The sequence below is a fragment of the Amphiura filiformis genome, chromosome 1 (genome assembly GCF_039555335.1).
Source record: "Amphiura filiformis chromosome 1, Afil_fr2py, whole genome shotgun sequence".
Taxonomy (NCBI): Eukaryota; Metazoa; Echinodermata; class Ophiuroidea; order Amphilepidida; family Amphiuridae; genus Amphiura; species Amphiura filiformis.
Window position 1 is genome coordinate 57,794,290 of NC_092628.1, and position 60,948 is coordinate 57,855,237.

Genomic DNA, 60,948 nt, shown 5'->3' on the forward strand with positions numbered 1-60,948 from the left:
AGTCTTAAAGTTTCTGTAGTCTGGTATATGTCTAATATATGTCGGCAGGGTAGTCCGTTCCAGTGTGGAATTGTCCATGTAAAAGCTATTTAGTAGGTTGCTGAGTTGACTCTAATTTGCGCACGTACATGTATGAAGATGTGTGGTGTCGTCTGGTCATTCGTGTTGGTCGGGTGAGGTGGTCCTGCCAGTCTATGTCGACGAGATTGTGTGTAATATATAATTTTGTACATCAGGCTAAAGCCTCCATCATACTTTCCTGCCGCTGCGGCAAGCGGCAGGGCGTTTCAACCAATGACAAGCCTTTATTGTGTCCGTTTGTCTGCAATGCGTGTGCGCCACGCCGCTCAGCGGCAAGCGGCAGGGTAGTATGAAACCAGCATAAGTCTGGTAGTAAGGCGACAGGTGTCTAGACTTGGCCATTCAAGTTGCTTGAGCATTTGCGTAACACTTGCTTCTCTGGAGTAGTTGTAGCACAACCTAGCAGCTGACCTCTGTATCATGTCTAGCTAGTGTCTCTCTTCATTTGTGGAAGGGATCCAAGCTGCCGACCCATAAGTCAATTTGGGTTGAATAATGAGTGACAAAGAGGCGAGACTTGATGTATGTAGGACAAGCTTTGAAGTTCCTTCTGATGACACCCAGGATCTTCTTACAGCTATTGTGAATCAACTTTATAGAATTGGAAAGCATGAACAAGGTCCTTTTTTTGTGTTACACAAAGTGGCAAAATTTGCCATGTAAAGCTACACAGTTTTAAGGTATAGGGGAAATGGATCTGGATCTGGACGTTATCCTCTGAATAAACAGGTACCCGCATCACATCAGAGTTGGTACAAACCAATGACCTAAGACTGGATTTGGCGAAATTTAATTGAGGTAGTCCCTAATGGCAGTCTTAAAGTTTCTGTAGTCTGGTATATGTCTAATATATGTCGCGGGGTAGTCCGTTCCAGTGTGGAATTGTCCATGTAAAAGCTATTTGCGTAGGTTGCTGAGTTGACTCTAATTTGCATACGTACATGTATGAAGATGTGTGGTGTCGTCTGGTCATTCGTGTTGGTCGGGTGAGGTGGTCCTGCCAGTCTATGTCGACGAGATTGTGTGTAATATATAATTTTGTACATCAGGCTAAAGCCTCCATCATACTTTCCTGCCGCTGCGGCAAGCGGCAGGGCGTTTCAACCAATGACAAGCCTTTATTGTGTCCGTTTGTCTGCAATGCGTGTGCGCCACGCCGCTCAGCGGCAAGCGGCAGGGTAGTATGAAACCAGCATAAGTCTGGTAGTAAGGCGACAGGTGTCTAGACTTGGCCATTCAAGTTGCTTGAGCATTTGCGTAACACTTGCTTCTCTGGAGTAGTTGTAGCACAACCTAGCAGCTGACCTCTGTATCATGTCTAGCTAGTGTCTCTCTTCATTTGTGGAAGGGATCCAAGCTGCCGACCCATAAGTCAATTTGGGTTGAATAATGAGTGACAAAGAGGCGAGACTTGATGTACATGTATGTAGGACAAGCTTTGAAGTTCCTTCTGATGACACCCAGGATCTTCTTACAGCTATTGGTGACTTCAGAGATATGCTGTTTCCAACGTAGATTGTCACAAAACTTCAGACCAAGGTACGGATGAGAATGTGTTGCCTCAAGAGGTTTTGGGCACAAAATGTGTATGGAGAGGTTTTGATGGTTTTCTTGGTTGTGAAATTCATTTTGAAAAATTTATCGGTATTAAAAGTCATCTGCCAGTCTTGACTCCAACGAGATATTGCATCAAGATCTGTTTGAAGGATGATCTGGTCTTCTACAGAGTTGATCTCTCGATAGACAAACACTCTTTGTGTAGGAGCTGTATTTTCTTTTCTAAAAGTTAATTAGGTAATTTTTTCAGGAGAGAAAGGAAACAATGTCTACATTAATATTCAAAACAATATATAAATATTCAGATGTTCAGAGGCTTGTATTTTTGTAGGACAATTTCCAAGTGCTAGCACATTAATATTTTGGGTCCTATGACTAAAGTAAACTTATTTATAACTTCCTGACTTCAACATTGTAAAAATATAATGTTCAAGAATATGTTGATTAAAAAGTTTTTAGCCAGTTTGCTGTTAGACAAGTTTGGAACATATACCGGCTAAAAACTTACTAATTCTTATGAACTCCTGTTGTAAAAGCCTATCCCACAATAAGAACATTATTATCTCATCTAAAACTAAATATGCTATAAACTCAAGACTTACGGATTGGGTCATTTCAAGAAGCATTACATACTTTCCCTTCTCATTTACAAGGCCACTGTTTTTAAACCAATCAAAACAAAATAAAGTTTCTCTCCTGAAAAAACATCTATCAATAATATTAAATCATAATGAGAATCATACAGCGATTTTTTGTAAAATGCATTACACATAGCTAATTTGAGCTGTTAATTAACAAGATAATTAATTGGCATCGTTTTATATTTTTATCACATGAGAAAATGTTACATTAGTTAAATTTGAATACTTACACTTAAAGTATAACAGACACATTTGAAAAAGCGAAAGTGGTGACAATTTAATGCAAAATGGAACCTGTAATGTTCATGATTTCCATAATAGATCACATGTTGCTTCCAAATCTTATGCCTTATGCATGTACATTGCTGTTGGTTTTAAGGAGAAAGTGCATTTTGTACCCAGTTAACAGGTATTATGTTTACATGTCCATTTGTAGGTTCTTGAGTTAGTCATCAACTGGTTGAAGCAGGATTGGGAGACCAGACATACACATGCACACAGCCTCTTGTCAAAGGTTCGACTTGGTCTTGTAACACCAGAACATCTGACTGAGTTGATTACCAAGGACATACTGGAAATGCCAGAGTGCAAAGCTCTAGTTGATGAAGTACTGCAACTGCGTACATCGAGTCAGTCTGTCACCACTTTGTCACTCAAGTCACCACAGTTATTTGCAACCAGAAGCACCATTACAGTAAGTTATGTACATGTACCGTAACCACTCGGGTATAAGCCCACCTTCGCCTATAAGCCCACCCCCTATTTCTCAAACCATTCGGGAAACAAGGGTGCACTCGGGTATAAGCCCAGTAGTCAAGTTTTTAAATCATCAATGCTTTTCTTTCACATTTAAGAACAAATATTTTAAAAATATCAGTTAAAAATTAACATTCCATACTTACAATTTTTTTTAAATTGAAAAAGATGATAGAAATTACTGATACATTGGACATACATTTTGTATACAAATGGGGAAGATTTTTCTTAGTTTTAAATTCAACTACTAGCCCCTCCTCGGTTATAAGCCCACCCCCATTTTTGAAGTGAAATTGCCCATCTGGGGGGTGGGCTTATACCCGAGTGGTTACGGTATGTGTATATAGTCGTCACTCATCATGTACTTTAATTCTCAAAATTGAAGAAAAAATTAAATTACTCACATCAATCTTTCTTTGCTCATAACTTTTGATGTTGAAGTCACAGGTAAAAACAAGAACATTTCTAAAATAGTTCTAAATTTCCAAGTTTTTTTTATTTGAAAAACTCAAAAATTCAAAATGTCACCATAGTATGAAGGGTTTAATATTACGTCCCTTAGGTGCTGGGTTAACATTTAAAGTGAATAGAAATCAAAATTAAACTTCTACACTACTCAAATTTGGTACACTCACTGGATCGCTTTTACCGGCTCAACCAGCATAGTCAGCAGATATTAATGCTCATCTTCTTCTCTACATCTACTTGTTTGATGTCATCTACACTACACCTGTTACATCATTGGAGGTGTCTCAACATCACTAGCAACAACAAATCTTCAGAGCAATAACATCCGCTGGCGATGTTTATATCTGAAGTGGATTATATAAACATGCTCTCAGTACTTGCAACTTGGAACCCCTTTCCACTAGGAGGAAAGCCATTGCCTTACATTTGCTCAGTCACTTCCTTCTTGTGAGCGCACTAGCGGGCTTCTCCCTCGTAGAAGGAAGGAGGTCCATGGTAGGAGTCTTAGGAATGATGATGAATTTACCAGGCTGACAATGCGCACTGAAAGATTCGCCAACAGCCCGGTGCCCTACTATATCCAGCTTCTCAATAAGTAGGTTATCTCGCCTCTGGTTTAGTCCTCTTCCTCCTCAGACTCCTACCAAAGTTGTTTGGTTGCTCACATTTTGGTATCTCATCTTGGTTTGTTTTGAATAATATTGTATTTATGTATATTTATATTTATTTATGTATTTTTGTATTTACGGTACACAATTCAGCCTTTGGCTGCCATGTATTTGTTTAATAAAACCTAAACCTAAACCTAAACCATATAATATATGCACATTGTACATAGTCAAGTCCCCACCCGAGTTTGGATCCTTGTCCCAGAGTCTAAATCCAAGTTTGAGTCCTTGCTGTCTGAGGACTCGAGTCCTTTGATATTTTACACAAGAAGTTTCATTTTTCCTTCATAGATAACTTTTTGTTTTTAACATATTAAAATTTAAGACTTGGGAAGATCCTAACATTTTGTTTTTATTCTTGTAAATTTGATAAATCACAATGCACTGGTTTACAACGCGCGGTTTCCCCTTTTCACTCCACGCGTTTCAACCTTTAGGCCTGGCTTGTTACGCTCGCTTGCGCCCCGTTTTAATATATTTTTTGGATTCTCCGTTTTGCGTGCAATTTTTTTAATTAAACATGTTTAACGCTCTTTATTTGTATACGCTCTACGCGTTTTTACCTAGGCCTACGCTTGTGCTTGCGCGACGCCTTTAATATTTTTGTACTCGCACACGCGTTTGCGCATTTTATAATTTTATTTTCCGTCTTGTGCGTTATGTTTTCCAAATTGAACATGTTTAACGCGCTGGATTTGTATACGCTCTGCCCGCTTGTCGCTCATGTGTCGCTTGCGTGTCGCTCCCACCATTCACCTGCGCTCGCGTTTTAATCATGTTTTAAATGTTTCTCTTGTGTAGGCCTCACAACACTATTTTTGTCACCTACCCGAAAATTCGTGTAATAAATATTCTTTTACGACATTATAATTATTCTTCGCTTCTTTGCTTCCTATATACGCGATGTGTGTGATCCAATCATATTTTATTATTCGTAAAAACGCGAACGCGAATCGAGGTCATTAATATCTCACAATTGACTGCAAAATGTGTAATTGTTCCAGCGTAAATATTAGTAACAAACTGCGCGTGTGTTGGCTGCCATATTTGGATTGCACGCTATCATATTTGCACAGATTTTAATACGCACTTTTGTTATTGGTCGTCCTGTTTTAGCCAGTTTGATTTTTGGAAAGGGCAAATGTAAAATTGCTTATTTTTGTGTTAGTGAAGAGATCAAAGTGATGGTTATGAATGAGGTTAATAACTTTGCATCAGTGTAATTGTGGGAATTGTGAAAAATATAAACAGTTTGCTTTGGACCTTGGTTCCAAAGCAAAATGTTTAGATTTTTCACAATCTGCATAACGGTCAAAATAAACTCCTAAGATTTCCCGCAATGACCTCAAAACATATATACGTGTAGCGCTCAGTTATTTAAGGTTTTTTAAAGCCCTTTTATGTGATTTTCAGCACAAAAATTTGGAAATTCAACCAACCCTGCATTTTAAATGTAGTTTGCTCTTGCAATATATGCTTGTTCTATTCATTGCTATTACTGTGTTAACATTTATGGTATCTTTTCAGGCACCTATAACTACAGACAGTGGTGGTGCATTTAGCATCGAGTCTCATGTAAATTACAGTACTACCACGCCCACACAACAGCGTTGGAAATATCTGAATAGATTAAGTCCTCTGCCATATTCTGGATGTAATCAATCTTTAATAGTTGTCAATGGAAGACTATATGCAGCAGGTGGTTTCGACGAACACGGAGAGCCCGACTCAGATCATTGGTTCCATGGTTCTCATTCAGACGATGACAGTGACAGGTCTATACCGGTGAGTAAAGACCATTTCTACAGATATAATGCTGCAAAGAACCGCTGGAGTCAGTTATGTGGAATGATTGTTGCAAGGAATAGTTTCCCAATGGTTCACTTAGATGGTTACATCTATGCAATTGGTGGATTAGATGAATCAGAGATTGTAATCAGTGATGTGGAGAGGTATGATTTAAAGAAAGAGGAATGGCAAATGCTACCACAACTTCCTGAAAGATGTACTAACTTATCAGCTCTAGCATTCAAAGGGAAGATCATAGTCCATGGGACTACGCCAGTAGCTGATAATCCATACTCATCACTAGTAAAGTATGTCTTGCAGGTATATCATCCAAAATCAAAATACTGGCAAATACATAGCGAAGTTCACGAAGTAGGCAGGACGTTACTGCCAATCCCCACATCTATTTGTATATGAAGATGTATGCTATAGAATTTCACATGCAAAAGGTCAATCCGATAAACACAAGCCAGTAGTAGATGCATTAGAAGTCCATCCCCTATCTAACGATGCAGCAACAGATGCTGTCTCATTGAAGGTGGGAGAGAGCATCAACCAAGAACACATCCCAGAGAACATGGTAGGTGCCTTTAGGATCGCTGATGAAGTGTTTGTTAGCGTCAATGGATTCAGCTATAACACTGGTATCTCTATTGGTTCAGATCAGATCACAGATGTAGATGTCGATCAGTGGGAACCTTTCAGTGTCATGGAGGGACAAGGAGGACTAACGTGTTTTACTTTTGATAGAATGAAACTGGAAAATTAAACAGTGACCGATGGTGGTCATGTCTAATTCAAGATTTCATTTAGCTGAAAAAATTGAACTGTTAGGATTGATCAACTAAGTACCTTTAAATGTGATGGAAGTAATGGAATGGGCCACAAAATTTATGACGTCCGAACGAAACTGGGTTTTGCTGGGGGGCTGGGTCAAAATATGATAACGTTTATTGACAGAAGAGCACAATATCAATTGATCATTTTCAACATTTAACTTTTTTTTAGGCAGGGAGGAGGGGTCAGCCTTCAAGCATGTTTTGTTCTGTTTGTTCATATATTTTATTATGTTTGTATGGAAAATGATCCATACATGTTCAAGGTAAATGAGTTGTTTGCCTCTTATATTGGATATGATTTCAGCGGAAATTCAATTTCAGCAATGTAAAATTAATCCATACATACATGTAGGGTTGTCAACTTTTTTAATTGCTTGGTGTGAGAATGTGAGATACTGTCATCGAACAGTGGCATAGTGGAACAGAAATATTGTTTGTCGACTACAATGAGTTCATTTTTGACTTTCTAACCCATGATTATTTGAGCCAGGGTGCTTGAGAATATAAAAATTGGGAGTTGGGGGAGGACAACAATTTATTTTGATGACCTTGGCGTGAGATTTTACTACCTTGGTGTTAAAAAGTGCCTGAATGTCCAGGTCTCACACTGAATACATGAGAGTTGACAGCCTATATATATTAGGCCTACTTGTACATAACTCCAATTTGTATACAGTTTCCAGCGTATCATAGTATTTTGAATGACCCTTGTATATATGATATCATCGGTGGTATCACATAGTATACAAATATTGACTGCTATGAGGGGCATGGTTAAGATTATAGGCCCACGGTGATCTCAAAACCATGCTATGACCGTCCCCAGGTCGCAGCCGAGGGTCATAGCATGGTTTTGAGATCACCGCGGCGCGGGCCTATAATCTTAACCATGTCCCGAATATAAAGCAGTCAATATTTGTTTTATATACCGTGTGGATATATGTGGATGTTGTGATTGCGCAGTTTGATCGGGACACACGTGACCGGTCCATATAGTCCATTTCCATGACCGGTCCATAGTTCATTTTGAGGGCATAGTTAATTCAATAACTGCACTTTCAACCAATCAGATGATAGGAATCTATATATGAGGTATATATAATGACATACATGAACTGTATGTTGATTTTAGTTAATTTTTATGAAATTTGGCACAAGATTTCAATATTACATGTAAGTTCTGTAAGCTAGTACCCCAAGTGAGAAAGCTCAAATATACCTCATTAATGGTTGAATAATAGTATGGTCGTTGAAGATGAAAAACAGGTGCAACCCGGAAAAAATTGGTACAAAGCTGATTTTTGCATCGAAGAAGCAGAAGGTATCATAGAATATCATATCCAAAGTCCACCAAAATCCACTTTGGGGAATTCTTTTTATCCAAGATGGCCGCCAAAATGGCTGCCACAACATATAATTAGCTGTATCTCAGCTTCTGAAGTAGATATGATGACGATTTTAGTGTCTTTGAATAGGTTTAAGAGGTCAGGGAATTCAAATTTGCACAAGTCTAACACACTGATGTCTTCATTCACACTGTAATCCAAGATGGCCCCCAAAATGACCACCATCACATATGATTAGATATAGCTCCGCTTCTGAAGCAGATATGATGATGATTTTAGTGTCCTTGAATATATTTCATAGGTCAAAGAATTCAAATTTTTACTATTCTAAAACACTGATGTCTTCATTCACACAAAAATCCAAGATGGCCACCAAAATGGTCACCACCACATGGTATAATTAGGTATATTTTGGCTTCTGAAGCAGATATGACAATGATTTTAGAGTCTTTGAATAGGTGTCAGGTGGCACAGAATTCAATTTTGTGTTTTTCTAAAGCACCAAGTCTTCTCTCACACTGTAACCCAAGATATCCCTCACCCCACCCAGGTGCAATGGAAAGCTGTTGGGTAGTCACAGTCGTTGTACTGATGAACCCTGCGCCATTTGTAGGCTGCAACCTGGTTTCGACATATTCTAATGACAGTGGAATAAATGTCAAGCTCTTTGAGGTTGTTTACAGCATAAAGCATTATATAAATATCTACATTTATTTATAATATATCAGCTTCTGAAGCAAAGTAGCTGTCTTTTGGACTCATCTGCAAGTATAATCGCCTTAGCATTTCGGAAATTTTCTCCTCTGCAATCTCCAAAAGCTGTGACACTTCAATTGTGCGACAAGAACATCCATTATTTCCACAAGGATTCCTAGAGGGTAATTTACATTTGCATCGTACAAACTTAAGCAAGCTTTGTGGTGCTGCATCTTCCAGTGCTAGTACAGTGTCAGAGAGCGTTTCCAATCCCATTGCTTTGGATCCAAGTCATTGTTTGAGAGCTTTCTCCGTAGTATGACCTGCAAAAGAAATCGCAGACTGAAAATATGCTGCTCTTTCAGTAGGTGGAAGCTTCTGTGGATCAAGTGATGCTTTATTTGGTGATACCGTCGCCATGAATTTAGCGAACCGTAAACCTTTTAAAGGATCTTTTCTCTGCCACCATATAAGACAACAAGCTGTACCAATTTGTTCTACTGCCGCCTCAGGATGATATCGGCTGCAATTCTTCCGGTTGTATTTTTCTTCTTCAACAAACTTGTCTTTCCATGTCCAAATGTTGCAGAATTGGAGTCACAACCACAAAGCTTGCTTAAGTTTGTACGACTCAAATGTAAAATCCTCCAGGAATTCTTGTGGAAATAAAGGATGTTCCTGCTGCAAAAATGGACTTAAATGTGGCACAGCTGGTGAAGATTGCAGAGGAGAAAATTGCCCAAACGCTGAGGAGATTATACATGTACGTACTTGCAGAGAGGGGTGCCTATTCATCCCAAAATATCTAAATTATTCCCTCATGCTATCGGGCTGTGGCCACATCCTTCCCCAACCTGAATCCCACAAAAAGTGGACCCAAAAAGGAAACTTTTATGTCTGTTGCTACAATGTACATGTGCCATACCTTTCCTTCTTGTTTCTTGTTCCCTCCCTTCTGTAAAATGTAGGTATTTGTCATATCCGGAAACTATTCTTTTAGTATACAACTGTTGCCTTATTTTTGCTAATTGTGAGTTATTCGATTCTGTCTTCCCTACAAATATCAAATTCTTGGTATACAGCCTGAACACGGAAATATTGCATCTAAGGACTAACGGTTTAAAGGGCTCAAGTAAGTCAAGTCAAGTCAACTGGGATTGTCAAACACCTCAAGGCTCTGTATTATTTAACAGGGGTATACATAAAGAGTTCAGCTTTTTTGGTTTTGATTTCCAGCTTTTTTAACACAAAAGTTTAGTATATTCCCAAATTATATAGCTTTCTGCTAGCTGTTTTCATGCTTTTTCTGTTTTTCATCTCTTATGTCTGGTGACTCACACCCCTAGTTTTAAAAAGCTGACAAGTCAGCCTTTTAATTAAAATTCTTCTGTAGATGGTAGTCGCATGGCACAGTTTGGACATTGCATAGAAGATAATCAAGGATTTTGATCTGAAGCTGAGGTTAAAAGGGAAGACAAACTATTTTATTTCATAGAGCTAATGGGGGTTCTGTCTTCTCTTAGAACCCCAAAATGCTGCCTTAGATAGTTAGGTGTCCTAAATGGATTTTGTATATATGGAAAGCAGAAACCAGCCCATAGATCTTTGTGTGCATGACCTATAGACGAATCCAACGAGCCAAGTCATGATCAGGATTTGGTCGGCCATGACGGGTCCCCGCATGCACCAAACTGGTGTAGTGACTGCCCAATTGGGTGGATTAAAGCCGCTTAAAATTCTATTGTGTTGTCATTATTCTTTTGTCTACGTGTAACACAGGTGATAGAATGCAGTTTAAAATACCCTCCAAGGCCAGATCATTTCACAATTTAGGTGAGATGGAGCCGACGGGGACCCAACTTTGGCAGCCATTGAGGTGTAGGAATGCGTGAAATTGGATTCGTCTATATTATCAAGACTAGTCACTTTTCCCCATGCAGGGAAGAACTACTAACCCAACTCTTCCCTGTTTTATGCTAAAACATTCCCTTGATTCCCTCCAAATCAATATTTTTGGAAGGATATAAGTAAGCGTCAAAGAACTGACTACATGTATGGTAATGATATACCCATATGGATTATAATTCTTCCCCATATGACACTTGGTGAATTCACCTATCCTGAAGAGCAGTCACTTAGGCTGAAAATGCATCAATGACCATCTATTTTATTCCCAAAAGGGTTTTAGATAAATACGAAATTGAATTCTGCGTCACCTAAAACCTGTTTAAATACTCTAATGTCATTGTCATATCTGCTTCAGAAGCCAAAATATACATAATTAGGCCTATATCATGTGGTGGTGGCCATGTTGGCGGCCATCTTGGATTCCTGTGTGAATGAGGATATCAGTGTTTTAGATTAGTACATTCTTTAACCGAATTCTTTAACCTCTGAAATATATTCCAGGACACTAACATCATCATCATCATCCATGCAGCGAACTTCAGAAGCGGAGATATATCTAATCATATGCGGTGCCATTTTGGCGGCCATCTTGGATTCCAGTGAAAATGAAGACATAAGTATGTTAGATTTGTACAAATTTGAATTCTCTGACCTCTTAAACCTATTCAAAGACACTGGAATCATCATCATATCTGCTTCAGAAGCGGAGATATATCTATTCATATGTGGTGGCGGCCATTTTGGCGGCCATCTTGGATTACAGTGTGAATGAAGACATCAGTGTGTTAGACTTGTGCAAAGTTGAATTCCCTGACCTCTTAAACCTATTCAATGACACTAAAATCATCATCATATCTGCTTCAGAAGCTGAGATACAGCTAATTATATGTTGTGGCAGCCATTTTGGCGGCCATCTTTGATAAAAAGAATTCCCCAAAGTGGATTTTGGTGGACTTTGGATATGATATTTTATGATACCTTCTGCTTCTTCAGTGCAAAAATCAGCTTTGTACCAATTTTTTCCGGGTCAAAATGTCCAACGACCATACTATAAATGGTTGACCTCATTAATGTTTGTTAAAAATCCAGAAAAAACGGACCTATGTTTTCACATATACTTGTAAGATGCCACCACTATATACCTCATCAGAAAATGCTTGACAACTATTATAGCTACACTTGGTTTCAGAAAAGAACGGCAGTTCCATGCTCAGATTGATGCGAGCGTTCTGTTAATGAGCGACATACGCTGAGATGTGTGTTCCCTTTAAGCACACCGATCTGCACGACCAACGTAATCAGCCAATCAGATTATTGGTTTGTTGTTATCATTGTCAGACGATTGAATCAGCCATTCAGAACCCCACTTCTGTGTTTACGCTGTGCACTCTCAAAATGTAAATAACTGCCGTTCTTCTCTGCCACAAACTGTAGGTCAATCAACTAATGATCATTTATGGTAAAGGTTTGAATGCTAATTAGACAAAAATAACTGGGCACCACTATTTTGAGGTAATTGTGTGAAATCGGAGGGTTTTGTTTTGAGCCGAGGTACTTTTAAAATTGATCATTTTCAACATTTAACTTTTTTTTAGGCAGGGAGGAGGGGTCAGCCTTCAAGCATGTTTTGTTCTGTTTGTTCATATATTTTATTATGTTTGTATGGAAAATGATCCATACATGTTCAAGGTAAATGAGTTGTTTGCCTCTTATATTGGATATGATTTCAGCGGAAATTCAATTTCAGCAATGTAAAATTAATCCATACATACATGTAGGGTTGTCTATGATCACGAAATACTCCTTTAAGTTAATTAATAATTACCTACCTAATATGAGTAGTATTGTAGCTAGCCACCATTCGCCCATTCTGCATAATTAATGTCTTGTTAATTTTTACTCATCATGTACTTTAATTCTCAAAATTGAAGAAAAAATTAAATTACTCACATCAATCTTTCTTTGCTCATAACTTTTGATGTTGAAGTCACAGGTAAAAACAAGAACATTTCTAAAATAGTTCTAAATTTCCAAGTTTTTTTATCTGAAAAACTCAAAAATTCAAAATGTCACCATAGTATGAAGGGTTTCAGATCACGTCACATAGGTGCTGGGGAAACATTTAAAGTGAATAGAAATCAAAATTAAACTTCTACACTACTCAAATTTGGTACACTCACTGGATCGCTTTTACCGGCTCAACCAGCATAGTCAGCAGATATTAATGCTCATCTTCTTCTCTACATCTACTTGTTTGATGTCATCTACACTACACCTGTTACATCATTGGAGGTGTCTCAACATCACTAGCAACAACAAATCTTCAGAGCAATAACATCCGCTGACGATGTTTATATCTGAAGTGGATTATATAAACATGCTCTCAGTACTTGCAACTTGGAACCCCTTTCCACTAGGAGGGAAAGCCATTGCCTTACATTTGCTCAGTCACTTCCTTCTTGTGAACGCACTAGCGGGCTTCTCCCTCGTAGAAGGAAGGAGGTCCATGGTAGGAGTCTTAGGAATGATGATGAATTTACCAGGCTGACAATGCGCACTGAAAGATTCGCCAACAGCCCGGTGCCCTACTATATCCAGCTTCTCAATAAGTAGGTTATCTCGCCTCTGGTTTAGTCCTCTTCCTCCTCAGACTCCTACCAAAGTTGTTTGGTTGCTCACATTTTGGTATCTCATCTTGGTTTGTTTTGAATAATATTGTATTTATGTATATTTATATTTATTTATGTATTTTTGTATTACGGTACACAATTCAGCCTTTGGCTGCCATGTATTTGTTTAATAAAACCTAAACCTAAACCTAAACCATATAATATATGCACATTGTACATAGTCAAGTCCCCACCGAGTTTGGATCCTTGTCCCAGAGTCTAAATCCAAGTTTGAGTCCTTGCTGTCTGAGGACTCGAGTCCTTTGATATTTTACACAACAAGTTTCATTTTTCCTTCATAGATAACTTTTTGTTTTTAACATATTAAAATTTAAGACTGGGAAGATCCTAACATTTTGTTTTTATTCTTGTAAATTTGATAAATCACAATGCACTGGTTTACAACTTTGCGGTTTCCCCTTTTCACTCCACGCGTTTCAACCTTTTAGGCCTGGCTTATTACGCTCGCTATGCCCGTTTTAATATATTTTTGGATTCTCCGTTTTGCGTGCAATTTTTTTTAATTAAACATGTTTAACGCTCTTTATTTGTATACGCTCTACGCGTTTTTACCTAGGCCTACGCTTGTGCTTGCGCGACGCCTTTAATATTTTTGTACTCGCACACGCGTTTGCGCATTTTATAATTTTATTTTCCGTCTTGTGCGTTATGTTTTCCAAATTGAACATGTTTAACGCGCTGGATTTGTATACGCTCTGCCCGCTTGTCGCTCATGTGTCGCTTATGCGTGTCGCTCCCACCATTCACCTGCTTTCGCGTTTTAATCATGTTTCTCTTGTGTAGGCCTCACAACACTATTTTTGTCACCTGACGAAGGGCGAGGCCCGAAAATTCGTGTAATAAATATTCTTTTACGACATTATAATTATTCTTCGCTTCTTTGCTTCCTATATACGCGATGTGTGTGATCCAATCATATTTTATTATTCGTAAAAACGCTAACGCGAATCGAGGTCATTAATATCTCACAATTGACTGCAAAATGTGTAATTGTTCCAGCGTAAATATTAGTAACAAACTGCTTGCGTGTGTTGGCTGCCATATTTGGATTGCACGCTATCATATTTGCACAGATTTTAATACGCACTTTTGTTATTGGTCGTCCTGTTTTAGCCAGTTTGATTTTTGGAAAGGGCAAATGTAAAAATTGCTTATTTTTGTGTTAGTGAAGAGATCAAAGTGATGGTTATGAATGAGGTTAATAACTTTGCATCAGTGTAATTGTTGGGAATTGTGAAAAATATAAACAGTTTGCTTTGGACCTTGGTTCCAAAGCAAAATGTTTAGATTTTTCACAATCTGCATAACGGTCAAAATAAACTCCTAAGATTTCCCGCAATGACCTCAAAACATATATACGTGTAGCGCTCAGTTATTTAAGGTTTTTTAAAGCCCTTTTATGTGATTTTCAGCACAAAAATTTGGAAATTCAACCAACCCTGCATTTTAAATGTAGTTTGCTCTTGCAATATATGCTTGTTCTATTCATTGCTATTACTGTGTTAACATTTATGGTATCTTTTCAGGCACCTATAACTACAGACAGTGGTGGTGCATTTAGCATCGCAGTCTCATGTAAATTACAGTACTACCACGCCACACAACAGCGTTGGAAACATCTGAATAGATTAAGTCCTCTGCCATATTCTGGATGTAATCAATCTTTAATAGTTGTCAATGGAAGACTATATGCAGCAGGTGGTTTCGACGAACACGGAGAGCCCGACTCAGATCATTGGTTCCATGGTTCTCATTCAGGCGATGACAGTGACAGGTCTATACCGTGAGTAAAGACCATTTCTACAGATATAATGCTGCAAAGAACCGCTGGAGTCAGTTATGTGGAATGATTGTTGCAAGGAATAGTTTCCCAATGGTTCACTTAGATGGTTACATCTATGCAATTGGTGGATTAGATGAATCAGAGATTGTAATCAGTGATGTGGAGAGGTATGATTTAAAGAAAGAGGAATGGCAAATGCTACCACAACTTCCTGAAAGATGTACTAACTTATCAGCTCTAGCATTCAAAGGGAAGATCATAGTCCATGGGACTACGCCAGTAGCTGATAATCCATACTCATCACTAGTAAAGTATGTCTTGCAGGTATATCATCCAAAATCAAAATACTGGCAAATACATAGCGAAGTTCACGAAGTAGGCAGACGCGTTACTGCCAATCCCCCACATCTATTTGTATATGAAGATGTATGCTATAGAATTTCACATGCAAAAGGTCAATCCGATAAACACAAGCCAGTAGTAGATGCATTAGAAGTCCATCCCTATCTAACGATGCAGCAACAGATGCTGTCTCATTGAAGGTGGGAGAGAGCATCAACCAAGAACACATCCCAGAGAACATGGTAGGTGCCTTTAGGATCGCTGATGAAGTGTTTGTTAGCGTCAATGGATTCAGCTATAACACTGGTATCTCTATTGGTTCAGATCAGATCACAGATGTAGATGTCGATCAGTGGGAACCTTTCAGTGTCATGGAGGGACAAGGAGGACTAACGTGTTTTACTTTTGATAGAATGAAACTGGAAAATTAAACAGTGACCGATGGTGGTCATGTCTAATTCAAGATTTCATTTAGCTGAAAAAAATTGAACTGTTAGGATTGATCAACTAAGTACCTTTAAATGTGATGGAAGTAATGGAATGGGCCACAAAATTTATGACGTCCGAAACGAACTGGGTTTTGCTGGGGGGCTGGGTCAAAATATGATAACGTTTATTGACAGAAGAGCACAATATCAATTGATCATTTTCAACATTTAACTTTTTTTTTTTAGGCAGGGAGGGAGGGGTCAGCCTTCAAGCATGTTTTGTTCTGTTTGTTCATATATTTTATTATGTTTGTATGGAAAATGATCCATACATGTTCAAGGTAAATGAGTTGTTTGCCTCTTATATTGGATATGATTTCAGCGGAAATTCAATTTCAGCAATGTAAAATTAATCCATACATACATGTAGGGTTGTCAACTTTTTTAATTGCTTGGTGTGAGAATGTGAGATACTGTCATCGAACAGTGGCATAGTGGAACAGAAATATTGTTTGTCGACTACAATGAGTTCATTTTGACTTTCTAACCCATGATTATTTGAGCCAGGGTGCTTGAGAATATAAAAATTGGGAGTTGGGGGAGGACAACAATTTATTTTGATGACCTTGGCGTGAGATTTTACTACCTTGGTGTTAAAAAGTGCCTGAATGTCCAGGTCTCACACTGAATACATGAGAGTTGACAGCCTATATATATTAGGCCTACTTGTACATAACTCCAATTTGTATACAGTTTCCAGCGTATCATAGTATTTTGAATGACCCTTGTATATATGATATCATCGGTGGTATCACATAGTATACAAATATTGACTGCTATGAGGGCATGGTTAAGATTATAGGCCACGGTGATCTCAAAACCATGCTATGACCGTCCCCAGGTCGCAGCCGAGGGTCATAGCATGGTTTTGAGATCACGCTGCTGGCCTATAATCTTAACCATGTCCCGAATATAAAGCAGTCAATATTTGTTTTATATACCGTGTGGATATATGTGGATGTTGTGATTGCGCAGTTTGATCGGGACGCACGTGACCGGTCCATATAGTCCATTTCCATGACCGGTCCATAGTTCATTTTGAGGGCATAGTTAATTCAATAACTGCACTTTCAACCAATCAGATGATAGGAATCTATATATGAGGTATATATAATGACATACATGAACTGTATGTTGATTTTAGTTAATTTTTATGAAATTTGGCACAAGATTTCAATATTACATGTAAGTTCTGTAAGCTAGTACCCCAAGTGAGAAAGCTCAAATATACCTCATTAATGGTTGAATAAATGGTTGACCTCATTAATGTTTGTTAAAAATCCAGAAAAAACGGACCTATGTTTTCACATATACTTGTAAGATGCCACCACTATATACCTCATCAGAAAATGCTTGACAACTATTATAGCTACACTTGGTTTCAGAAAAGAACGGCAGTTCCATGCTCAGATTGATGCGAGCGTTCTGTTAATGAGCGACATACGCTGAGATGTGTGATCCCTTTAAGCACACCGATCTGCACGACCAACGTAATCAGCCAATCAGATTATTGGTTTGTTGTTATCATTGTCAGACGATTGAATCAGCCATTCAGAACCCCACTTCTGTGTTTACGCTGTGCACTCTCAAAATGTAAATAACTGCCGTTCTTCTCTGCCACAAACTGTAGGTCAATCAACTAATGATCATTTATGGTAAAGGTTTGAATGCTAATTAGACAAAAATAACTGGGCACCACTATTTTGAGGTCATTGTGTGAAATCGGAGGGTTTTGTTTTGAGCCGAGGTATTTTTAAAATTGATCATTTTCAACATTTAACTTTTTTTAGGCAGGGAGGGAGGGGGTCAGCCTTCAAGCATGTTTTGTTCTGTTTGTTCATATATTTTATTATGTTTGTATGGAAAATGATCCATACATGTTCAAGGTAAATGAGTTGTTTGCCTCTTATATTGGATATGATTTCAGCGGAAATTCAATTTCAGCAATGTAAAATTAATCCATACATACATGTAGGGTTGTCAACTTTTTAATTGCTTGGTGTGAGAATGTGAGATACTGTCATCGAACAGTGGCATAGTGGAACAGAAATATTGTTTGTCGACTACAATGAGTTCATTTTTGACTTTCTAACCCATGATTATTTGAGCCAGGGTGCTTGAGAATATAAAAATTGGGAGTTGGGGGAGGACAACAATTTATTTTGATGACCTTGGCGTGAGATTTTACTACCTTGGTGTTAAAAAGTGCCTGAATGTCCAGGTCTCACACTGAATACATGAGAGTTGACAGCCTATATATATTAGGCCTACTTGTACATAACTCCAATTTGTATACAGTTTCCAGCGTATCATAGTATTTTGAATGACCCTTGTATATATGATATCATCGGTGGTATCACATAGTATACAAATATTGACTGCTATTAGGGGCATGGTTAAGATTATAGGCCCACGGTGATCTCAAAACCATGCTATGACCATCCCCAGGTCGCAGCCGAGGGTCATAGCATGGTTTTGAGATCACCGCGGCGCGGGCCTATAATCTTAACCATGTCCCGAATATAAAGCAGTCAATATTTGTTTTATATACCGTGTGGATATATGTGGATGTTGTGATTGCGCAGTTTGATCGGGACGCACGTGACCGGTCCATATAGTCCATTTCCATGACCGGTCCATAGTTCATTTTGAGGGCATAGTTAATTCAATAACTGCACTTTCAACCAATCAGATGATAGGAATCTATATATGAGGTATATATAATGACATACATGAACTGTATGTTGATTTTAGTTAATTTTTATGAAATTTGGCACAAGATTTCAATATTACATGTAAGTTCTGTAAGCTAGTACCCCAAGTGAGAAAGCTCAAATATACCTCATTAATGGTTGAATAAATGGTTGACCTCATTAATGTTTGTTAAAAATCCAGAAAAAACGGACCTATGTTTTCACATATACTTGTAAGATGCCACCACTATATACCTCATCAGAAAATGCTTGACAACTATTATAGCTACACTTGGTTTCAGAAAAGAACGGCAGTTCCATGCTCAGATTGATGCGAGCGTTCTGTTAATGAGCGACATACGCTGAGATGTGTGTTCCTTTAAGCACACCGATCTGCACGACCAACGTAATCAGCCAATCAGATTATTGGTTTGTTGTTATCATTGTCAGACGATTGAATCAGCCATTCAGAACCCCACTTCTGTGTTTACGCTGTGCACTCTCAAAATGTAAATAACTGCCGTTCTTCTCTGCCACAAACTGTAGGTCAATCAACTAATGATCATTTATGGTAAAGGTTTGAATGCTAATTAGACAAAAATAACTGGGCACCACTATTTTGAGGTCATTGTGTGAAATCGGAGGGTTTTGTTTTGAGCCGAGGTATTTTTAAAAAGGTAAAAATTAAATCATGGATAAATTTCTTTTAGTCCCTATTTGAACATGCATATTTTGTCAGAAATGTCAGGTGGTGTGCGACACGAATTTTACGGCCGTGTAATTTAATGGGATTATTTTGAAATTTTAAAACGCTTAAAATATCACAAACAAGTAGATAATATTATATAAGCTAAAACCGTTGGGATTCGATAACAAACCCCACAAAACTAACCTTTAAATACAAATTTGATTATTACTATTATTAGTCACAGTGCCGGTTTTAAATGCACCGTGTTGGTTAGACTCCAATCACTCAGTGTGCAAATTGAATGGTGTGTACCCGTAATCACGGCAGCTGCGAAATTCACTTCCCAATTCACTTCTGTGTTCTGAGTGTATGGAAAGTGCCATACAGTTGAGCGGTTTTACCGTCTCTCTCTATCATGAGAAATGTGAAATATGATGAAACAAATCAATCGATTAAAAACAAAAATGATAAAAATGGTAAAATATACCGTTTATTGATTTGTTGTAGATTTGGGTTTTAAAAGGGCATTTCGTTATCCACAGTATCATCCCCCACTTTTCTCAAAAAAAGTTGAGATTTTTATATCACTGGAAACCTCTGGCTAAATAATGTTTATGTACAAAAATGTCTTGCAGATTAATTTGTTTAGCAAAGATATCGTGGAATTTGAATTTCTTTCTGGTGCACCAGAACGAAATTACAACACATGTCTATGAAGCAGTGTAATACACATAATCATGCATAAACCGCAAACACAAAATCGGAATCAACTGAAATTTTGGGAATAAGCTTTTTCATGGATATCTACTGAAAAATGTCATAAAAAAGAGGATGCTATGATCACGAAATACTCCTTTAAGTTAATTAATAATTACCTACCTAATATGAGTAGTATTGTAGCTAGCCACCATTCGCCCATTCTGCATAATTAATGTCTTGTTAATTTTTATGTTGGTAAAAGACAAACTAAACAGTAGCATTTAAAATTCAATTTTTATGTTGGTGCAAGACATGTATCACTTGCCAGGAGTGAATTCAGGATTTGAGAAATTGTCAAATTAAGGGGGTACTACACCCCTGCCCAATTTTGTGCCTACTTTTGCCTTTTTCTTAAAAATTATAGCGCATTGGTGACAAGTTAGATATATATATTATAGGGGCAAGGACTACAACTACTGCACTGGAATTTTTATTTCAACGCAGACAACAGTTGTGAAGTTACAGTCAAAAATGAGGGAAAACCAGTATTTGATCAATAAATCAATAACTACTAGCCTTGAATTGCTGAATTTTCAGTGCAGTAGTTGTAGTCCTTGCCCCTATAATATACATATCTTACTTGTCACAAATGCGCTATAATTTTTGAGAAAAATGCAAAAATAGACACAGAATTGACCAGGGTGTAGTACCCCCTTAAGGGGATGGAGAGCATAAAAACAAATGAAATAGTTATAATGCTGATATTTCGTGATTTTTTTGCCAATTTATAGTGGTTTTGCCCTTCCACCCCTTCTGGATATGCCCCTGTCTCTAAGTGATGGTTTAACATTAACTTGTGTACTTTTTAACCAGAATTCTTAGACTCTTTTGCTAGATTAGTGTAATGTAAATAATCAGTTCATTAAAGACATGAATAAAAGTTGAATATAGAAATACGTAAACTGCTTTTATCGCTTTGTTTGATTGATTCAATATTTTGCTAACTACAGCTGATATGATATCCATGTAGGCATGAATGATCTACAGTAAGAATTTCATTTGAATAAACACTTTGAGGAATGCCTGCATACACTTTGTGATGCGGAAGTGAATCGAACTCATTCTTGATTGGCTGGTATTTTCAGATGTCTTTTGATTGGTTAATTTGATAAGTATTTTCACCCTGCACACATTATGTCCTTAGAAAGACAATCGCATATTACTGTGTTCATTCAAATGGAATTCTTACTGTAGTATATTTTCCACTTCTGATTATCTGATAGAAGTATTGATGGTATCACTAAGGTTTGTTCGGTTTATAATAGGCATAAAAAATGAGATTAAACATCGTTTATTGATATAGAATGGCATGCACACAGTTGGGCAGAGCACTTATGCTAGTTGTGTGTTGCATAATGTGTGACTGCCACACGCATAATGTGAATTTATGCAAGCGTACTTTGGAACTTAATTGACATGCGCAGTAACAAAAACCTAATAATTTTTGCCAATTAGGTAAACAAATTTGGCATTTGTATTGGTAAACTATTGATTACAAACTATTATAATTAAAAATGCTTTATGAATTTTTTAACATAGCTTATCTTTTCTACGCATGTTTTCTGATTAGGATACATTGATTAGAAGTATATTTCTGAGGGTGAACACTAGGCCCTCCCAACTAAACTGTTGCTATCTACTCCAGATATAGATATTGATGAGATACTAATATTGCTATTTACTGCCGATAGAAGCATTGATGACATACTGGTATTGCTCTCAACTGTATTACTGTATTGCTATCTAGGCATTGATGACTTACTAGTTTGTACTAATATTGCTATCTACTGCTGTAGAGGCAGTGTTCGAAATATGCCTCAAAAAGTTACAGGCCAGCCGGGCTTGACCTTAAAAGTTACCCGGCCAGCCGGGACGGCAACTAGATGCCAGTCAGAAAAGTTACCGGCCAGGCCAAAAAGTTACAGGCCAATGGCCGGCTGACCGGCCTTATTTCGAACGCTGTGTAGAGGCATTGATGATATACTGCTATATATGAGCTCTACTGCTGATAGAGGCATCTATGACTTACTAGTGTATATACTAACAGGGAAAAAGTTCGTTTTGGCATTTGCGAGGGCACCAAGGCAATCACGTGCTAAAGAATACATCCAAAGTTACATATTTTGAGGGGCACCAAGGCATGAGGCACCCAAGGCAGTTACCTTTGGTGCCTCTGGTTATTTTTCCCTGTACTAATATTGCTATATTCTACTGATAGATGCATTGATGACATACTGGTATTGATATCTATCGCTACTGTTGATAGGAATTAATCATGTTGATGACATAGTGTTATTGCTATCTACTGCTGATAGGGGCATTTATGACATACTGGTATTGCTCTTAACTGCTGATAGGGGCATTGGTGACATACAGGTATTGCTCTCAACTGCTGATAAAGGCATTGATGACATACTGGTATTGCTATCGACTGCTGATGGTTCCACGCCACCAAATAGAGTTCCTATTCATTTATGTGTTAAAAGGTATGGAGGAATTGATCGTTTTCTCATTGTTAAACCTCCCTGGCTCATTTAAAACACCATTTTACCTAATGTTTATGATATCTTCTACCATATAACCAACAAATATTGGGCAGGTAAGCAGCTTGATTTTTTGCAGTGACGCGTCGAAAACTATGTACATCCTGTCAATCTTACAGCACGCCGATTCTATGTAGTGACGTCATCTGGTGAAGAAGAACAAAAAACGTGCCTCAAATTTCAGAACTATGACAAATGTAATCTTTTTTTGCTTAGATAATGAGAAAACCATCCACAAAGTAAAGCTATCACAAAAAAATAGGCACATCAACCTTCTTTTCTAACTTTTTTTCCCATTAAATCAACCCTGGTGTGGTTCTCACAAAAAAAACACTGATTTTCTTACCAGCCATTTACCTTGGTGGTGTGATTTGGTGGTGTGGACTCTACAGGGTCAACAATTTTTCTTAAAACCCCATTTTACATGATCTTCAGCCTTTCTCAACATATCTTGACCATTAAAAGTGAAATCATTCAAGTTTAAGTATTGATGCCGACTCAAATTAATGCAGCATGTGCATTGCTAGCCATGTGCTATCTACTGAAGATAGCAACATTAAGATATGATCAGGCAGGGCCTAATTTTTTGCTTCTCAGCCTTTCAGATGTTTTTAATTGAGTCACAGAACACATGTTAAAGTTGAAACAAACATTATATCCAGACCTATTGTCAAGTAGGCAAAGCGATAGTTGGACTTACCCATGAAACACAACTTCCCTTTTTAAAAGGCTTTTCTTGTTTGCGGCGGTTTTCTTGAAAATAGTCAAAAATGCTTGAGGGAATTTTCTGTAACTTCATCATGATGCCAGATGGTCACATACATGGTCATATCTGAACAAAAACAAAATTGAAATCAGACAGATTACTGCAACTGCATAGGCCTAACCGAACTCAGTTATGTCTCGGAGTCAATAACTAGCGCCTAGCCTACTCGACAAAACCCCAATTTTTCAGTTTAGGCTTTATAGGCCTTATATCTTGCTAGCTGATTAATAATTACATGTACTTTATTGATTAATAATTACATGTACTTTAGCATGGTAAAGTTCCAGTAATAAGACTTTTTTAAGTAAGCTTAAACTTTCAAAATTCAATCCAAAGCCATTTTTGAGCATATTTCCGAATCCCCATATCTAGCCCCCACCCCACCCCACCCCATGTAATGCAAATTAGCAAAAAACTGACCCCAAAACAGACAAATCTGGTTATATACTATTCCATAATTTGAATTTTATCTTGCTCGGTGATCTAAATATAGCGCATCACCAGACAGTGTTTCTAGAGTGCCTGTCATACATGTCAAATACATAGGGGCATTGGTGACATACAGGTATTGCTCTCAACTGCTGATAAAGGCATTGATGACATACTGGTATTGCTATCTACTGCTGATAGGGGATCTGATGACTTACTGGTATTGCTATATATCTATGGCTGATAGAGGCATTGATGACACAGGTATTGTTCTCTACTAATGATAGAGGCATCAATGACTTACTAGTTACTAGTATAGTAATATTGCTATATACTGCTGATAGAGGCATTGATGGCATACTGTTATTGATATCTATCTGCTGCTGATAGAGGCGTCTATGACTTATCAGTATACTAATAGTAATGTTGCTATCTTCTGCCGATAGAGGCATTGATCACATACTGGTATATAGTTGCTCTCTACTGCTGATAGAGTCATCGATGTCTTACTAGTATACATATACACTAATATTGCTATAAAATAGATGCATTGATAACATAATACTTGTGAATTTAAATCCCCCATAGAACACCAGAGTTAAAGCCATATTATAACATTTGCTGAGGAAGACGCCCTCACTGAATTTTTAAAATTCCTTTTTTACACAATTGTACTTTATTAAACCAATATACCCTGCAAAAATCAAGACTCTCTAGTGCTGTAGTTTTGTCAAAATCCGAGATTTTGAATAAAGCGCCGGATTCGGCGCTTTATTATTACGATGGAATTATTAGTCAAACGCATACACGATGTTCATAACACACAGTACGTACACGGTGTGCGGGACGGTGATATACACAACAAAGGGTCGTACCACAACATGACCGAAGAGGAGTGGTACGTATTGGCGACATAGGCGCTGGTAGTAAATTCAATTTTCTTTGCTTTGCCATAGTTGTTCGGCTCAAAAATAAAAGGGGATATATCTGACAGTAAAAGCTAACATTTTATGGCAAATAAATGCTAATCTATTTTGTTTGAAAATGTTATAATATGGCTTTAAGTGTCTAAGTTAGTGAATTGTCTTTCATTTTGCCTCACTATTTGCAAATGTGCATGGGTGATAGGCTCTTGGAACAATATAGTGGCCGGAACTGGTAGGCCTAAAAGGAGGCGCGAGTGTTGGCAGAAATTCGGGATGGCGCTGTTCAGGGGTTCGTATCTCTCAAGTTTGTCTTAACTTGTTCCAAAAAAATCAAATTTAAATAAAAATGTTATCTTAATTTTAGACATTGGTTTGACTTTTGTTGCAAAGGGTAGAAAAACAAACTTACTTTGTAAGTGTATTTTCACATGGGACGTTTATTTAGTGGTGTGCGCCCTTGACTTGACCACCCTGAGTTGGCGACGGACTGTGAATAGGCACTATTTTTGGTGGCAAAAGTACCGGCAAAGTACATGAGGTACTTCCAGTGCCGATATCGTGGCTGTTTTACCGTGGTTTTTGCCCAGAGTTTCTAATATTTTCAGACTTAGGTAAGGCAATAAAAACACGTTATTATTATTATAATTTCCTGCTTTATTTTGTGGAATGTGTAATATTTTAAATCATTGAGATTGCATCATTTTAGTTTTCACAAATTCGCCATGTTCGCATATAGATACAGACTTTTCAGGTACATATTTCGAGGTGCATAACAGACACAAAATTTGTGTCATAACAAACACCAAATTGGTGTCGATGACCTGACATGCATGCATTCTTTTGTGATGGTCTTTCAATTTGTGCCGAGTGTCCTTGGCAGACTTGACTATGCTTCAGTGGTCATGAAAGGATTCAATAGATAACCTCTGCCCCACTAATCCCCAGCTATTGTCTGAAATTGCACCTCGGAAGATATATTATAACAACTCAGTCCCTCAAATGATAGTCATATAACGACCAAAAGATAAATGACTGACTATCATTGAGGACTGAGTTCCAGTCTAATGTTCGCATAGTTCACCCAGACATAGGGGCATTTCGTGATCCACAGCCTCATGCCCTCATCCCCCCACTTTTCTCAAAAAAAGTTGATATTTTTATATCACTGGAAACCTCTGGCTACATAATGTTTATGTACAAAATATTTCTTGCAGATTATTTCGTTTTGCAAAGATATCGTGAAATTTGAATTTCGTTCTGGTGCACCAGAACGAAATTACAACGTATTGTCTATGGAGCAGTGTAATACACATAATCATGCATAACTCGCATAAGCGAAAAATCGGAATCAACTGAAATTTTGGGAATAGGCGTTTTTCGTGGATATGTACTGAAAAATGTCATAAAAAGAGGATGCTAGGATCACGAAATACTCCTTTAAGGTACATATTTCGAGGAGCATAACAAACACCAAATTGGTGTCGTGTGACCTTTGTCTTTGACATGCATGCATTCTTTTGTCGAGAGTGACATGGTCGTTCAATTCGTGCCGAGTGTCCTTGGCAGACTTGACTATGCTTCAGTGGTCATGAAAGGATTCAATAGATAACCTCTGCCCCAATAATCCCAAGCTATTGTCTGAAACTGCACCTCGAAAGATGTATCGTAAGAACTCAGTACTCAAATGATAGTCATATACCGTATTTCGTCGAATAAACGCCCCCGGGGGCGTTACATTTTCCCAAGGGGGGGCGTTTATTAGAGGTCATTTTTAGCACGAAAATTCCTGTTAAAATCATTAGGTAAGCTTAAAAGTCACGCTAAAATGACGAACTATGACCTTTTGACACTGACTTTTGGTTCACTTCCGGGTTTCAATCCAGATTTTCGCCAATTATTGCTGCTACTCGCGACCATGTGAGCAACTTGGTAAGCTTACTACACAAGATAGCATGGAAATATCAGAATTTTTGAAACATCTTGGATGAAAAAAGTGGTGGGGGGCGTTTATTTGAGGGGGGGGGCAACTATTTGTGAAATACGGTAATGACCAAAAGATAAATGACTGACTATCATTGAGGACTGAGTTCGCAGATCTATAGTTCACCACTATATGTGGGAAATACAACCAGGGGCGTAGCCAGCTTTCTTGGTCAGGGGGGGCAAAATAAAATTTTGGTGGCACAGACGAAAAAAATTGCAGTTGCATCATACAATACATACCGTATTTCGTCGAATAGTCGCCCCCCCTCAAATAAACGCCCCCACCACTTTTTTCAACCAAGATGTTTCAAAAATTCCGATATTTCCATGCTATCTTGTGTAGTAAGCTTACCAAGTTGCTCACATGGTCGCGAGAACAGCAATAAATGGTGATCCGAACCCGGAAGTGAACCAAAAGTCAGTGTCAAAAGGTCATAGTTCGTCTTTTTAGCGTGACTTTTAAGCTTACCTAATGATTTTAACGGGAATTTTCGTGCTAAAATGACCTCTAATAAACGCCCCCCCTTGGGAAAATGTAACGCCCCCGGGGGCGTTTATTCGACGAAATACGGTAGACACTGTATGTCTTAGAGCTTCCCGAAAAGGGCCTTATTGGGATGATGTGTGCGCGTATTTTACACTATTTTGGCCCTGAATTTTGCTAGAAAAGGGGCTCCTTGCCCTTTTTCTTTTCCTCTGCCCTCCTGATTTTCTCTTTCATTTTTTGTCAGAGGGGCACTTTTTCTTTCATTTTTTTGTTAGGGGTGGCACTCCCCCCCCCCACTGGCTACGCTACTGAATACAACCAATACAAGATACAACCGAACAGGCTTTTCCATACAGTGAACAATAAACAAGAAATGGAATCCAATGTTAACATATCTGCACAAGCGACTGATAGCCTATCATTAGTATTGATGCTTTCAGGCTTTAAATGATAGCAAGAAATGGAAATCGCCCCAAAGGAAAGATTTTAATCGTGAAATTGATCGCCACATCTTATGGATTCACATTATCCTCCGGCGGAACTGTCAAACTGTCAATTACAACGTCTACTAGCATGCGCATATTTTGGGGGGGGGCGGCAAAAACGAAGGGGGCGGCAAAACGAATTAGCAAATAAAAAAGGTTGCTTTGAGGGCGCTAGTGCCTAAAATCCTTTTTTTTTTTTTTTTTTTTGCTCTTCACTTTTTCAAAGCGACCGTGAAAAAATTGGGTCAACCTTTTCGGGCTGTTAAAGAAGGGCGGCAAAATTGTTTCTTCTTCAGCCCCGGGTTGGGGGCCACGATGCGCCACTGACTAGTGGACTGGTTTTAAATCACTCTCATCAAACTATAATCAAAACAGTAAACTACAATTTTATCCAAAAAATTAACAGAAGAAATACTAAATATTGCTTAGTTTCAATGATGCTTACCGATCGAGTCGCCTTGATGGTGTATTTCCGATCATTTTGCAACGTGGTTGAAAAATATTTCCAAGACGCGAGTATCGCCATTAGGCATGGCCCGGTAACCTGGATAAAATTTAACGCAATCAATCGTCCAATCCTAGTTCACCTGAGTGATCACGTGGTTTGCCGAATGAAGCCGAATGAACGGTATCGGTGTCGGAACAAGGATTGTTACTTGTAAACAAATCGTTACGAAGGCAAGTTTCAAGAAATTAAATTTACGATCTTTTGATAATTAGTTAGGGATCGTTTTATTTTAAAGGCCCTTTCAGTGATTTCACAGGAACATTAAAAAAAATGGAAATTTGTCAGAGTTGCTTAGAAATAAAGAATAAGTCTACAGAATTTCATTAAACCACTTTTCCCCTGAATACATCAACAAATTAGTCAAAAACAGAAGTTTTAGAAAGGTTTTCTACTTCAACTCCGATCGACTCGAGAAAATCGAGATTGTCGTACAGTGCGCCACCAATCGACTGGAAAAACTTCCTAGTCCAGTGTTTCTAACACGGGGAAGTAGAGTCTAAATTGATTAAACAGGCGCTTAATTTTTGTAGTAGAAAACAAAATAAGCAATTAAAGGTCACCGAGGCAAACTAACGGTCAATTCAAATATGAAAAACAGTTAAAATTGTGTATTTTGTTTAAAATAGTAGCTACTGATGTAATAAGTAGTAGAAACAATACGCAACGCAGCGTGTTGAGTACAGTGGAGAGTGAGCTTCTCGATCTCGAGTCGGACTTTTGTACTGTCAGTATCAAAAGTCCAGAATCAGGCAAATGCTTTATTTTGTCTAAAATACACGGCTTTCGACCGAACCACTAGCAGGCTATGTTAGCACATCTATGCCAATTACAAAGGTACCAAAATCTGAATTTTGATGATTTTTACGATCGTCCGGATGAGCAAATCACTGAATGGGCCTTTAACCTCTGGCATGAGACATTGAGAATGTGGGTTAAAGATAAGCCACTCTGTGTTCTCATTTTGCAACTAAAATAGGCTTCTCATAAAGCTTAAATTTGCGGGCCAATTTATGCTGGCCATCCATGTATTTGAAACATGGCGGATATACCAAGCACCCTCACTACGTTCGGGTCTGTGAGGGTGCTCGACCAGGCATAGTTCACCACGTAAACTTGAATACATGCATGGCTCAAAATTCGGACCGCTCGCTAATAATATCAGTTTGTGATTGTGAATGAGGACATCGTATAAGTTCCTTGTACTAATGTTCGCAGGTGAATTCAAATTGTTCATGGAACCACATCTGCAGTGGCGTAACTAGACATTTTCATTTGGGGGGGCAAGCGGGGGAAAACATAATAAATGAGGGGGCAGGAATCCAGCACCTTTTGGCAACAAAAGAAGTTTATGGTACAAATGCGCCCGAAAATTTTTGGCATATTGAAGCTAAACTGGTGATATTTATTATGGTAAAAAAGTGGAATAAATGCACGCGAAGCGCACAAAAATGTGTGTTTTTCATGGACTGTCTTTTGGAATTTGCAGGCAAGCATTAAATAGCTCTTCTAGAGCCTTTAAGGTACTACACCCCTGCCTATTTTTGCATTTTTTTGTTGCATTTTTCTTAAAAATTATAGCGCATTGGGGACAAGTAAGATATGTATATTATAGGGGCAAGGACTACAACTACTTGTGATGTGCCCTGAGTAATTTGATTTAATTTAATTATTTAACTTTGTTTACAAGCTGAAAGTATTTCATGAGATGGGAAACCCCTTATGCGTGCAAGATAATGGTGTGGAAAGTCGTTTTGGAATTCCCCAAATTATTGTAAACAAAGTCAGAGCTATGTTTGGAACTTGGAAAGCCCCAGTTCATTATTGCACCATCAGGAAAACCCCCCAGGAAGTGATGTAATGTGAAAGGTGAATGTGTATAATTAATATTGGGAAATCTCAAGATTGCAGCAATGTTGTGAAAATGTGATTGTAGTAATGGTTTATTAATAGATGATGGGTTTTTTGCATGAGTACTGATATAAAAAGCTGGAGGCTTTTGTGGGACTTTACAGAATGCCATGGGAGATTGAGATATTCCACATGTGTGTGATGGTCTTCGTGCTTCAAAAAAGGAGTACATTTTAACCAGTTTATATAGCCAATAATTGAGCTAATTTTAATACAGCAACGAAGAAGACAGCGAGCACACAAAAGTGCTCTTCCTCATCAAAGGATTAAAAGTTCTTCTGTCAAATTGCTGGAGTTTGCTGGGTTTGTGAAGGCCACCCATCTGTCAAAAACAGCGGAGCTGTGTTAAAGAAACCTGTTCCCTGGAAAAAGAGTGATTGGTGAAAGAAACACCATTTTTGGAGAAAGCAGAGCAAAGAGATATATTGCGGAGAAAGCAGCTCAAGGAGATATATTTGTGGAGATAGCAGCGCAAAGGAGATATGAGGATTTTATGTGCAAGGATTTATAAATGCAAGTGTACAATGGACTTCGCTGATTTTCGCAGAACAAGTGAATAAGGATATTACATCAGTCGTCCAGAACATTGCAAGAACTCTAGAATCACCAACAACAAGACCGCTGGTTAAGTACCGATATAATAAAACTGATTGTGTGATTTTATTGTAATTGTTGTTATATGTACCAAGCATACTCTATTTTCAATTAAAGACTTAGATTTGTTAGCTTAAAAATCAAACAGTGTATTTGTGTTGTGCATTCGTGTGAGTTCGGGTAAAAGGTGATTTTGGCCTTGAGTCAAGTGGGACTCGTAACAAAATTGGGGGCTCGTCCGGGAAATACACTGTAAAAAAAAGTTGACATTAATATACTGAGTCTTGAAAGTGAAAGTACAGTATGGCAGAGTTCAAAGCAGAAGAGTTTCTTGAAACTATAGATTGGGAGAAGTTTGATAAGTTGAAGAAACCTGATTTATTAGCATTTGCAAAATACTATGAATTGGATGTAAAGCAAGCCAACAGAAAACAAATAATCAAAAATGCCTTGATCGAAGTTTTGGTTGATGAAGAGTATTTTGAGGAATCCATTTTGGACAAGAGAAAAGAGGTCAAAACTGAAATCGGGGATGCAGTTAAGTTGAAAGAACTAGAAGTTCAGGTGGAAATGGAAAAATGAAAATGCAATTGCAGTTGGACATGCAAAAGCTAGATATGCAAAATAAAGAAAAACAAGAAAGATTAGATATGGAAAATAAAGAAAGACAAGAAAGACTAGACATGGAAAACAAAAAACTAGAAATGGAAGAAAAAGCACGCCAAGAAAAGATGGCGCTTGAGCACCACAAATTAGAAACAGAAGAAAAGGAAAAGATAGCAAAATTGGAACTTGAAAAACAAAAATTGGATATGGAAGAAAAGGAAAAACTAGCTAAGATTCAAATGGAAGCACATTTGAAAGAAAAAGAAATTGAGTTTGAACAAGAGAAGTTAGCAAAACTAGGTGACAAATACTCATCAAGTTTCTCCTCAAAGTCAAAGTCAGGGTTTGATGTTACAAAGTATGTAAAGCTTGTGCCTAAATTCAAAGAGAAAGAAGTTGACGAGTACTTTCAACATTTTGAAAAGGTAGCTACAAATTTGAAATGGCCTCCAGAGCATTGGACCCTACATGTACTGTTACAAAGTAGTTTTGTGGGGAAGGCCAGGGAGACTTACTCAGCTCTACCAATAGAGAAGTGTAATGATTATGAAGAAGTCAAACAAGCAGTCCTTAAGGCCTATGAGCTGGTGCCTGAAGCATACAGACAAAAGTTCAGAGATTCAAGAAAGCAAGCAGATCAAACCCATGTAGAATTTGCTAGAGTAAAAGAACAAATGTTTGACAGATGGCTTGGGTCAAAAGAAGTCAAGGATGATTTCGGCCAACTTAAGCAATTAGTTCTTATAGAAGAGTTCAAGAAATGTGTCCACGTTGACATTAAAACCCATTTGGATGAAAGCGCTAGCAAAATTAAGACACTAAATGAGGCGGCGACAATGGCGGACGACTATGGCTTAACTCACAAATTGAATGGGAGTAAATTTAGTCATAACAGAAGTTATTCAAACAGGTTCAGCCATAACCAACCTAGAGCAAATCAGGGTGGTACACAAGAAGTGAAACCTCAGTCTAATTCACAGCATAGTGCTGGTGGTAGAGGGACCCCAGGGAGTTCAGGTAACAGAGCAAAATTTGGGACTGAATTTAAAGCCAAAGTAACTTGTACTCATTGTAAGAGACCAGGGCATACGATGACCCAGTGTTATTTCTTAAAAGGCATACAAGATGCACAAAAACAGCAGCAAACTGCTAGTAATACTGTAGGATGTGCAGTGTCACTTGGGTCAAAGAAACAAGTCAGTCAAATCAAGAAACAAGAATTCCCACAAAAGGGAGGTGAGACAGACAAGGTGTGTGAAGAATTTGAACCATTTGTGTTAGAGGGAGTAGTATCACTTGGTGATAATGGTAGTCCAAAGCCCATTAAGATTGTGCGAGATACGTGTTGTGCACGGTCTATGATTCTGGAAGGAACTTTGCCCTTTAATGAGGATAGTTCAGCAGGTAATGCTTTGATCCAGGGTATTGGGATGGAAATAATTCGTGTACCTCTCCACAAAATTAACTTGACATCTGACTTGGTTTCTGGTCCTGTAACCATAGGAGTTAGACATGAATTGCCAGTCAAAGGAGTGTCCATGTTGCTAGGAAATGATTTGGCAGGGGGGAAGGATTTTCCTGACCCAATAGTCACAGATAAGCCCTGTATACAGGATGATAATAGTGAGGAAGAGGAGATATTTCCTGCATGTGCAGTGACACGGGCAATGAGTAAGAGAGCCTCATTAGAAACAATTGAGGACAACCAAATTGATGACTTAGGCTACAATTTGGAAGACACATTTGTGTCAAAGTTGAATGAGAAAGAAGATAAACTTCCTTCTCCTGGGGATAAAAATACCCCTAAAGATGAAACAGCCTCTGAGCATGAACAAATTGGGGAAACCATGAAAGACCCATTAAGTCATGACAAGCTAATTCTGGAGCAACAAAATGACCCAGAACTCAAAGAAATCAATCAAAGGGCATTGACCCTAGAAGAAGCAGAACAAAATTCTGTGTGTTTTTACAAACAAGATGGTGTGCTAATGAGAAAATGGCGTCCACCTGATGTACCTGCCGATGAAGAGTAGGCCCCCTACCAAAGACTAAGTCAGGTAATCAATACCTTCTGACAATTATGTGCGCGTCAACACGCTTTCCTGAAGCCATACCTTTGAGAAATATTAAAGCAGTGACTATAGTGAAAGCTTTAACCAAGTTCTTCACATTTGTGGGGCTCCCCAAGTCCATACAGTCAGATCAAGGATCAAACTTTACTTCTGGAGTATTTCAGCAGGTCATGTATCAATTAGGTATAGAACAGTATACCTCAAGTGCTTACCATCCAGAATCACAAGGTGCACTAGAAAGGTTTCACCAAACAATGAAAAACATGATCAGAACATACTGTTTGGAATTTCAGAGGGACTGGGATGAGGGAGTACACTTGTTGTTGTTTGCTGCTAGGGAAGCTGTTCAGGAAACTTTGGGATTTAGTCCTTTTGAGTTAGTGTTTGGACACACAGTGCGCTGGGCCCTTAAAGTTGTTGAAAGAAAAGTGGCTCAATGAGAAATCAGATATCAATTTGTTGGATTATGTCTCCAATTTTAAGCATAGGCTTAACAGAGTAACTGATATTGCCAAAGAAAACTTGAAACAGGGTCAGGCCAAAATGAAACAATGGTATGATAAACATGCCAAAGAGAGAGTGTTCAAACCAGGTGACAAAGTTCTAGTACTGTTTCCAATTCCAGGACACCCATTACAAGCCAGATATCATGGCCCATGTGAAGTAGAGTCAAAAGTGGGTGAAGTAGATTATATTATCAAGACTCCTGGTAGAGCGCAAGAGCAGGCAGTTATGCCACATAAATATGCTCAAAGAGTATGTTGAAAGAAGTGACAGTGGCATTCCAAAACCTGTGTGTACAGTAAAACATGCTGATAATGTAGACAAACATGCCGATGTAGACAAAATCGCCAATGTAGACAAGAGTAAAGATGACAATTCTGATGTCACATTTGACCAGGATAAAGAGCTGGAGCACAAAGAGTATAATGTAAAATTGAACAATTCTGATGTGCTCACTAATTTGGACTCAAAGTTAGGTCATCTTTCTCAAGATCAACAAAGTCAAATTGCAAATTTGATTCACAAATTTGACAATATATTTCCTGATACGCCAAGTAGAACAAATGCTGCATTTCATGGCGTAGATGTTGGTGATACAAAACCAATCAAGCAGCATCCTTACAGAGTCAATCCATTGAAAATGGAACATCTCAAGAATGAGATCAATTATATGCTAGACAATGATATCATACATGTAGAACCAAGTAGTAGTGAATGGAGTTCACCGTGTATACTTGTTCCCAAGCCTGATGGTTCATACCGATTGGTCATGAACATGAGAGCTGCAAATGTTCATTCAAAGACAGACTCGTACCCAATTCCAAGAATTGATGATTGCATAGACAAAATTGGGAATGCAAAATTTGTTAGCAAATTTGATCTTTTGAAAGGGTACTGGCAGGTTCCACTCACAGACCATGCCAAAGAGATTTCTGCTTTTTGTACACCATTTGGTCTTTACCAGTACAAAGTTATGCCATTCGGTTTGAAGAACGCCCCAGCAACATTTCAGAGAATGGTGAACCAAATTGTGGCAGACATAGAGGGATGTGAAGCGTATGTAGATGATTTGATTGTTTACAGTCAAACTTGGGAACAACACATGGAACAACTCCATCAATTGTTTGAGAAGCTGTCTGAAGTACAATTGACAGTCAATCTGGTAAAAAGTGAGTTTTGCCATGCCACAGTCACATACTTAGGATATGTTGTAGGTCAAGGTCAGGTGAAACCTATCAAAGCCAAAGTGGAAGCAATTGAGCAATACCCCACACCTGTAAACAAGAAGGCACTCATGAGATTTCTAGGAATGGTTGGCTATTATAGAAAGTTCTGTCCAAACTTTTCAGAGATAGCAAGTCCTTTGACTGATTTGTTGAAGAAAGATGCAAAATTCATTTGGTCAGAACAATGTGAAAATGCTTTTCACAAAGTCAAATCAATACTCATGAGTTCACCAGTGCTTACTGCACCTGATTTTCAGAAGCAGTTCAAGTTGACTGTTGATGCCAGTGACATAGGCTGTGGAGGTGTTGTGATGCAAGAGGGTGAAGATCAAATAGATCACCCCATTTGTTACTTTTCAAGGAAATTCAACAAGCACCAGAGAAATTACTCCACAATTGAGAAGGAGTGTCTAGCATTGCTATTGGCATTGCTACATTTTGATGTGTATTTGGGTACCACAGTATACCCTGTGCTTGTTTTCACAGATCACAATCCCCTCTCCTTCATCAACAGGATGAAGAACAAAAACCAAAGACTGGTGAGGTGGAGTTTGACCTTGCAAGAGTACAATCTGGACATCAAACATATTAAGGGAAAAGACAATGTAATGGCTGATGCCCTGTCCAGAATTGCATAAAAGGGCTGATAAACAAAAATTTCCTTTAAAAGGGAAGTTGTGTGTGACAAGTAGTCACTGTGTATGATGAGTTAAATACTCAAAGTTGATAATATGTTGAAGTTGATGTAAAAGAAGAAAACATTTAAGAAAGTTTTCATTACATTCTAACTTTCTTATTTTAAGGGGGAGGGTGTGATGTGCCCTGAGTAATTTGATTTAATTTAATTATTTAACTTTGTTTACAAGCTGAAAGTATTTCATGAGATGGGAAACCCCTTATGCGTGCAAGATAATGGTGTGGAAAGTCGTTTTGGAATTCCCCAAATTATTGTAAACAAAGTCAGAGCTATGTTTGGAACTTGGAAAGCCCCAGTTCATTATTGCACCATCAGGAAAACCCCCCAGGAAGTGATGTAATGTGAAAGGTGAATGTGTATAATTAATATTGGGAAATCCCAAGATTGCAGCAATGTTGTGAAAATGTGATTGTAGTAATGGTTTATTAATAGATGATGGGTTTTTTGCATGAGTACTGATATAAAAAGCTGGAGGCTTTTGTGGGACTTTACAGAATGCCATGGGAGATTGAGATATTCCACATGTGTGTGATGGTCTTCGAGCAACAAAAAAGAAGTACATTTTAACCAGTTTATATAGCCAATAATTGAGCTAATTTTAATACAGCAACGAAGAAGACAGCGAGCACACAAAAGTGCTCTTCCTCATCAAAGGATTAAAAGTTCTTCTGTCAAATTGCTGGAGTTTGCTGGGTTTGTGAAGGCCACCCATCTGTCAAAAAACAGCGGAGCTGTGTTAAAGAAACCTGTTCCCTGGAAAAAGAGTGATTGGTGAAAGAAACACCATTTTTGGAGAAAGCAGAGCAAAGAGATATATTGCGGAGAAAGCAGCTCAAGGAGATATATTTGTGGAGATAGCAGCGCAAAGGAGATATGAGGATTTTATGTGCAAGGATTTATAAATGCAAGTGTACGATGGACTTCGCTGATTTTCGCAGAACAAGTGAATAAGGATATTACATCAGTCGTCCAGAACATTGCAAGAACTCTAGAATCACCAACAAGAAGACCGCTGGTTAAGTACCGATATAATAAAACTGATTGTGTGATTTTATTGTAATTGTTGTTATATGTACCAAGCATACTCTATTTTCAATTAAAGACTTAGATTTGTTAGCTTAAAAATCAAACAGTGTATTTGTGTTGTGCATTCGTGTGAGTTCGGGTAAAAGGTGATTTTGGCCTTGAGTCAAGTGGGACTCGTAACATACTGCACTATAAATTTTATTTCAGCACAGACAACAGTTGTGGGGTTACAGTCAAAAATGAGGGAAAACCAATATTTGATCAATAAATTAATAACTACTTGCTTCGAGTTGCTGAATTTTCAGTACAGTAGTTATAGTCCTTGCCCCTATAATATACATATCTTATTTGTTACCAATGTGCTATAATTTTTGAGAAAAATGCAAAAATAGGCATAAAATTGGCCAGGGGTGACGTACCCCCTTAAAGGAGAGCTGTTTAGAGCATTTACAATAGAATGTTACTGGTTACTCCACTGCCATCATTTTAGGGGGTGTCATTTTCTTCTGGGGGGGCCATGAATATGTTGGTGACAGGAGTAAAAAAATTTATGACCCCCTATCGCAGGCAATTTTTTTTACGACCCCTCCTATCTTGGGTCGACAATTTTATGACACACACCCCCCCCGCCCGCCTACACAGACAAATTATTCATTGCCGGAACAAAGTCAAAGATGAGGAGTGCACCAAACCTTTAGAGCGAAGAAAGTGTGCGGAGTGCATTAAAATTTGATTGTACGGGGAGCGCGCAAAAATTGTGTATTTATATAATAAACGAAAGATTGTGCGCAGTACTGCGCACATCTTGCTAAATTACAAAAAATGTGTGCGCAGCGTGCGAAAATTTTGAGTCACCAGCCCTTAATTAATAATTCTATAACCCCCCATTTTGGGTGTTAAAATTATAACCCCCTATATTTGGTCTAAAAATTCTATGACCCCCCCCAGTATATTCATGACCCCCTTCCGAAGAAAATGACAGCCCTCTTATACCGTATTTCCTCGAATCGTTGCCCCCTCAAATAAACGCCCCACCACTTCAACAACAAATTTTCAAAAATGCCGATATTTCCATGCTATCCTTGTGTAGTAAGCTTTTACCAAGTTGCTCACATGGTCGATAATAGCAGCAATAATTGGCGAAAATCTGCATCGGAAACCCGGAAGTGAACCAAAAGTCAGTGTTTCTAGTTCATAGTTCGTCATTTTAGCGTGACTTTTAATCGTACCTGATTTTAACAGGAATTGTCATGATAAAAATGACCTCTAATAAACGCCCCCGAGAAGAACTAGCTACTTCAAGTGGGGAGAAGCAGGTAAAAGAATGTTGATTTTCGGCTAGGAATTTTCAACATTTCCCACTTCCGTTTCAGGGAGGGAGGGAGGATGTCAGGCAATAAGCGCCCACACAGGGTATTTTTTAGGCCTGGCATTTTCGGGTAATTTTGTACCCGGGTACCCGCCGCATTTTTCGGGCGGGTAACCGGGTACCCGAAATTGCAAAAATGGACCTAGACCTAAATGCCAGGATCATTCATGGTTGACCTAAAAAAAAAAAAAAAAAAAATTTCAAGATATTTTGTATTTTTAATATGAAAATCGATACTTTGTATTCATGTCATACTCTATTAATGATTTCAAAATGCATTCAAATTCAATGCATTTGAAATCATTAATAGACTATGACATGAATACAAATTATCAATTTTCATATTAAAAATACAAAACAATTTTTTTTTTTTTAGGTCAACCATGAATGATCCTAGCATTTAGGTCTAGGTCCAGGGACACTACAAAACCGAAAAAAAAAAAAACTTAAAAACTTTTTTTTTTTTTTTTAATTTCGGGTACCCGGGGAGGGTATTTCCTATCCGGGTAATGTAATCTCGGGCGGGTACCCGTTTACCCGACCGAAAATGCCAGCCTTAGTATTTTTATTTGCTAAAGGGTACTGTACCATTAATGCAATACATTTACTGCATCAGAAAGTTTTGTGTAAACTTGCGATACATTTACTGCATCAGAAAGGCTACTACTAGAACGTCTCGGGAGTAATAATTTATTATCAACCATTTGAAGTGTACATATAAAATTTCCATAATTTTGTTTAATCTTGAAAATCTGTGCTTGTATCATCAGGTTTGATTTTGTCAGCATTTATGATTTTAATATGCTTACTTTTCATTACAGTTCTACTTCAGCACACCATGTCAAAAATGAATGTCAAATCGCAGGAATTGTATTTCAATCCATTTCGTAATGAACACTCGTACCCAAGGCAGCTGTCACAAGCTTTAAATGATCTGAGAGAAGAAAACCAATTGTGCGACATCATTATCAATGTTGGCGGTAGAGCTTTCAATGCTCACAAGGCTGTACTGGCCGCATCAAGTAGCTACTTCAAGGCCATGTTTACATCGGGGTTCAAAGAAAGTACTGAGAAAGAAATCAGTATTGAAGGCAATCCAGATGTTTTCAAAGTGTTGATTCACTATGCTTACACTGGGGTATTAAAGATGTCAGCCCTGACAGCTTTTGATGTGCTTGATATGGCATGCTATATGCAGTTTACACAGGTATACAAAACTTGTGCAAACTTTATCGAAGGGTGTTTCAAAGCAAAATCTGAAAACAATCGGATTCCACTTTGTGATGCCTTGAAGATGTACATGCTAGCAAAGAATCACGATCACTTGGAAGAGTTGGCAACAGCAGCAGTGAAATTCATGGAAGATAATGTGCAGCAGTTGATAAGATCAGAGGCGTTTCTACAAAATGCTAGTGTGTCATTTTTGGAGAGCTTTCTGTGCCGAGAAGAACTAGCTACTGCAAATGGGGAGAAGCAGGTAAAAGAATGGATTTTCAACATTTCCCACTTACGTTTCAGGGAGGGAGGGAGGATGTCAGCCAAGAGCACATTCGTTTATAAGACGTCAACAAACTTCTGGTTTGTTGATTTAAGGTTGGCAATATCAAATTATAAAACACTGACATTGCTGCTGATAATTGTAATAGTTCAGATGCTAAGTTCCCAAATTTGTTATTGTGCACTTTGTGATATAAGCATGAGAATATCCACACATGAAGTACATGAACATAATACCATAAAAAGAGGATGCTAGAATCATGTATAAATGCTCCTTGAAGGTCATTACATATTATGTATAATACACCTAACAGATTTTAAATACTGGAATTTCAACAACAAAAATCTCATTTGTAGGTGTTGGAGTTAGTCATCAACTGGTTGAAGCAGGACTGGGAGACCAGACATACACATGCACACAGCCTCTTGTCAAAGATTCGACTTGGTCTTGTAACACCAGAACATCTGACTGAGTTGATTACCAAGGACATACTGGAAAAGCCAGAGTGCAAAGCTCTAGTTGATGAAGTACTGCAACTGCGTACATCAAGTCAGTCTGTCACCACTTTGTCACTCAAGTCACCACAGTTATTTGCAACCAGAAGCACCATTACAGTAAGTTATCTAGACTTGTTTCAAGTCCTTTGGCGTCCATAGTTAATGAATGTAAAATTCATGGAAGCTTTGCCACATTTTCCAAAAATTTCTGTTTCAAAAGTTATTCTTTTGAAATAATTATTTAGCATCATAACTTTGTACAAATTGATTTGACATTTGAATTGTTGAAGCCAGATAGTGGGCTTTCTTATCTTACTTTACTCCAGGCATACTGTGCACTGCAGGGGTAGTGTTTGAGCAAAATGCCACCACGCCCACCCCACAAGGCACACTTCCTCCCTACATGTATCTAGCTCATGTTGCCAGCGCCAAGGACTTGTAGAGTTGGTAATTGATTACATAATACACCATGGGAGGTTTTCAGTTATTTTTCAAAATCTGGGAAAGTCCATTTATTTTAGTAGGTTTGTACTGCATATTATACACAAAATGTAAAATAAATATATAATATTTATACAAATAATGTCACATCATTTGTGATGGTTATAGCTTGATTTCCAAAGAATGGGATATAGTTCTTCCTAGATGAGCATTTCATAACAAAAGCATTAATTTTTTTTAGTGAAATTCAAAGTTGGTCCTTTTTTAAAGTTATGATTCCCAAATAGCAGTGACTTAAACAGGGAAGCCTGTGATTGGTTTCTTCAGATCTGTGTTGCAGATTATTTGCTCTCCCATTCATTTGTGTAGGGCCAGATTTAATCCAATTACAAACCCGTCAAGGCTTTCGTCCTACACAAAAAATCTGACCTGACTAAATATTTTAGAGAGTCCAGTATATGATAGGCCTACTTCTACCATTGATTATACATGGGTCTTATGAGGAGCATGAATAGAGAAAAAGTAAGGAGGAAGCCTTGATCAAGGCTATAAGTTATCATGACTGAGGTGACAAAACCTTGTGTCTATAAAAAGTAAAATGTTCAGGAGAGGAAAAATATGGCTATCGTGAAATTTTAGCTTACAGGATGTCTCCGGCAATCACAACATTATGCCATTATGTAAGAAAAATAATTATCAAGCACAAATCACATTGTTTTATTAACCAACTCATATTGACCATAAAAAAAAAAAAAAAATAGTCGGCTCTCAACATGCGATATTCAAAATTGAGATTCAAGGTTTTGTCATTCCAGCAATTTGGTATAGTCACCATGTACTTTCCCTCTGACAACCAAAACCAAATCTCAGAAATGCTTAAATATGTGCTGATATCAAAATATCCAAGTGGTTTTAAACAGACTTTCAGCACAAAGTTTGAACATTCTGCTAACTTGTGATTGTAGCATGTGTCCTCTTCAGAAGGAGTTCAAAAATGTTATTATGGACTTGTCCTTCTTTTAACCGTTATTTGAACAAAATATATATATTTGTTCAACAAGCATGTGGATTTGTGTGAGAGTTGACACTTTTTTTAACAAATCTCACTTGCCCAGGTTTTTTTTTCCAAAAATAGGCTACTGTATGTTAATGCAAAGATTCTTGTAAACAAATCCAATTTGGGTTGATGTTACATCCCTCAATGACAGTTTTGTGCTATCACTTAGCACTTTCTCAAATTGACTGACCAATTCCTGCACCTTGATGGCTGCTTCTGGTTGGAGTTGACGTAGGTGACGCTGTTAGGAGTTGGTCGTAGATATGCAGAAGAAAGTAGTTCCCTTCATCTCTGTTGAGTGTTTTGGCTCCCCTCTTTCTTATATCCAGATGGCTTTCTTCTCCATATTTGTTAAAACAAGAATCTTTGAATTATCCCGATTTATTGACAATCCTGATGAACTTATTTGTGGGTAGGTTACAGTACCTCAGATAGCAACAATAAAATAATAGCAATATTCAGACCATACTTCCCATCACTTTGGAACCCACATTGTTTTGGTCAAACTGGCTTATGAAACGTTTACTCCTCTGACATCTGCTTGTTTTACATACATGTTCAATATGTTATTATATTTTTAATGTGTTTATGATATTGTTTCAGGCACCTATATCTCCATGCATTGGTGAGACGTACGGCATCACATCTTGTAATTTCAAGTACTACCACACAACACAACAGTGTTGGAAACCTCTGAAAAGGTTTAGCACCTTGCTTCACTGTGCATCTTACCAATCTGTAATGGTTGTCAATGGAAAACTGTTTCTAGCAGGTGGTTTAGACCAGCACGAAGAGATAGACATGGATGACATGTTCCATGATTCTGATTCCGATTCTGATTGGGATGATGACTATGAAGAACCAGCCAGATACAAGTTTACACCAGTGGGTCAAAAGCATTTCTTCTGCTATCACACTGTGGAGAACAAATGGAGCAAGCTACCGGCTATGAAGGTTGCAAGGAATAGTTTCCCAATGGTGCAGTTAGGTGGTTATATCTATGCAATTGCTGGATCAAATGCATCTGGGATTGAAATCAGTGATGTGGAGAGGTTTGATCTAAGAAAAAAGGAATGGGAAATACTACCACGACTTCCTGAAAGATGTCGCAGCATATCAGCTGTAGCATTCAAAGGGAAGATCATAGTCCATGGGATTACGCCAGCAGCTGATAATCCCACCACATCACGGCCACATTTAAAGTATGTCTTGCAGGTCTATCATCCAAACTCAAAATACTGGCAGAGTGTACATAGTGAAGTCCGTGAAGTAAACCAGGAAGGAAACATTGTGGATCGGCGACCTACCAATCCCCCACATCTATTTGTATATAAAGGTATATGCTATAGAGTTTCTTATGCTAAAGTTCAATCTGATACACCCAAGAATATGGCTTGGTATGATACTCCCAAACACAAGCCAGTAGTACATGCATTAGAATTCCATTCCCAATCTAATGCAGCAGCAGCAGCAGATGGTATCTTGGTGAAGGTGGGAGAGAGCATCAACCAAGATTACATTCCAGAGAACATGGTCGGTGCCTTCAGGATCTCTGATGAAGTGTTTGTTAGCGTCAACGGATTCAGCTATAACACTGGTATTTCCATCAGTTCAGAACAAAGCACAGATGTAGATGTAGATCAGTGGAGACCTTTCAATGACATCAAGAGATTGGACGACAATATATTGATCAAGGGACAAGAAGGATTAACCTGTTTTACTTTTGATAGAATGAAACTGGAAAATTAAACCAAGACTGATGAAGGTCATTAAGTTCCTTTGAATGTGATGGGGTTATGGAATGGGCCAGAAAATTGATGACATACACAAATGAAACTGGGGGAAGTGGAGTGTCCAGGTTTTTGGATCCCGGTGGCACAAACTTGTTTAAATGTACCGACAGAAATATCTTTTAGTTGTGAAATGTTAAACCTTGTTTTTTTTTTTGCCCAGTGCGCTCTAGAATCTAAAAAGTAGGGATGGGGAGAGAGGTGCGGACAAAAGATTTTCAACACACGTTTATATATCATTTTAACTTATGAAGCAAACAGATTAGTCTTTGTTGAATAGATTCATCAGGTTTGTTCAGTAAATAGACATTTTGGATTTTAGTTTGACAAAACCAAGTGAATATTTGGTACTCACTACAATATTTCGTCCTACTCGTCGGAGGACTTCATCAGGTATGACTGATATGGTCATCTGATCCACTTTCCCGGAAAAAAGTTTGAGTGGTTTCCAGAGTTGCTTAGTCTCTCGGATGCAAAAATTGTGATCTTTCCTATGTCGGTGAGACCTCACGGATGTTCGGTACCAGACTTGCTGAACATCAAGCAGAAGAGAAAAAGGCAAATGAGAAAAAGTACACTCGCTCGGAACGCAGAACATCAGAAATAGAACAGACAAAATCAGCCATTTCAGATCATGTTGCAAGGGATAACCATGTTATAGACTGGGAAGATCCTTGGGCGGGAGCACGACAGAAGATCTAGAGAAGTTCGGGAAGCAATGGAGATAAGGAGACGGTGCACCAAGACCCTAAACAGAGAGGAGGGCACATACCTCTTAAGTCACGTCTACGATCCACTTTTGAAGTCTGCAAAAGAGACTAAGCAACTCCAGAAACCACTCAAACTTGTTTCCCGGGAAAGTGGATCAGATGACCATATCAGTCATACCTGATGAAGTCCTCCGACGAGTAGGACGAAATATTGTAGTGAGTACCAAATATTCACTTGGTTTTGTCAAACTAAAATCCAAAATGTCTAGATTAGTCTTTGTTTTGCACTTGAAATTCACACAAAATTATTGGTTGACCAATAGCCTCAGATCTACCAACGCCAATGAAGAGTGGGCAACACCACTGGTAGGTGATCCAAATATGATAACGTTTGTAGAATGAAGGACACAATATCAGTTGATTATTTTAACATTTCATAATTTTTTAGGCAGCCTTCAAATGTGTTTCACTTGTAAAAAAATTGTTGGTGTTGTATAGTTGCTACATTGCTTCAATGTTTTCATGGAAAACAAATCTAGACATGTAGTTTAGTTGAAAGAAGGGGCTACCGTGCACCCTCAAAAATCACCTGTGCAATAATTATGAGTAAAATTTCCAAACGGCTCGCCAAAAATTGCTTTCCCCCTCGGCCTGCCAAAAATCGCTTCCCCCCCCTCTCGGCCCGCAAAAAAATCTTTGCCCCCCCCCCTTTGAACATGCCAAATTTTGGGATCCCAATTTGCAAACCTTAAATGGGCTAGATGTATATTGCGAGCGCATCGAGCAGGAAAATTTGCATATTTAAGAGTTGCCGTATGTTTTCCTAAGCCTTTTTAGAGCGTTTTATTAAAAAGGCGCCGCATGAATGTGTGCCAAAATCGCTAGCGCCCCTCTCGGCTTGCCAAGAATTGCTTGCCCCCCAATTTTACCCTCCCAGGGCTCATAATTATTGCACAGCCCCTTAGTTTTTGGCTCCTGAGTGGTAAAAAAACTGACCAATCCAACTCAAGAACTGTGTGCCACAAATAGGTCAAACTATTGTTATGACAGATGAATTAAACCAATTTTTGAGAAAATCTGAGCTATTTTAAAATTTGAACCCTGTAGTATGAAGTTTGACCCCAGTTGAGCCCTTTGGGTCATTTTTTGAATTTTTTAACATGGCTTATCATTTTCTACCCATTGTTTCTGATCTAGATACATCAATAAGGAGTTGATTGGGTGTACGTTGTAGTTGAGGATTGGGTGTACGTTGTAGTTGAGGATTGGGTGTACGTTGTAGTTGAGGATAGGGTGTACGTTGTAGTTGAGGGTGTACGATAGCCCCTTCAGCCAATGCAACTAATGTTCAAGCTAAATGCAGTGGTGGCGCCAGGAATTTTTTTCCGGGGGCATTGAGGGGGCAAAGTGAATTTCAGGGGGGCAAAATCAACAAATTTTGCATAAAATTACTGCCAAAAGGTGAAATTTTTGTAAATTTGGGTTTTTTACTGGGGGCAACAGGGGGCTGCAAGAGTTCTGACTGGGGGAATTTGCCCCCTCATGCCCCCCGTGGATATGATTTTAGCAACATAAAAAATTAATCTACACATTTTGATTCAGTTTCGATCATATCATAGCATTTTGAATGACCTTTGTATTTCTGTTTGTATATACCGGAAAATGAATTAAAGATGTGATATGATAGTCTAAAGTGTGACATTTTTTGCAGTGTTCATTTCTTGCGATTTGGCCACTGTTCAGAGCAGTTTTGCGGGTTCCTTATATTCATAACTAGAAACAGTTAAATACATTAAAGCCAATGGCTAAAATACATGTACCGGTATGCAGTTCCTCTTAGTGATATATTAATTAATGTTGAATTTTGGCCCTCACACATATGTTTGTAGGGCTTACGTTATCATCCAAACAGGGCCGTTCCTAGGGATTTTGCCGCCCTTGCCCCTAGGCAAAGCCTTCCTGCCGCCCCACCAAAGCATACCAAAAAGTGTTAAGGGGCCCTCGACCGTTTTCCTGTAAAGTGGCGTAGATTATTTCTTTTTGATATTGGGGGATGGAGTTGGAAAAAAAATTCTTGAAGTATAGTGAATTCAGCACATTTTGGAGACATTGTAAGCTTATGGTACAAATGCGCCTGTGAAGTGAAGCGAAAAATTGTGCCATTTTGAAGCTAAACTGTTGAAATATGTGCATAAATGGAATAAATTCGCGCGAAAAAAATTGCATTTTTGGGACTCAAATGGCCAAATATGAGGTTAATTTGTCTGAAACCCACATATAGGCATCAACATATGGGGGGGGATTGTATGGACCACCCACCCCCCCCATCCCAGGGGGGTACTCAGTACAAATGACCATACGGGACGTGCATAAACATGGGTAGCATTTTCAGCCTTCTGGTATATCAATGACCCCTTTTTCAAAGCCTATTTTGGTATATGAATGGGTCCTTTTTCAAAATTTTCTCAATTTTTTGGAAAACAGCCCAATTTTTCTTTAATCTGGCCAAAATTTTCAAAATTTTCCCAAAATTTTGGGAAAATTTGTAAAACTAAGACAATTTGGGTTCAATTTGGCCGAAAATGTTGACTTTTGGTATATCAATGGGTCCAAATTTCTTGAAATATTGGTATATTTATGGGTCTACTTCCAAAATCTCAATGCACGTCCCTACCAAAACCAAACTTGAGTACCCCGGGCCCCCATCCTCCGGGATCTACGCCCATGATTTTCCCTTTTTTCTGTATTTTTTCTCCCACTTTTTGTTCTTCTTCGGCACTTGGTGTTTTCTGTTTCTTTTCTCCTCTCTTCTATTCTCCCTTCTGTTTGTCTTTATTCCTTCTGTTTTTTCACCGCTCATTTTCATCTTCCTTTTTTCCACCCGTTTCTTCTTTCTTTTTCTCCGCCCCATTTATTCTTTCTTTTTCTCCGCCCCGTGTCTTCTGTCTTTCCTTTTCTCTGCCCCATTTCGTTTCTTTTCTCACGTCCCCCCTTTTCCGCCCTGTTTTCTGTTTCGCTTTTCGCCCATTTTTATTTTTCCTACCATTTTTTCTTTTTATCCGCCCTCATTTTTTCTTCCCGTTTTTTTTTTTGCGCCCCTCTACGTTTGCCGCCCTAGGCGACCGCCTTACCTGGCCTAATGGTCGGAACGGCCCTGCATCCAAATGGTTGTCTGTCCGGTCGGTTGAGATATGTAACTATGTGATGTTCCAAAGAAACAAGATTGTGTTTTCCACATATGCCATGTGATATACATGTACATCTATATGTTATGATATGATTCAATATGATGTTTAAAATGTGCACAAATATTACCACAAATTAAAATAGTGAATATTCTCGGTCATGTAGTCATTAGAATCAGAAAGTTTTGAATTACATCAAATACTGGAACTTATCTTTTTTTGCAACTTGAACTTGCTATGATGCGTCTGAAACCAGACTTCATCAGGCAACTGACCCCGCTAGGCTGGTCATGTGACACTTGAGGCGGCTAGAAAGACTGAGACACAACTTGTCTTACGCATGGGACCGGGACATCAAGACGATCCCTAGCAGGGCTGTCAACTTTTTGGAATTGCTTGGCGTGAGACAGAGGCGTACCGGGATTTGCCCCCGGATTTGCCGACTCCGACTGCAAAATAATGTAAGTTCCGGTATTTGATTTTTAAATTCAAAAGTTTGTGATTACCACAAATTGATTTTACCGTAGTGGTTAATCGTTAATTATGCATGCTTCCATGAAGAACATTTTTTATCGTATGCTTTGGATACCTTCACAATGTAGAGAAGATAATTATTATCACACACCAAATCAAGGGCAACATTAGTACAGTAGATGATAATTTAAATATAAAAGATTTACAGAGTGACATGTATAACTGAAAATAATTGTTGATTAATTGAGTGGTTAATTGATTGATTGATTGGGGTATCATGGTGGATATTGGTAGTATGTTTAGGTTAGTGTTGATTGGTGTATGGTGGTAGATATTGGATATAGCATGAAATTTGTGGTGAATATTCCTATTTACTTGTAAGATGCTACCACCACCACATCAGAAAGTGTTTGACAACTACAAGATTCCTGTTGTTGCCATCTGCACACTACCCGACTGATATACATACGGAGAACCTACACAGTACCAATGCCGGACCCACCAGCAGTTGTATTGCACGGGTACGGTACTAGTAGATGGTACTATACTGGTTGGTACTCCCCTGGTACCGCTAAGTACCGTAATTGTGATTGTGTACCTGTATGTGCAGACTTCCCCAGACTTCCATGTGGTAAGAGATTATACACAGATTTAACAGTGAACCCAGAAAGAGATAAATGCGAGCAATAAAGAAGATTAGACTTTGTAAAATATCTTTAAATACATGTAACAGAATTGAGTAAGGCGGTGATCAGGCCTTAGAATTGTCAGGTTTGTACCTGAATTAACATTTAAATGTCCCAGATGTTCAGTTCAATGTATATGTTTTGATATTAATGATCATTCTCATGCCTGTAGTTATGGGTCAAGTTAATTACCTACATTGTACCTAACAGGAGTAGTATTGTAGCAAGCCAACCATCTTTTTTGGGTGGGGATTTTAATTCTGCATATGTCCCTGTTATTAAGTTAGTTGATGAAAGATGTATCACCTGCAAGGGGCGGATTTAAGATTTGAGAAAATACCAATTTAAGGGGGTACTACACCCTTGTGGTAAATTTGTGACTATTTTTGCATTTTTCTCAAAAAATAATAACACACTGGTAACAAAAGTTATGTATATTATTGGGGCAAGGATTCCAATTACTACACTGGAATTTCAGTGACTCAAGACAAGCGGTTCGTTATTTATGATAAGAAAAGTGGTACATCCTAGCGGTACCTTATTTCTTATCATAAATAACGAACCACTTGTCTTGGTTCACTGAAATTCCAGTGTAGTAACTGGATTACTTGCCCCTATAATATACATAACTTTTGTTACCAGTGTATTATTAGTTTTTGAAAAATGACACAAATTTATCAAGGGGTGTAGTACCCCCTTAAGGGGATGGAAAGGCTAAATTGGATGAAATATGCTGATTTTTCATGATTGTTGCCTCTGGTTCTGCCCTGTCTGTAAGTGACCATTTGTGAACATTTTCAACCAGTATTTTTATGACTTTTTACTAAATTAGTGTAATGTAATGCAAATAATCAGTTCAAAGACATGAATAACAGTTGAATATAGAAATAAACTACATTTATCGTTTTGTTTGATTGTCTCAAGGTTTTGGTAACTACAGCTGCATAGACTGGTTCTTTTTTGGAAATATTGCTTATTTAAGCATCAATCGGCAAGTTCGTATAAAAGCTGGCAACCAAATTATTGTGGTTAATTCGGGTATGCTGAATTCAAATATTTTATCTACCAAACTATATTGGAACCCTGTAACTCTAAAAAAGGACCCCCAAACCTACATGGTCATACAGGGGGCAAAAATTACACATGCTCCAAATTCACTAAAAACATGTCAAATTATTCGTCAGGGTGTACGCAGTGGCGTACCGTGGCCGCCCCAGCCCCGGGGGCTGAAGAAAATTCAATTTTGCCGCCCCTTCCTCAACAGGCCGAAAAGGTTGACCCAATTTTTTTCTCGGTCGTTTGAAAAAGTGAAGAGCAAAAAGAAAAAAAATGGGTTTCAGGCGCAAGCACCCTAAAAGCAGCACATTTTGATGTATAGTACCATTTTTTCAAAAAATTTTATGCTTTATCAAATTTTTCCGCCCTTTTTATTTACTAATTATTTTTGCCGCCGCCCCTTCTGTTTTTGCCGCCCCTTCTTCTTCCGCCGCCCCTTCATTTTGGCTGCCCCCTGCTTTTACCCCGGGCGGCTGGCGCCCCAAAGCCCCCCCAAAAAAATACGCGCATGGTACGGATCACAAAAATGTATTTGCATGTAGGCCACATAGCTACCAAGTTATGAGGCTCAACAGCTTCCAAGGTCTATTTGTTTGTTATGCATTATTATAATTTTCGTAAAAATAGATATCCTGTAACTCAATTTCAAGGGATTCGGGAAAAGAATAGTTCTACAACCTGCGATGTCAAGTTCAGAAGATAGATAAAATACAAATTCAATTGAATCCTATGGAATCCTGTATATCTTTTGATTCTATGCTGTGTAACATGGTAACCGGACATCACAGATAGGCCTAGTGCTAAAATATTTGGCAGACAACAGATTCGAGTTCAGCATACCCAAATTAACCAAAATAAGCTGGTTGTCAACTACGCAAACTAGACGCTAGGAACATGATTTTTCCAAATGATGTCAACTACCTATGGAAGCAGTGCAGACTTGCCTCCCTCAAGTGGTACCCAGGGATGCCAAGTAGTACGATTTTGCCGTATTTTGTACGATTTTTTGTTTAAAATACGATTTTACGTTTTCCCTCAAAAAATACGATTTTCCGTTTAGCCTATCAAAGAAGAAAAAAACGTAAACGACTGATGTCAATTTCACTTAGGCCTACTGGAGTTAAAATAACCGATAATTTGAAGCCTAGCGTTGTATAAAAAGTTGAAACAAAATCGGGCCTTCGTTCGGGCTCCACTGCCCGTTAATCACGCATTCTGCCGACTTTCGGATGATGCATGCACATTAAAAAATATTTAACATGGTTAGTAAGCCTACAAGATGGTTTCCGAAATAATTTTCTCTTGACTTTCAGATGGTTCATGCACATTAATATTTTTTATTAACTATCTAACTGCTACCTATGTAATGTCTTCTGAAGGTACTTAGTCAACTATTTAGCTCTACTGGTACCATGCAAAAGAATGGCCTACAAAATGGATTCCTACAGCGTTTTTCTGCCGACTTTCGGATGATGCATGCACATTAAAAAATATTTAACATGTTTAAATAGGCCTACAATATGGTTTCCGAAATAATTTGTTCTTGACTTTCAGATGGTTCATGCACATTAATATTTTTATTAACTATCTAACTGCTACATATGCAATGTCTTCTGAAAGTATTTAGTCAACTATTTATTGGTGCAAAAGAATAGGCCTAAAAGATGGTTTCCTAACTGCCGACTTTCGGATGATGCATGCACATTAAAAAAAAAATTAATGGTGCAAGCAGTGGCACATTAATATTTTTTCAAATATGCTTCAGCGTTTCAAGCCTGTATCTATGATGGGGGGTGGGCCACACAGGGGACCCCCCCCCCCCCCCGAGTGGGGGTGGGGAGGTGGGTGTTTGAGTTCTGGTGGAATGGTCCACTTGAATCAATGAATTATTAGTTGGAAACTGTGCATCATATATATGAAGGTCAGCCACGCCAATCATGTAATAAAGCCAGTGCAGCCGTTTCAAAAATGCCTTGTACATGGTTAAGTATATGAAAGTGGACATTAAAAAGTGCTATAACTCGAAAATGGAGCCTCTTTGAATTTTACATTTTAATTTCTTGTTGATACATACCTTGTCCTTGCTGTGAAAAATAGTAATCACCAGTAGCCCCCGGGTGGGGGTGGGGGAGGTGGGTGTTTGACTTCTGGTGGAATGGTCCACTTGAATCAATGAATTATGAGTTTGTAATAGTGCATCATATGAAGGCCAGCCATGCAAATCATGTAATAAAGCCAGTGCAGCAGTTTCAAAAATGCCTTGTACATATGGTTAAGGGGTGGGAACGTTTGGACAGTATTTATTGTGGGACATTAGAGCACATCAGACATATCGAATTGCATTCTGAATACGAAGAATGTCCTTCTGATATCAAATATTTTGATTTTTGAAATTCGCAATGTAATACACATTTTATGGCAAATCATTAAAATTGATATTTTTGATATTTAACAGTACTTGAAGTAAACTTTATAAATCTGATGATTTATACTTAAAGTGTATGTAGGTGGGATGAAAAGCCGACGATCAATTGAAAATTTTGACCTTTCGTATTGAAGATATGGATTTTTTCCCCAAAACACCACAAAAAAAAAGGTCTTTTTGGGAAAAAAATCCATATCTTCAATATTAAAGGTCAAAATTTTCAATTGATCGTCGGCTTTTCCTCCCGCCCAGCTACATACACTTTAAGAATATATCATTAGATTTATAAAATTTATTTCGAGGACTGTTATATATCAAAAATTTGAAAAATATCAAATTTTAATAATTTGTAATAAAATTTGTATTAGGCCTATATCGTAAATTTCAAAAAATGAAAATTATTTGATATCAGAAAGACATGCTTCGTATTCATGCAATTCGATACGTCTGAGGTGCTCTCATGTCCGACAAAAGGATAGCCTAAAAAGTGCCAATGTTTTCGCGCTTCGCGCGATTTTAGTTTAACATTTCCTCCATATTTCACTTCGTGCATCATTTGTACCATGAACTTATTTTGTTGCCAAAAGGTGCGGCTGGATTCACTAATTGAGTAGGTCCATGCCTAAAACCAGCGGGCTGAAAGTCGGGCCCGAGAATGAAATCCATAAAAATATGCGGTTGGAAATGAAAATAAATAAATAACCCCAAAAGGGTGAAAATGGTGTATCAAATGGTTTCATTTGTGCTTTCATTTTGAAAATTGTCCAAATTCTCAGGGGCCACATCCCCCTCAGACACCCCCTGCGTCGCGCAAGCGCGACGGCAGCGCTGTCGCGCTGCATAACAAATTTCAAAATTGTTTTGCCCCCCCCTATCAAAATACCCTGGCGCCGCCCTGCGTGAGCTCACCCACTATCAGCAGTAGATAATAATAGCAGTATATCAGTAATGTCTGTTATCATCTGTAGATCGCAATACACGTCTATTTTGTCCCGTAATAAACTTTTTAGGCTGCGTCTTAAATGCAGCGCCTCAAGCGGTGACCTGTTTTTAATTTAAAATCGTAGCGGCTCTGTCATTGGTTATTAGGCCAATTACAATTGATTCTTAGTTTCCTGTTTCCCGCCCGCGTCCAAAGTAGAGAATTGGAAAAAATTATTTTATTTATATTTTGGATTTTCTCTTTAAAAATAACTTTTAAAGACTACCATTTGCCACTTTCTGACTTTGATCATATCATCTATAATGATGAATAAACATAGAACCTAATTGTACCATTACTAAAATCAAACATAGCCTAGTAGTAAAATAATTAAATGCATGCTCCTTGTCAAAATGGCTTGATGAAGGTTGCGACCACTTATTTTAAAATAAAGAAAATAAAAGATAATTAATAATTAATAATTAAAAGTCGCCTCATCCCTGGTTTTCAACCATGAAACAGGAAACTAAGAATTAATTGTGAAGGGCCTTATCAAACAAAGCTATCACCTCAATTCTATACAAACCACGATTAGGGGCACACTTAGAAACTTGCTTGACAAAACTTCGAAATTCTTTTGATATGGTAATCTACAGAAGATCTTATCTGATAACACATAGGCCTACATGATTCTACTATACTATGTTAAATTTTATAAGACGGATTCAATTATTATTTCTTCTTCACGAAAGAAAAAGAAAATTATCTGAATTAAAATTCTGACGGGGTTCGAACCCACAACCTCCGGTTTCACAGTCGAGCGCTTACACTACTGCGCTAGCAGTTCTGTCAGAAATGATTTTGTTCATTAGCTCTTATTGATTACGAAATTAAGCGCATACACTTGAAATGCTATTACCGCACTTGTCTCTTTATAGCCTACTGAATCTCCAATCAATAATGAACCTTGCCTCTGACTATGCGGTTCCTATGCTTATCAGTAAAAAAATTTCGGAAGTGGCAAATGCATTATACTCACGGGGGGAAGGGCACTTAACACAAATGACCATACGGGTATGCTCCCCCGGAAAGACCCCCCTTTTTGGATTTCGCAGCTCCGAAAGACCCCCTATATTTGACCAAAATAGAACTCCTAAAGACCCTTGATTTTGATAAATAAATATTTAGCTCTAAAAGACCCCAAAATTGTTCATTCCTCATATTTCTGGGATTTTCAAGCAACAAGCCAAGAAAGACCCTTGATTTTGACTGTTCGCAGCTCCAAAAGTCCCCATATTTTACTTGTTCGCAGCTCCAAAAGACACCTCTTTTACTGGTACGCCCGCATCTCCCAAAGAACCACCACCTAAACATTCCGGGGGAACATTAGTACAAGGAACTTATACGATGTCCTCATTCACAAACTGATACTATCTGTCCATTGGTGAGCGGTCCGAATTTTGAGCCATAAGTTTACGTGGTGAACTAGGGGAACATACCCACCAAATATTGTTGATGTGCCTAGGCTACTGCTGACATTTTAATTAACATTGAATTATAACAATATAGGCCTACTATTGACTTGGTGATAGTAATACTATGTAGTAAATTCAGTACTTATAATATATCAACAACAAAATAATAGTCAATCTTTCTAATATTAATAATACAGATGATATTAATATAAATAAAGAGTTTTGTTGCAAAAGCCCTTTATACATCTACTTTTTGACTTTTTGAGAAAAACAGCTTTTTCAAAAATTGTTCAATTATTACTAGTTCGATTTGATTCATTTTGGTTTTGAATAAAGTGTTGATAAATAGAAACTAAAAGAATAGGTTTGGTACAATTTTCAAGCCTTCCTATTTATTTTATTATTTCGTTTATATCGTGCCTTTTGTGGATGTAAGGGCTTTTGCAACAAAATAAATTTACCCCTTTTCTAGAAACCATCTTTGCAATCAAATTCGAACCCATATTTTACACTACTTTATGTAACTTGACTAATGTTTTCAAGAGAAAAATTGAAATATCTCATTTACTTTTATTAAATTCGGCAAAATGGCATTTTTTTAGTATTTCCGAAGCTACAACTTTTGTTAATCAAAACGATTTTTTTCAAACATAGTGACCCAAAGACAGTTTCTTTTTGGTTTTAATAGGTAAAGATTATCATGGCTAGGCCTATACATCAAAATATTTTGACATGCCAAAAATATTCCCCTTTATAGGCCTACCATTTGAATTTAGGCCTATCCTGACATGTTTCTACATCACATTCGCAATATCGAAACGGTGCAAATACCTATACCTGTGCCAATATTGGCTCCCCCCTTGTCCCACCAAAAAAGCTTCCCCCTATAATTCAACACCCTGGGATAAGTATTGCATCACATCACCCCCTCCCCTGCACCTCATCCTGGTGCGGCACTCTTTTGGTGACAGATCGAATGGAACAATAGGGTGTCTTCGGGTGACAGAGCATGTGCTCGTAAAAATATAGGGTCTGTGGGTGACAGCGACGCTGAAAAGGGGGGTCTTAACAGCCCTACATACTAGTACGCGTCACCTCCAAAGTGGGAGTGCCCCCGCCCCCCGAATCAGTCTGACTGAACTTCTTTGATTGATGCAACGACCGGCCGTGACCCAAGTTATGTAATCACTTCGATGTCGAATAAACAAAATACAACACTGTATTGTATATGTATAAACCTATATAAGGGACGCACCATTAGATATCAAGGTGGGGGGGGGCGTGGTAGTTTTTTGGAAAAGAAATTGTCACGCCATCTGATAAAAAAATTGCTTCACCTCAGAGCCCCCCAAAAAAAACACATTGCACCACCTCGGACCTGAAAAACAAATTGGTGGCAAGGGTGCTCCAGTTTTCATCAGGTATATTAATTTTATTTTAGCTTCAAACTGGCAAGTATTTTGTTCGCATTTGTTTGTGAAAGGTTATTCTGTGAGTGAATACACTTGATTCATTCCACTTCAAAGATTTTCCCCAGAGCCCACCCCAAAGTCAAAAAGAAATCTATGCCACGTGATGATGGGAGCCATATGTGGGGTCAGTGGATGGATCAGAGTATGGTTTTGGTGAGATATCCTCACATGAACCTATATTTTGAAGAAAATAATCACAAGACATGGATCTCCTTTGAAAACATTCATGAAAAAAACATGCTAAAACTCACCATTTGAACCAGAAGCGTAGGCCTACCGGTACTAACCAGCGGGGGCAGAGTGCTCCCTGAAAAGAGTGCCCGCATAACAAAAAATGAAAGAAATCGGGAAGGCATAGGAAAAGAAAGGGGCAAGAAGCCTGTTTCCCACCAAAATTAGCCCGATCATGCACCAAAATGAATGTAAAATACCAAATTTTTGCGCGCGGTCAATAAAAATATTTTGGCCCGGTTTTTGGAGGCTCGAAAACTTAACAGTTTATATGTAGGCCCTACAGAAAAAAAAAAAAAAACCCAGTGTATGTACATATCGCATTAATAATACCGGTTCAAATTGATGATTATTTTTGTATTTTCCCCCAAAACCTTTATTTTTCCCCTCTGATCACGAAAGCTGACTACACTCCTGATATGAACTCATTTTAACATAAGAAGAACGTTTTTCGTGCTACGCGAAATTTAGATGCTACAAAATGTAAACTGTTTGCTTCATCGAGGCGCTAAAAATTGCTTCACCGAGGTAGGCCTACTAAAAATTGTCACGACTCAGCCCCCTCCCCCACCTTGATATCAAATGGTGCGTCCCTATATTGTACCATACCTGCCATGTATGCATGCATGCAGGGACCGTCTTTAAAATAAATTATATCAAGTTGGCAAGTTACTATTTTTGGTGAATATTTTGTATTGAACCATGATCTTTCTGACATAAACATTCAGAGAACACCTCAAGGAAATATGAAATGTCCCATATATATCTTTACTTTAAAGTCGAAGCTGCAAGATAGCCTGAATAAAATTTAAATTTGCCGGCCAAAAATTTGATATTTTTAAACTTTTTCTTGACCACTTTCATGGAAACAAAAACTTACAAGAAACCTCGGTAAAACTGACGATTTACAAGGAATTTCAAGTCTCAAAAGAAAATCTATCCGTGTTATCTTGCACACAAAATAGTTCTTGTCTCAAAAATCCAAAAGAAGAATGCGTTTTATCTGTACTTTTTAGAATAAAGCTTCGGGACTTTAGGTCTCGAATTTCGTACCACGACAAAAGAAGTACAGTACATACATCTGACACAAAGCATACATCCTTTTGGCCTGATATGGAAACGTAATTAGAAGGTAGCTATTGTATTCTAACAATAAGATCGGGGTCAAATAGCTTACAAAAGGCTCCTCCGATTTATAGTGATCTACAATCAATCGGCAAGCTGCGAGTTATTGATTTTAATCAATCACGTATTGCACTCCCCAACGGTAACAGAAGGGTTTAGCCCAGGTTGAAATCTCATCTCCTCCCAGTCGTCATAAGCGAATTATAAGTATGAATTGAAACCCTCTAGAAGTTACCAAAGTATACCGCACATGGCGCTATTTATAAACCTGAAAGATTTCTAGCACAGGTCGAATGCGAAAAAGACGGATGTGAATACCAGTATGTCATCAATGCCTCCATCAGCAGTAGATAGCAATATTAGTAGGTCATCAATGACTGTATCATATCAGCAGTAGATAGCAATATTAGTACCTCATAAATACCTATATCTGCAGTAGATGGCAATGCCAGTATGTCATCAATGCACACAAAATGAGCCTATTGTCAAGATTGTGGGATTAGACAGCATCATTCCATAAACCCTGTCTTGTTAACTAGGCTACCTCTGAGTCTATTTACATGAAGTGAATACCAATTCCTCCAGTATTAGATAGCAATACTGGCTTTCTACTGCTGACATAAAGAAATATTTGTAGAAGTATGCCTATATCCTCAAAGCCACTAGTACAGGGTTTAAAAGAAATACTAATATCTGCTTCTGATTGAGGCATTGATGACATTCTGGTATTGCTATCTACTGCTGATAGAGGCATTGATGACTTATACTAGTTACTCCATATTCCAGAAAAATAAAGAACTAATTTTTTGGGATAAAAAAAATATTATCCTGTTTTGCCAAATGAAACATAGCTAAATCCTAATCCTTTAATTAGTCCTAACTGGCAATAAAAGTCAAATTTTAACATTTGGTCAATTTTTGGAAATAAGGGCCAAAAACATGCGTTTTTAGGGTGTTTTTCGTATGTTGTGGCAATCAAGCCCAAAGACTTGTACCAAGACTAATCAGTTTATGCAGATTAATTTTTGGAAAAAACATGTTTAATTCTGATACAAAAATTGAAAGTTATACCAAAATTTCCGCATATATTCAAGATTTTGAATGCTTAGTGACTCGATTGTCAGAAAATATGCCGGAAATGCATGTTTTTGGCTCTTTTTTTCAAGAATTAGTAAAATAGTGAGCTTTTTCTTTTATCTCCAGTTAGGACTAAATGAATGATTAGGATTGAGCTTTGTTTCATTTGGCAGAACTTGATATTTTTTTAATCCCAAAAAATTAGTGCTGTATTTTTCTGGAATGGGGAGTATAGTACAGGGTGTCCCCCCCCCCCTCAAAAAAAAAAAAGAGGCCCCTCATTGCGCCCTCTTTTTCGCCTATTTCTGAAAAGTTGATCAAATATATTTTGGTATGTAAAGAAACCTTTAATTGTTAGCTTTAATAAACCAAAACAATTATTTTAATTGGCTCACAACTTTTGAAGATATGCCCTTTTAAAGACAAGTACCCGTTTTTCACTCTGTCCACGGATAGCAAACAGAGTGGTTGGGATGGGTCAAGCTGTGGAGTGGCCTGCAAGATCACCAGACCTCACACCACTTGATTTCTTCATTTGTGGCAAAATTCAAGATCTTTGCAAACGTATTACTGCTATATTCGCAAGTATCTGGCGCACAAGGTTATACGCAACGCAATTGATGCAATGAGGACTAGGGCTGAAACCTGTATTCGTCAAGAAGGCAACCAGGTAGAGGGCAGAGCAACACAGTAAACTCACTTCAAACGAACCAAAGACAAACTAAACAGCCCTTTTCAGGGCTACCTTTTATTCTAAAAAGAGAAATGACTTATGTTGTCAATAAAAAGAAAGCAAGAAACAATCAAGTAAGAAAGTATCTAGTAAGAAACATAATAAAACAAAAAGGCATAAAATAACCGAGAAAAACATAAGCAATTGCAGGTATAGCAAAATAAGTCCCATCCCACATCAGTTTCGCCCAAATTAATGACACTTAATAACAAAATCCATAAACCATAAGCCCACCGGTAAAGCCCATTCCCTAAAATAAAGTTGATTATATTTCGACCATTACACGAATGTAAGACAGTTAATATTTGTTTTATATCACTCGTACATAAATTCTATTACTAAAATACTATTTAAGGTCGGAAATACATTTTTTCATCAACATAACACCATGTTTTGCCGTGATATACTTCACATTTTGGGGTCCACCCCGTAACTATAAATCGGCGAGTCTATCAGCGCACGGCTTGGCGCAGGCGCACTACGGCAGAGCACATGATGGTAAAGACTATCACACGGAGAGGCTGATGGTAAAAATGATAAATGGTAATCAACCAATGAACTGTCTAGAATTTATGTATGAGTGATATAATGCTATATATCTACTGCTGATAGAGGCATTTATATCACTCATACATAAATTCTAGACAGTTCATTGGTTGATTACCATTTATCATTTTTACTATCACCCTCTCCGTGTGATAGTCTTTACCATCATAGTGCTCTGCCGTAGTGCGCCTGCGCCAAGCCGTGCGCTGACTCTTGGACTCGCCGATTTAGTTATGGGGTGGACCCCAAAATGTGAATTATATCACGGCAAAACATGTTAGGGTAGCTGCAGGTAATATGGGACAGCAGGTAATATGGGACACCTGTTTTCATTTTAACAAAAAGTAGCTTAGAGAAGGTACACACTTTAAGTTGATTTGTTAAGTGTTTAGAGACATCAATTGTGCTTCTAGAAATGCAGTTTTGGAGTCTGTGTATCAAACTCTTGGAAATCAATGCCAAAAAGAGTGAAATTGCCCAAAACTTACGTTTTTTTGGCCTGATATAAAATCAATGACGCCACATTTTATGATTGTGTATCCAAATACTCTGGTACTGAGGGTGCATTTGTCACTTTTTATGATCTTTAGGTGATGGGTTAAGCTTATCAGCAGGTAAAATTCCACTGAAAAGTGGCACTTTCCTTTTATATATAAATGATTATTTTCTCTGATTTTCAACTGAATGGGTGCAGGTAATATGGGACACATAGAAAATTGTGTGCTTTGTCAATGCGAAAAACAAAACTATTTAGAAAATTGAATTTTCTTGTTGAAATTTGCATTTAACATTCAAAATCATGTAACAAAAATGTTTTTAGAACAAAAGAGTGATTTTCTGAACATTTTGATTTTCACCATAGAGATAACACAGTGTCCCATATTACCTGGCCATGCAGGTAATATGGGACACTTGACGATGACGTCATTTTGACGTCATAGCGTCCAAACAAACATAAAAACAAGATAACATTGCCTGTTTTATTAATCTTAAAGGACAGCTTGTTCATCATAACTGTCTCTTTTGGGCATATCTTCTATAGTTTTTATGCACATAAGCTAAACGTCCTTAATGGTCCCATATTACCTGCAGGTACCCTATGTTATGTTAATATGTTGATGAAAAAAATGTACTTCCTACCTTAAATAGTATTTTAGTAATAGAATTTATGCATGAGTGCTATAAAACAAATTTTAACTGTCTTAAATTCGTGTAATGGTCGAAATAT

General features: G+C 38.0%; 2 protein-coding genes across 2 annotated transcripts in view; both read left to right on the forward strand.

The window, feature by feature from the left end:
* LOC140161917 (kelch-like protein 38) overlaps positions 1–6,376 on the forward strand; it is a 10,192-nt gene extending 3,816 nt beyond the window's left edge. Inside the window, exons 4-5 of the mRNA XM_072185214.1 lie at positions 2,716–2,973; positions 5,699–6,376. Of these exons, the coding sequence (XP_072041315.1) occupies positions 2,716–2,973; positions 5,699–6,376 (936 nt within the window). The remainder of the gene's footprint in view (positions 1–2,715; positions 2,974–5,698) is intronic.
* Positions 6,377–25,373: 18,997 nt separating this feature from the next.
* On the forward strand, positions 25,374–44,268 carry LOC140149644 (kelch-like protein 28). The gene is made up of 4 exons (XM_072171726.1): positions 25,374–25,466; positions 39,142–39,797; positions 40,175–40,432; positions 42,417–44,268. The coding sequence occupies exons 2-4, from the start codon at positions 39,159–39,161 to the stop codon at positions 43,560–43,562; spliced, it is 2,043 nt and encodes a 680-aa protein (XP_072027827.1). The 5' UTR covers positions 25,374–25,466; positions 39,142–39,158; the 3' UTR covers positions 43,563–44,268.
* Positions 44,269–60,948: the final 16,680 nt, after the last annotated feature.

What these genes read in the sequence shown, in the direction of transcription:
- LOC140149644 (XM_072171726.1), top strand. Translation starts at nt 39,159, where the DNA reads ATGTCAAAAATGAATGTCAAATCGCAGGAATTGTATTTCAATCCATTT. An exon ending in CTGCAAATGGGGAGAAGCAG is followed by an intron (nt 39,798 to 40,174) that starts GTAAAAGAATGG and finishes TCTCATTTGTAG; the next exon opens with GTGTTGGAGTTAGTCATCAA. An exon ending in CAACCAGAAGCACCATTACA is followed by an intron (nt 40,433 to 42,416) that starts GTAAGTTATCTA and finishes ATATTGTTTCAG; the next exon opens with GCACCTATATCTCCATGCAT.